The 72,089-nt window shown below is 42.8% G+C and overlaps 1 protein-coding gene across 1 annotated transcript; it reads right to left on the bottom strand.

The window, feature by feature from the left end:
• Positions 1–17,636: 17,636 nt before the first annotated feature.
• PPP2R1A (protein phosphatase 2 scaffold subunit Aalpha) lies at positions 17,637–54,473 on the bottom strand. Its single transcript, XM_063436711.1, has 15 exons — positions 54,364–54,473; positions 37,648–37,738; positions 36,325–36,425; positions 33,758–33,990; positions 30,621–30,768; positions 30,303–30,458; positions 30,079–30,193; positions 29,579–29,649; positions 28,737–28,871; positions 28,127–28,300; positions 24,408–24,468; positions 22,920–23,074; positions 20,755–20,897; positions 20,045–20,136; positions 17,637–18,114 (listed from the first exon to the last, which is right to left on the bottom strand). Exons 1-15 carry the CDS (start codon positions 54,439–54,441, stop codon positions 18,098–18,100), a joined length of 1,770 nt encoding a protein of 589 aa, XP_063292781.1. The 5' UTR covers positions 54,442–54,473; the 3' UTR covers positions 17,637–18,097.
• Positions 54,474–72,089: the final 17,616 nt, after the last annotated feature.

The raw sequence follows: 72,089 nt of genomic DNA, 5'->3' as shown, positions 1-72,089 counted from the left end.
TTCCCTATTTTAATAAACACTATAGAACTAAAGAATTCAGCTGAAGAAAGTATAAATGACTCTTACTTAGCTGAACTTTTGTGTCCATAATGTTCCGTAGAAGCCTACTACGATTTCCTCCATAGTGCTGCTGTTATCATGAGATTAAGTTCATTCGTATTGTATGATCTGTCTATGTCCGGATTGCTCGGAGTATGGTAGGCGGGCATCCCTCCAATGGCCATTGGAGCAACTAAATGACCTCCATTTGTCTAAATATACATAGGGATTAAGGAGAAAGCGCAAGTAACATTTTCTTTTCTTTGGTTTTTACTATATATTGGGGCTGATGTGTGTTGTAGTCCTTGCTGCTTAAGCGCAGGACTTATTTTTGTATTTGTATTTACTTTGTATCACACAGCCTGGTTACAATGCTGCTACCCATCCCATGTGTTCCCTATTAAGGGTTAATAAGTAAAGGGGTGTATATAAAAAATACCCCTTTCTGTCTCATTAGAGATATCTTTGCCAGCAGCTCAAGGAAGCAGGCTGAAGGGTCAGTGTTAGGACCCGCTTAGGGGGGTCTGCCTTGACGTTGGCAGGCGGGCATCCCTCCAATGGCCATTGGAGCAACTAAATGACCTCCATTTGTCTAAATATACATAGGGATTAAGGAGAAAGCGCAAGTAACATTTTCTTTTCTTTTGTGTGGAGTACTGAAACTTGTGTGGCTATACGAGAACGTTTAAACTTAGATATGATCATAGGCGTGCGCAGCCTATTGTATAAGGGTGTGCACCCTAAAGCACAAAAACACATGCCGCATATATATATATATATATATATATATATACTGCTGTGTGTGTGTGTGTGTGTGTAGACGCTGTGTGTGTAAGGGTGCTGTGTGTGTGAGGGCGATGTGTGTGTTTGTGAGGGCGCTGTGTGTGTGTGAAGGCGCTGTGTGTGTGAGGGCGCTGTGTGTGTGTGTAAGGGCGCTGTATGCATGTGTAAGGGTGCTTTTAGTGTGTATATGTGAGGGTGATGTGTGTGTGAGGGCGCTGTGTGTGTAAGGGCGCTGTATGTGTGTGTAAGGGCGCTGTATGTGTGTGTAAGGGTGCTGTGTGTGTATGTGTAAGGGTGCTGTTAGTGTGTATATGTGAGGGTGCTGTTAGTGTATGTGTGTGTGTGTAAGGGTGATGTGTGTGTAAGGGTGCTGTTTGTGTGCTGTATGTGGGTGCTGTGTGTGTGTGCTGTATGTTTGGGGGATTGTGTGTATTGTGTGGGGGCCGTTTGGTAAATATCCCCCCTCCCTTCTTACCTTATGTAGGGATGGGGGACCTTGCTGCTGCTGCCTTCCCTGGTGGTCCAGTGGAGGTGGGGGCAGATTTCTTAATATCCCCCCTCCCTTCTTACATTATGCCTGGGAGGGGGGATCATTTCTGCTGCTGCCTTCCCTGGTGGTCCAGTGGAGAGTGAACTCTAGCCTTGCAGGCTAGAGTTCACTCTCGCGAGATCTGAGCGTTGCTGCGGTAACCGCGGCAACGCTCAGAATCCCGCGAGAGGACCCGGCGGAGCTGCTGGCAAGAGCTCCCCGGGTCCTCTCCTGCCTCCCTCCCTGCCTGTGGGTCGGTGGGGAGGGAGGCTTAGAGCAGAGCCGGCGCTCGGATAGCACCGGCTCTGCATGAGCCGACAGGGAGATCCCGAGATCTCCCCTGCCGGTCTCAATACATAGGCGTGCCGCGGGGATTAGGGTGTGCCCAGGCACACCCGGCACACCCCGTGCGCACGCCTATGGATATGATATGAATAAAGAAAACATCAAGTCAATTAGCTAACAGGCTTATTCATGTGTGTGAGTAGCTTGGCAGGGTATGTTGCATGTTTCTATAAGTACACTGGAAAATACCATTACACATAAGAGCTTTGCGTGTGTGCCATGGAATTTCACACATGAGTGCTTAATAAAATAGAGTAGAGCAACATATATAGCATTATGCTGGACACTTTAAGACACGCTGGAGGAATTGTAGGTGAGATTGACAGCATATGCACGAGGGTGTGAACACCCATGTGTGAGGAAGTATGGCATAGACCTGTGGGTAAGTGCACGAGGATAAATATACAGGAGTTGCAGCAAGATAAAAGTATACATACATGCCCGCTCAAGTGCAGTAAGGCAAGTTATCACGTTAGGAGGTTATCAAGGAACAAGTATTACATAGTTACTCAAGGTGCACAAAGCTATCGGTTAAGTAGAGTTTAGATGCTAGGCCTGCTGAGCCGTTGCGTCCTGGTTACCAAGAGGCGCACAGCATTGGGAGTAAGACCTAACAAGTACAATTGAAATTGCTACGGTAGGCTGGTGACATAGTATATATCTATCTGTTAGGCGGCATTCGTAGAGTATTAACTGTAAAAATAAAAAATAAAACATTACGGAGCATGTGAAAAGAATCCTTATGGGTGAAACCCTCAGGGTATAACAGTGTGTCTTTCTCGGTTACTTGGAGCAGTCCAAGGCATCGAGTGTAGCAAGCGTCCATGTTGTTATTCAGCCCACCCCACTTGGAGGAGTCGTGCTGTAGTATGCGCGGTCTAGTCCACTTGGCTGTGGGGGGCTGCCTCCTTGATCCGTCGCTCTATTGAGGCTTGGGTCTGTTTCTCTAGGGTGGGTGTTTTGACCCGCCGGGTGCTTGGCCCTCTGAGTTATGGTGCCCCCGGTGCTACTCCTAGTGCATTGTCGCTTGAGTGTCCTGTGTCTTCGGCCCGAGGCCTTAGCGGGGGTCCTTGCCACAAGTCCATTGACCCCATCTCCAGGGTCGTGGGCCCAAGGCTTTGCCGGAGTCCGGTTGTTCCCTTGGGTGTATGGGTGGCGATGAGGAGTAACCCTCAGGTCGGCTCCTTGCTCAGAAGAAGCGTGGGGAGAGCTCTTGGGTGCACGGGGGGTCCCCCGCGTTCTGCTGCTGTGCTCCGATGCTTGTTTTCCTTTAATGACTATGCCTGCAGGCAGAGGATCTCTCCTCCTGCGGCGCCATCTTGGGGCCCCGTGCCGTTTAGGAGTGAGGCATCGGCAGTTATGTTGCTTAAATTGCTCTTGGCTCTGGCATGTGCTCTGTTTGTTCAGCCATGCCCGGCGCTCCAGCTGTGCCCAGAAGGCATCGAAGAGAGCGGTGAGTCTGGCTTCGTAGTCTGGATGACTGTGCGGCGTTCATGTATCTCGCCCGGTGCATTTACTGTCGCCATTTTAGTTGCGCCTCGTGTTCGCCTATCCTGTTGCTGTGTTGCCCCATATTGTAGGCTCAGCTTGTAGCCGCTTTTCCAGTCGCTTGTTGTGGACCGAGATTACCCCCATCGGTCCAGAGGGGGGGGTAGGAGGTGGTGCCCCCGAGGTATGTCCGACCAGGTCAGTCAGCGCGGGAAGCGGCCGTCTGCCCGGCGCTCGATCTCCGGTAGGCCTCAGGGCTCTCTTACGGGTTCCCGGTGTGGCAGAGTCTTGAATTTGTTGTCGGGTGATTCTCCCGAGTGTCCCCGACATGATTTCTCATCTCAGGTGGGCGACTGTGCCGTGTTTTTGGGGGTTTACCCCCTCGAAGTTCAATAAGTAGCAGGAGCTGAAGTGTAACACAGCCGCTCAGCCTGAGTGCCAGGCTCCGCCCCCCCGGTTCAGAAGAATTTTGTGCACATGATGGTTCTGGGAAAAAGGATACGGAGAAACCAAAATAAATATTGCGCATATATTTTTCAGTGCGGTGTAATGCTTATTTTCACACCTCTTGATTCACAGATCAAGTGAGAAGTACCCAAAGAAGGCAAAAAAGGAGTACCGTAGTTAAAAAAAAAATCTATATTAATGTATTTATATTTTATATATATATATATATATATATATATATATATATATAATGAATAGAAATGTGAGCAGAAACACCGCCCCTTATAGTCCCACTAAGAATGCTACTTGCACACCATGTGCTTGTCTCCACGCATGTATATCCTGCTATGTTTGTATGTGTTTCTTATGTCATCACGATGTGGGCAATGTAGTATTTCTGGACGAACAGAAGGCAATAATTTAGCAGCAATACGGGCAAAGTGCCCAAATGTGTCATTTATAAACACTGAGAAGAAAAATTATGTTATTAGTTTTAGACCGCAGAAAATGTGCGTATGTGTGTGCGTGTGTGTCTGTGTGTGTGTGTTTTGCAAATCACTTCATAGAGAAGGAGTTAAAGATAAATTAAAACATCATTCATTCTTTTTGTTAAGGACAATTTTCCATTGCTGTAAGTGAGATGACATTTCTCCTTTCTGTTTGTAGCCCATGTGCCATCGGGGAGCAGTTAGTATTTACCCTGTATAAATAAGATTCATTCCACCTAGTGTAAACATTTCTGCTACATTTATTAAAAAAAAAAAATCTCTCATACTCTTATTAAGCTTGCTGCTCTGCTCCATTTGAATTATGACTTTGAAATCTGACACCACACGCTGCTTTATGTATTCATGAAGAGGTTTTACAATTGGTTCAGTAGGAGCAAACATATATTAATCGCATATTCCCTTCTTCTTTTCTGTATGATAACATCTTACTGACATTTGACACTTCATATGTTTTTTGCAATGCTGCAATTATTTTCAATTTCTTCTAATTTAAACAATTCCTTAGCTTGACTTGATTCAAAGTTTATTGGAACACAACAAGTACCCTAACCACTACATAGGGCTTTAGTAGTTATGGTGCCAGGAGTGCCCTGACACACTCCAAGGGTAAGTAGACAAACTGTTAGGAAATAGTTTGGCAACTTATCTCGGCTCCTCCATGCACCCGTCACAGCTTCCAGGAGACACAGAAACTCTTGCACTTGGCTGATTGGTTGCGCTCTCTCCTAGATCCTGCACCACAAACCTAAATCAGAGAAGAAGGCTTTTGGCTCTCCTGGAGGAGGTGTCTGGTGCTTGACAGGGCCCAAGTAAGATGTCAAGCTCTATGCAAAAAGTAGTGGTTATGGTGCTGAAGTATTTCATTAAAGCACTGATAATCATCAAACAGATAGATTGTTATTAAAACCTAACCAAATTCAGAATGTATGTTTATTTTCTTGAGTGTCATGTGTAAGCAGTCCATACTTGGGATACTAATTTAAATCACCGGTCATCTAATGCCATAACTTGTCTACTTCCTAAAATGTGCACTTTTCCCAACCTACCTTACTTCCATAGTTTATTATAACCAATTAAATTCAAAATTATTATGCTAAAAATTATGATATTTTCATATTGACTGTTCTGGAATCTCATTGAAGGTATCAGACAAAGTAGGGACTCCCGGAGGAAATCCTAGAGGGTTCAGACTGGGAAGCAATATCGGAAGCAAGCAAAACAACAACTATCTGTGCAAGTTTGCAAGAACAGTCCTATAAGACTATGCTTCAATTGTACACCACCCCTGTCAAACTATACCACATGAAAAAAAACACCAGACGATCTATGTTGGTGAGGGGGTGGACACAGAGGCACACATATACCTCTGCAGATTTGTTGGGGAAGTGTTGGAGACCTATTGTCACAAATTTTTCAAAGGAGAGTAGAGCTGGACACTTCAAGCTTCCTACTATCCAGACCATATGACAACTGGACGAAAACAGATCAACATCTTTTGCATAAACTAACCTTCATAAATGTAAAGACACTTATCTTATGGATAAATTGACTGCTCAGGTTAAGGGCACTATGAAGACATTTGATAAAGTGTGGGACCCATGGGTGACTAACGACTGAGAAGTTAGGATGAGTGGGGATAGGGCCGTCTTTCCGCATGGGCACGCTGGGCAGTTGCTCGGGGGCCCCACAGGCCTGGGAGGCAGATTGCTCCTCCCACGAGCAGGCTGTGTTGTGGAGCATTGCCATGCATTACCATGGCAACGCTCCACACAGCCTGCTCCTGGGAGGTAGCCTACACACCTGTAATTGAGATAACAAACTGAGCCATAGATGGAGATCGATATCCCTGCACTTCCTTCCACAATATACCACTATTAAAAGTAAATATCTACTGTCTATATCTTCCTCATAGTGCACACTATGTTGGCTGTCAAATCAAAAATAAAGAATTAAAAATAAAAAAGTAGGGACTGCTGCTGTCAAGTTTTGTCATTTTCTACAGCCTTCATGTAATGTCCATTCACAGTAGTAGGAACGTCATACCAATGTATCTCTTGTAAATCAAATTTGTTGCAGGTGATTATTAGTTCAATCCATTCCTTTAAACCCGAGACCTAGCAGGCTGTATTCGCATACATTTCTTGTTCAAATATATTGATAATTGCCTTAAAGGGACACTATGGAAAGGAAATGAAAAATAAATCCACCTGTATCCCAAGGCCAGGCAAGTCTCCACCTTCTAAATGGAGAAGTTGTTCCACCTCCAGATGAAGTAATCAGCAACGATTACTTGTGTCCAGTTCAATGGTTCTCATAGAGAAGCATCGACGACAGAAAATGCCTGAGCATTAAAGGATGTCTACTATACACATAAAGGGTGAGAAATGTGTATTTTTCTTCGGAGATTGCTAGTTTATAGCATTATCAGTCTGAGAATTTTAACTGTAGAGTAACATGGTTACATTAACTCATAGGCGTTGCTAGTAGGGGTGGCTTTGAGGCATAAAGCTTCAGATGTGGGGCTTTTTAGCCCCGTATCTCCATCCGAGATGGAGGGGGCTGAAGGACATATGTGTTTTCTTTTTAAATTTTACATCAAGCAGCTGCTTCTCAAAGAAGCCACCTATTATAAAAATAAGATCAGTAGCATATTTAAGGGGAGCCGACCTCCCGTGAGAAGCTGAATGCACCTTTCGTGTAACTCCATGAAGGGTGAATTTGGCTTCCGAACAACACAAAGGCTCTATTCGGCTACCAAACACCACGGTTGTTTAGAAGCTTAAGGCTCCATTTGGAACTTCGGGGCCTCCTTCCATTTTAGCCGGGTGGCAAGTGATTGTCTGTTGATTTTTATTGACGCTATGTCAGTTGATCTGTACTGATGCTATGCCGGTTGATCTTTACTGATGCTATGTCGGTTGATCTTTACTGATGCTATGTCGGTTGATCTTTACTGATGCTATGTCAGTTGATTTTTACTGATGCTATGCCTGTTGATTTCTACTGTTGCTATGTCGGTTGATTTTTAATGATGCTATGTTGGTTGATTTTCACAGCATTGGTACTATCCTTAGCAGCCATGAGTGATGGGCGAAAAAGGCTCAGTGGAGCAGGTTACCGAAAAAAATCAAAAAATTCAAAAATTAATCGTGAAAAACAAGCCAGAGAGCTTGAACAGACAGGAAAAATGTATCTATTTTTCTCAAAACCTGTGGCTTCTTCTAGTACTGGGCTGGGTGAGGATTTAGTTGAAGATTTAACTGCTGACATCTGTAAAACTGATGTAGTTGCTACATGGAACTGGGTATATTTGGTGCAGTTAGTGAAAAACTCCAAAGCATTGGCATTAATGTTGGAATTGTAGGGGAGCTGTATGAGTCACTGATCCAGTTTGTTCGAGAAACCAGAGATGTATTCCCAACGTTCGAAGCTGCTGCAATGAAATAATCAGCTGTGAAAGATTATGAGACTAAGACGAAAGGTGTACACGCAAGGAAAAATTCTGCAACTTCCAGAAAGACAAAGGCAGAGGAAGCCCAAGAAAATTTTCGCATGAATACCTTTTATGTTATTTGTGACAACTTGGTTGCTGAACTTATGAGAAGAAAAACGGCATATGACTCTTAATTTGGAAAGTTTAAATTCAGTACTGATCTATCAGAAACTGAGCCATCAGCAATATCACAGCATGCAAACAACCTTTGTTCTTACAGCAAAGACTTGGAACAGGAGTGTTTTGTTGATGAGTGCCTCCACTTTCGTTCATACCTCATAATTTCTTCTGCAGAATATACCATATGTATACCTACATATTTATAAATGATCTTGAAATGGGCATTGAAAGCCATGTATCAGTGTTTGCAGGTGACACAAAACTTTGTAAAGTAATAAAATGTGAGCAGGTTATTGCCTTGCTGCAGAGGGATTTGGATAGATTGGGGGACTGGGCACTAAAATGGCAGATGAAATTTAACGTAGAAAAATGCAAAGTTATGCACTTCGAGGTTAAGAATGCACACGCAATTTACACCCTAAATGGTAGTGAACTAGGGATAACCACACACGAGAAGGATTTGGGAATTGTTATAGACAATAAATTAGGTAGCAATATGCAATGTCAATCTGCCGTTGCTAAGGCCAGTAAGGTTTTGTCATGTATAAATAGGGGCATAAATTCTTGAGATGAAAATATAATTTTGCCTCTTTATAAATCGCTGGTAAGACCACACCTTGAATATGCTGTGCAATTTTGGGCACCTGTTCTAAAGAAAGATATCATGGCACTAGAAAAAGTACAACATTGATAAAAGGAATGGAGCATTTTAGTTATGAAGAAAGGTTAAAAAATGTAAATCTCTTCAGTTTGGAAAAACGGCGCCTGAGAGGGGATATGATAACATTATACAAATATATTCGGGGCCAGTACAAACCATTATCTGGAAATCTATTCATAAACAGGGCTATACATAGGACACGAGGCCACACATTTAGGCTGGAAGAAAGGAGATTTAATCTAAGGCAAAGAAAAGTTTTTTTTTCAGTAAGCGCAATAAGGATATGGAATTCATTGCCTGAAGAGGGGGGTTTGTCAGAGTCTATACAGATGTTTAAACTGCAATTGGATAAATACTTGCAAAAACATAACATACAGGGATATCATTTCTAATTAGTGGGGTAATAGCTGCATTATCCAAGGAGACATCTGACTGATATTGTGGGGTCAAGAAGGATTTTTTTCCTAGTTTGTTGCAAAATTGGAAGCGCTTCAGACTGGGTTTTTTGCCTTCTTTTGGATCAACAGCAAAAGCATATGTGAGGAAGGCTGAACTTGATGGACGCAAGTCTTTTTTCAGCTGTGTAACTATGTAATACCTCTATTCTGGCGATGTCCTGAATTATAAGCGAGAGAGGATTGCAAAGCATTTATTTAAATGTGGTGGACATTGCTCTCAGAATGTTTTTGTGTACTGGACCAACTAACTGCTCAGCTGAGCGTTCTTTCTCAACTTTGAAGCGTGTGAAGAACTACTTACGATCCAGAATGAGGGAGGAAAGATTGAACTCCCTGGCAGTGTTGGCAATAGAGTCCGAGCTCACAAAATCTTTGGACTATGATGAGCTTATCAACAGCTTTGCCACACATATAGTTTACAAGTATAATTTTGATCTAATAGTCCAGTATTCAACAGTTTGCACTTATTTAAGTTAGAAATGTTGACAGTTTTATTTGTTGTTGAATTTCAGTTTAATATATTTATATATTTAATTAAAGTTATCTAAGTTATTAAAAACCTCATCATGTCAGTTTGATGATGGATGGATTGGTTGCTGTATGTAAATGGTGTGTGATAGTCTGTGCTATGGCTAAAGTAGTATAAAAGACTGGATGTGTTGATATGTACAATGGCATTGTCTTGTATGAATAACACTAATGGTGTATGCATGTCAAGTAACAGCTGTTGAAGCCTTGGTGTGCTGTTACTGCTCATGTGGACTGACCACATGCTAATTCAAACTATTTGAGTGTCTGTGATCAATATAGTATAGTTGACCTGGATGCCTGATCTTTGTAAAGTGGTTGAATTTACACTTTATATTACTATATCTAAAGATTATCTCTTAAAATAATAGATGCAACATTTTAAATACAGAAAGGAAGATGTGAAGCTCTAACAGGAACGGGTGGAGCCTAAAGAGGAAGGGGTGGAGTTTACAGAGGAAGGGGTGGTTCTTAAACTGGAAGGGGTGCTGCCTTGACAGGAAGTGGTGGGCCAAATTTAGATTAGGGGGGTGTCCGAGTTTAGTCTCGCCTAGGGAAGCACAAAACCAAGATACACCACTACTGTATGTACAGAGTTGTATGCTAACCTTACACCTCTTAAGGGAGGGTTCACAACCCTCTGGAAATCACTTTAATTTGTGCATCTATGGAGATTGCAGCAATGTTCTCCCAACACTAGGTAATGCACATCTTACACAACGCTGTCATATTCATGGATTTCTTGTCATAAATTCCTCTAGATTAATACCATGCTAAATTGTTATTTCTGTAGCAGGTTTTATCATCTAATTCAATGTCTGTGGACAGTAAAGAGTGCAAATTGCTAATTTGGTCTTCATTTTCGATGTATACACAGGGTATCAGTCTAACCACTCTGCTATACCTGACCAACGTTTTGCTTGTGGAAATAATATCCCTACATGGCAACATCCATTAACTCCTTCACCATCGATGACTTGCAGGATATCATGGAAATTGTATATACCTATTGTTAAGCAAAAGGACTGTCACGATTCAGACATATCATTGCTGCTATAATGGCTAGTTTTAAATATTTTGCTTCTATTTTCCGGTTTATGAATCCTAATGGTGATCTTAAGAACTACTGGTTTAGAACACTTCAATGTAACCAATCTACAGTTGAACTCCACATACAGTTAAGAAGAAAAAAATAAAAACGTTCACCTGAATCTTATGGGCAAATGCAAATATTGTATTTCTCAAACTGTGTACTTTGTCTTTAAGAGATATTGCAAGCTGACAAGGTGTTAGAAATGGAATGTATTGTTTTTCATACATGTTTCTTTAAGCAATAACCTCTTACTTACCTTCAGTGCATAATGTTTATGCCATTTTGTCCCAGACAAAATACAATAACAATAATGCATAAACAAGCTTCAAGGCTATGCTACGACTCTTTCAGTATATAATGTACTGCGGTAACCCTAAGTAGATAAAGATGTTCAGACTTTAAGATGCCATCTTGACCTAAGTCAGGGAATTGTTTTTACGTCGTGTGCACCCTTACGTTTTAGTTATGGCCTTGTATTTTTGCCAAGCTAAGGGAGGTCCTAAAATGAATAAAGTAAAAAGTGTTACTTTTTCATATATGAACTACAGTAACCCTAAAGTGAAGACACCTAAGGTATAAATATGTGTACCTTGTAAATGTTAATACAGAGGAGAGATTTGGAGACTGACACTCCATCTTATAATGACAGAAAGGCTGACATGATAACATGTTCAGAAGGGTATGTTACTCTATTAATGATATTTGCAAGCATATTAGTTTAATCTTATAAACTCTGCTATATATTATTATAATGGATTTTATATGTCTATATTTATATTTTTATTTAATAAAATATATAAAAGACAAAATGTATTGCTTCCAAGATAATCCTTATTTTATATTGTATTCTCAATTATTTATACATGTTAAATAGATGATCTCTTACTAACTATATAAAATTATGGCTAAGATATATCTGTATGGTTAGCCTTGCTAAGTTCAATGCTTTAAGACGTTATAGTGGTAAATAAGGGAACCAGCTGTGGTTACAGCGTCACATTGTATAAATGTAGGTCAGCAATATTTGTTTAACCTACATTTTGAAGGAATTTCTAGGAATGAAAGGGGTTATTTGGATCAAAAGAGGTTTTCTGTATTTGTCTTTATACACCAGGGATACCCAAAATGGGATGATGTAGATATTGTAGAACTATAAATCCCATGATTCTTTGCATGTTTTTAGAATGAGTAAGCATCATGGACACAGTAGTTTTAAAAACATTTGGGAGTCTACCTTTCGGGCACCCCTGCTCTACACTGTCTGTGGTCTTGCATAGCACTGGCCAAACATATCTGAACATTGAAGGTTCTTTTCATTCTTCTTTACGGATTACTGGATCTCCGTTGGTGGTTTGGACAAGTCCTATGCGGGCTCAGTATTGATGCTCTATGCTCCAGCTAAGTGCCATCGGTGTTGACGGTTCTGTTGAACAACACAAACATTGGGCAGTATTAACCTGAAAATGATTTGATAAGTTACGGGTAACCCAAATATCTGGTTTCAGTATTTTCTTAGAGATATTTCTTGTACTTTTAAGGTATTAGATAAGGGGTTGAGAAATTCATAACAAAATGTTATTAACAAATGCCCTCTCTGATGTTGGCAAACTCACTGATTGATAGATGGATAAGTTGCGTGTGATGAACTGATAATTTTTACTGGAAATTTAAACAGTTTGTGTTAATGCAGACGGAAACCACAAACAAGAATAGAAAGGAGGATGTATTAACAGACTCGCAGTCAACAATTACAATTTGGTATCCTAGTTACTTAACATAAAAAAAAAAAACTAAATGTAAAAAAAATAAACATTAAATCTGGGACTTCCCAACATAAAGTGTAATCGTATTATTAAATTGCTACACTAACCATTACCTATTATATGTTACACTTGTTTATTGTGTGTTTGGAGTGATACACACTGTGATTGTAGCACCATTTTTCGTATTATATAGCAATCTTTACTACCTACTGTTGTTATTAGTGTTAATAAATGTGCTTCCTTTCTTTATCTCAACAGAAGAAGAGGGGGAGTTGCTTCTCAACCCCCCAAAATAAAGTAGTGCTTTATTAAATAAATGGGGAAGAAGAGTGTGAAGTGTGTGTGAGGAGGAGGAGGAGAGGGGGAAGTAAATTGCATCTTTATTTGTGTAGCCAAAAATCTTTGCACTGGGAGAGGTACCCTGTGAATTCAGTCTGCCCAAGTTTCAGGGCAATTATGGATATGGTGTATTCTAAACTTAAGTGCAGATTCGTTACGTTGTGGCACAATTTCTCCTTACCTCCAGCAACTTGCAGATTAACTAAAACTGATTTTTTAAACTGGATAATTTAATGGATAAAGGCTTGCATGGTCAGTGTCCACTATGCACCATAAGTTACGGTTATCCATGCCCCTCAAGAACATTTGTACAAAAGGTTTTAGCCAGTAAATAAATAATATACGGCACCCCTCATGTATGGTGCACAACACACACAACAACAAACTGGCAAAAAATAACGAGTGGACTAACAGACATGTATTTGTAACCAGACAAGTTGGACGCACAGGAACAGAGGGATTGAGGGCCCTGATCTTAGCATAGTGACACAAAAGTTAAGCATAGGGTAGAAAAGTACGTTGTTAGGATATTAATTTACAGAAACGATAGGTTGTAGAGGACCCTGCTCAAATAAGCTTACAGTCTATTGGAGGTGGGGTATAAAACACATAAGGACAGGAAATAGCAATCAAATAAGGTTGGAGTGAAGCAGAGCTGGAGGAGAGAGTAAAGTGCTGCCTTATAGGAGAGAGCAAGAGACAAGTATGTAAGGTATAGGATACTGTGGGAGACCATAAGCTTTCCTAAAGAGATGGGCTTTAAGGCACTTCTAAAAACGATTGAAAACTAGGGGAGAGTATGAAAGCGGTAGGCAGGCTTTTCCATAGGAAGGAAGCAGCCTGCGAGAAGTTATGCAAGCGTGAGTTGGCCGTGCAGGTGCGAGCAGTGGACGGGAGGAGGGAAGAGCAGAGAGATCGGGAAGGAGCATACCTATGGATCTGTGAAGAGATAGGAGGGGCTAGAATTGGTCAGTGCTTTATAGGTATGGGTTAGCACTTTGAATTAACTCCTATATGATACAGAAAGCCAATGTAAGGACTGACAGAGGGGTGAGGTGTGAGAGGACCGACTCGAGAGGAAAAATCAGTCTGGTGGCAGCATTCATTACAGACTGTAGCGGGGCAATACGGCTTTTGGAAAGACTAGTCATGAGATGGTTACAATAATCCATGCAGGAAATTACTAGAGCATGGACAAGGATAGCATTCATTGAGGGCTTAGTGTTTTGTTTTGAAGGCAGGAGAGGAATCAGGGTGTGGGGAGGGAAAGCTGTTCACAGTTTAATTGCTATGCTTTCCTAAAGAAGTAAGTTCTCAAAGATATTTTGAAGGAGTGGAGAAGGGCACAGCCCTAGAGAAGTTTTTAAAGTGAGCATCAGAGTTAGGAGTAGGAACAGAGGTTAGACATGGGCCTCCGGCAGAGCCAAGGGGCATAAATTAGACCTATTTGTGTATTAGTGAGGATAAGTAGGTCAGAGCATCATTGTGTAGAGATTTGTAAACAAGTATTAGGATCTTAAATTGAGTCCTAAATCTTACGGAAGCCAATGTAGGGACTGACAGAGAGGGAGGCATGGGAGGTGCGGCCAGACAGGAAATTGAGCTTCACGGCCGCAGTCATTATAGACGTTTAAATCAGAACAGTCACTTTGTGTACAGCCACGTCGCTAATTAGAATGCTGTTTAGTGGTTGGGAGAAGGAAAAAAAAAAATCCCCTATGACAAACTATTGCACTGTACTGCTGAAGGAATTGTGCTAGTGTGCGCCAAAGGAACATAACACATAATTGCAGCAGAGGCCCTTTTTTTTTTATCTCTTATCTTCACTTTCACACTGGTAATAGCTGCAATAATGTTCACAGGGGAGGAGAGAGAGTGGGTGGATTACAAGGAGCTGGCACTTCTGAAGAAGCAACAGTTCCTCAGAAACAAAACATTAAAAATAATGCAGTGATAAAAAAAAAAAAAAAAAAAAAAATACAGTACAAAAAAAACATTCAAACCGATGTCAAATATGTTAAACAGGGGGAGGTGTAGTACAAGGTCTGTGCTCATCCAGGAAAGGTGCAATGTGATGGAAATGATGAAAGGGAGGGGGAACTTTGCAATTAAAGGGACACCCAGCTGCTTACTTTACATAGTAGATATGCCCACATATTAACCCCTTAGTGACCAGACTGTTTTTAAATTTTCCTACCGTTAAGGACCAAGCCTGTTTTTACATTTCTGTGGTGTTTGTGTTTAGATGTAATTTTCCCTCTTACTGATTTACTGTACCCACACTTATTATATACCGTTTTTCTCGTCATTAAATGGTCTTTCTAAAGATACCATTATTTTCATCATATATAATTTACTATAAAACAATTCTAAAATATGATAAAAATGTTGACCCCTAAAATCTGTTATGCATCTACAAAAGCCAAAAAAACACCAGTGCTAAATAGTTTATAAATGGTGTCCTGAGTTTAGAAATAAAGAGAAGAAATATTAGCAAGAATGGAAAAAATAAACAAAGTGAATAGAATTAGAAAATGGAAAAAAAAAAAAAAAAATAAGAGGAGACTTGGAAAAATTAGATCAAGAAATCTACCTTAAAAGCCAAAATCCGCCCCCTAGTGGAGAATGGGGAATACACAATACTATTGGATAAAATGGGAGAAAATATATAAGATATAAGAGAGAAAAAAAAACATGCGCTGCTTGTTCTGCAGTTTTCACACCTTGTTAGCGAGGTATTAACATTCTAACGAAACATTGTAAATAGGGTATGGGGGTGATCCTGCGCATAGAGCCCCCTCTATCCCCCGTGTGTTTACATAGTTACATAGCTGAAAAAAGACTTGCGTCCATCAAGTTCCACCTTCCTCACATTTGGTTTTTGCTGTTTATCCAAATGAAGGGAAAAAAAAAAAAAAAAAAAAAAAAAAACCTTCAGTGACTTACTTTTCATGTTTTAAGAAAACTGATGTCCCTCTAATGGCTGTCTGATAGACAGCCACTAGAAGAGGACTTAACCCTGCAAGGTAAGTATTTCAGTTTATAAAAACTGCAATAATTACACTTGCAGGGTTAAGGGTGATGGGAGTTGGCACCCAGACCAATCCAATGGGCAGAAGTGGTCTGGTTGCCTGGAGTGTCCCTTTAAGGTATGCATTATTTTCATATAAATATTGCTGCAGTTCTTTTGACAGCAGACTTTGCAATCCCTTCCCTTCTAAACCCTGCCCAGACTTTCTGTGGCTGTCCAATCACAGACTTCCCAATGCAGTTTATTGAGAAGGCTTTGCAAGGCAGGTGCTCTGAACAAATGCCTACTTTTTCAGTTTAGCTCCACTGAGCTCAATCAACAATACATAACAGGACCAGTGGTGTGATTCAGTCAGGAGCAGTAACAATATAAATTAAGCCAGTGTGTCAGTCATGGAGGAGGCTTGCCCTGGTTGGGGAATGGTCCCCAAAGCAAGTTAAATCACAGGCCAACTGGAGGTGGTTGGGTGAAGAGTAACACCCAGGGAACCTCAGGACTTGGCGGCACTGGAACAGAGGTAAAGAAACTAATTCTCAATATTTTAGATCCAATATATTGTGTATCTCGATGATATAGCATATGTTCAATGTAGTTGAGAATTTATCCATAGTTAAAATTAACATAAAAGACTCACTTTAAATAGCTGGTTCACTATGCATTTTGTAATCTCTGTAGCCAATATACTCTAGGGCAGACATAGACAACCTTTGGCACTCCAGATGTTTTGGACTACACCTCCCATCATGCTTTATCAGCATTGTGGATGTAACAGCATTATGGGGGATGTAGTCCACATCTGGAGCTATTTGGCTCAAATTTTGGAGATTCTCTTTAGCATATTTGCAGTACCTCTGACTTTAATTTATCAGTACATGTATTGGTAAATAAGTAAGGAACCAAACCACCCATAATTTTGTTTTGCTGCAGCTTTAGCATCCAGATGTTAAACATTAAATAGCATGTAATAATGTTTTCCAGAACAAAGTAACAGTGATAAAGCACACTTAAACGCTGTGGCACATAAGGAAACGAACAGTGCTGGAATGCAAGTCATTCACGTTTCCAGTGATTGAGGTGATTCCTGAGGTGAAAGAAAGGTATGAAACTGGCTCTGATCTGGACTCCTTTGTAGGGGACCAGAGGAGGATACTGGTGTATACTTACAGAAAATACATATTTGTTTTTGTTGTTGTTTATCATAACAGATACTCAATATCAAGACTGGGGAAGTCTACAAACTTTGCACTTTATTATTGTTTGATCGAAAATTTGTGTATACATAAAAAATGCAAAACCAATATAATTAATAGTTATTGTCCACATTTCAACATCAGACACTTGTTGAAATAAAAAAAATAAAAAAAAATGAAAACAGATTATTAATCAAAAAAGGATATACTGCTGCAACAGGTTCGACTAAAATGTTTAGTTTAGTATAGAAAACAGCAGGTTAGATTATCTCTGGAGTGCTAGATTAACCAATTCACATCATCCCTGGCGCATGTGTATCAGCTGAAAATAAATAATGACTTTTAGGTTTCAGACAAACTTTCAGCCAACATGTGAGAAAGGTTACCCCGATTACCCCTCCAGAAAAAGGTTATTGAAAACTTCACCTAAACGTTCCAGTCTGCAACCACCCCCAATACAAACAAAAAAAAAAGCCAAACAAAAAGAGGTTTTGCAGTTTCTATGCATTTTCATTTTGAAGATATGTAAAATTATCTTCCACAAAGTGGGCAAAAACGTTCTTCTGTAAGATAAAAGGTAGTTTCCAGCTCTCACTAGCCAACTTTCCTTCCCTGGTGGATTAAAACGTCCATTGTTGGAAAGTTATGATAGCTATATAAAAATATAAAAGTCAATTTCTATATAAATGTAATTTTATTTGGGATCCTTCGAACATGTTAGAAGGTCCTGCAAGCATACAATCCCAGCAGATGAGGGACTCTGGAAATATTAATACAGCCTTTTTCCAGGATTAAAACAGTGTTTATCACAACATAGAACTAGTGTTTTCAAAATTTATTTTTGTTCAGTACAATGTGAATGGATTGAAAGAGAGGAACTTCCATTAACATGGGCCATGGGAAAGGCATAACACTACGTAACAGGAACAAAAGCATGAGATCCCTAGCTATATCCCAAAAGGATATCCCATTTCCTGGGAAGGAGATGCTTGACCCCTCAAATGCCCCATGTGGGCATACACCTAGCACTCTGGGGGATTAAAAGCCACAGTCATGTCTGATTTATTGTAAATAATGTTCAGTTAATATAGAGGAAAGAGCAGATTCGGGAGGCTGTGGAAGAAGATGGAGAAACTAGACACCCATTGGAGAGAGGGGGGAAACCCACAGAGACTGGTTTCTCGGTGTAGCCACAGGAACAATTGCAAGCGGGAGTCGTGCAGGAAAACGTCATCTTGGTGATTGCGGAGTGTCACCGCAGGAGCCTGGCAACATGTGTCTTCACGCCAAAGCAAGCACTAGGATAGGAAAAAACAGTAGGTTTAGAATGTCAAATTTGAAATAACTTTTTTTTTTAAATTACATGGGATTTATCTATAACCTTTTAGTGACTGCGAACGAGCAGGGTACATCCGACAAAAAACTGTCCTTAAGGACCACAGACTTGCCCTGCACGTCTGCGGCTAGAGTGCTGGAAGCGATCACGATCTCTTCCAGCTGTTCTAAGGTTATTGTAGCGATGCCTCGACGTTGAGGCATCCTGCAATAGCCCCCTCACTGCCGGGCCCCCGAGTGATCGCTCCCCTGGAGCGATCACTTCCAGTTTTCCCCACGTAAAGCCCGGCAGTGTAGTGCAAAGCATTGGAAGCCATCAGACAGGCTTCTGATGCTCTACCTGTATGCTGAGTGCCTCGAGGGGGTCGAGGCACTGTTAAAGTTAAAAAGATTTTCACCGCCATTGTCTTCTGCTTCACTGGGGGTCAGTCTAATAGCCAGACAGTCCCCCCTCTGCAAATACCCCCAGGTGCCATGTGACCGCAGCCAAGTGTGGTCACATGGCTGCAATAAGTGCCCATAGTGCTTAATACAGTTAAAAAAAAAAAAAAAAAAAAAAAAAATTATATATATATATATATATATATATATATATATATATATATATATACACACACACACACACATATATATATATATATATATATATATATATATATACATACATACATACATATACACACACACACACTTATTTTTTTAAATATACACATACACAAATATATCTCATATATAACGTTATACTAAGTGTATTTTGTTATATATTAATATAAAAATACACCTAGAGTAAAATTACACACGTATGTATACTATATATAATATACATTATATATTTTATTATTAAAAATAATTAGGAATAAACTGGTATCTTTAGAAAGAACATTTAATAGCGAGAAAAACAGTATATAATATGTGTGGGTACAGTAAATGAATAAGAGGAAAATTACAGCTAAACTCAAACAGCAGAAATGTAAGAACAGCCCTGGTCCTTAACACTAAGAAAATTGAAAACGGTCTGGTCACTAAAGGTTTTAAACCATATTATTATTTTTTTTACACTTACAGGGTTACTCCAACCATCAGAATTAATACAGCCTGCTGTAGTGGTTATGATGTGAGGAGTATCTGGTCCCAATTGCGGGTAATGGGGCAATCTGTTTTGTAACAGTCTGGCCTTTTACCTGGTCCTGCCGGACACTGGGCCTCTAGGCACCATTAAAAAATTCAAACAACTGGGATTAGACTCCCGTATTTTCTGAATCAACAGATGCCACTTACGCCAAAAATATCCATTTGTTATAGTCTAGTTCCAGCTCTTCCTCTTTAAGTTATGATAGACGGTACATCCCTCAGCATCCCAGTAATAACAATAGTCCAAATTCATGCAAAATGTAATTTATTCAAAGAAGGGAAGGAACATGTACTGCCACTGCCAAAAAAAGTAAACAGTAGTGGGCAGGAACAATAATCTAAATGCCAAAAGGAACACATACAATAAACAAATTATTTATTTTTAATGTTAAATGGTTTCCACAATTTTTTTTCTTCTTTTTTCAAAAAGATAATTGTAGTGAAAAGATTACAGAGATGTTCTGATAACGTTACATAACTCGCTTGTAAATAGTCTGGATATACCATGCAGCCATAGAGTCTGATCATTTTTGCTTTACTTTTTTTTGGTTCCCTTAAAACAAAAAGGTCATACACAGACTTTTGTAGTAGTTTCCATTGAAGTCAGATACTTGGGTATGCAGTAAGCATTTCTCACTGCTCCTTGCATTCAGATGAAATAAGCTCAGAGGACTTTAACAAAGTTGAGAGAAACTATGCAATATTTATTTTTAGATTTCTGACAAGCACAAAAAATAACCTAGAAGACATCCCACCACATACCTGTAAGTGCTTCCTGTGCAAAGTATTTGACATCTACATCTTGGTCTTGAGTTAACTTCTCCAGCACTGGCTTAACTTCGTTCTGAAGGGTGCTAAAGTAATTGTGAAGTTTTAACAGGTTAGAGGAGACATGTGACAGTAGACATTGTAATGAACACACCATAAATAGCATAACATACAACATTTACAATATTTATGACAATGTGAAATAAGCCACAAGTCTCTCATAGCAGGGAGAGTTTACCTCACAGCATGGAGTAAGACTGGGGTTGCAAGTAGTTAATTGAAGAAATGAAGAAATAATGTAGGGATTTACTGTAAAGGGCCCTTTTGTTTACTGTAGCTCTATACAATATGCTAGCCATTAGGGTACCAAGATGCATGGAAAAACAGCACTTTATAACATGTTTCTTTTATAAAAGGGACATTTTCCCAAGCAGTATAATGCTCAATAATGATGCCAAGAAGAAGTTATCAGTGAATGTTCCCAAATTCTCCAACAGCAAGCACAAGATGCACTCACTGGGGGGGGGGGGGGGGGAGGAGGAGTATTTTAACGGAAAGCAGAAAAATCCACAGTAGGAGGGTTCTACCGTTTTCCCCATCATTCAATTGTCAGCAAAAATCTTTTTTTGCATGTACAACAGTTTTTGAATCTTGCCAAATCTGATTATCTCTACTAAAAAAAACATGTGTTTTTTTTTTTGTACCTCTCATCCAGAGTAGGTCCTATCTTTTGGAGTGACTTCGCCACATTAAATCGTACATTTGCCACAGCATCACCAGCCATTCTCACAACTGTAGGCAACATGTGTTTGGTTGTAATGTCCTGTCCACAAACCTCCGAGAGAACCTACAAAGAAAAAAGTCAAAAATATATAAATGTGTGCACTTGCCAAAATTCAGAATTTAAAGGTAACCTTCACTTCAGTTTTTTTTTTTTAATTATATTTAAATTTCAGATTTTACAAATATGTATAGTTATGGTGTGAAAATGTAAAGTGAAATTAAGAAAGCTTGACTTTTTCCTACTTTTTCCTAAATGGTATAAAGAAAAGAAGCGAAAAACACAGTGTACCCCGACATTGTAATGTTTGTTCTGTTTTTTCTTTGAATAATTTTATCTGTATAGGTATTGACCTAGTCGTTCCACATTGGAGAGGCGGAGATACTACTAAAACTTTGGCCAGAAAAGAAACAGAGTGGATCTATAAAATGAAGTCTTCTACCCCCCTGGGTCTGAACACAGACCTAGATATTCTGGCTTTTATGTGATACACCGTACTAACAATATGATCGTTTACATTTCTTTAAATTTAATTTTATATTTATTTTTATTTTTATTTTTATATTTATTTTTATTTTTATATTTATATTTATTTTTACTTCTATTTCTATTTATTTTTATTTTTTATTTTTATTTTTACTTTATTTTATTTAATCACATTTTAATCTCTTTCATATATATTTTTTCATACACTGTTGTTTATTTTTATTTTTAATTTTCTACTTATGCATTTGTTATATGTATTCGTTATGTAAATGACGTTATTAAGATTAGTGTTTCATTAATTCACACTACGAGAAATAACCTCTCTTATAAGTACATTTATCTTTGGTCTATATTATGTTTGTGTAACCACTAAGGGGTTAACGGAATCAAAATTGTTTTATCTTACTTATTGCATCTCACAATTTGTTAGATTGATTTATGTATACCATTTCATCTAGGCTGTAAAGATTACTGCAAATGCAATATACACCCAACATCCAAATAGTCTTTGTAGTTAATGACTAAGATATTAGTCTCCCACTTTATTTGCTAAATCTATTTTATTTGTCAAATTTGTGGTAATCTCTAGGTTCCCTATAATGTTGCAAATTAGGCACACATGTGATGAGTTTAGGATCACTTGTAACTTCAGCTATGTTACATTGTGTCCGAATACTCAGTGCCAATAAAGTTTTGTGCGATCAAGATCTGCCACGCATGCGCATCGATGACTTCCCGAAAGCTACTGGTCCTCGAGGGTACCCGTAGCTGAACGGAACTCCGTGTCGTTGTGCGCATGCGCGACGGTGTTTTTGGCGCGAAGATAGAAGATTTCCGAAGATTTAAAAGAGAAGCCGGCTGAGAAGTAGCAGCATCCACAGCTCCTGAGGAAGTCCCGAAAGGCGCGGGACGAAACGCGTTGAGCCTGTTTTTCGTTTTTACTGCAGTCCAGAGACCGCCCACTTCACCATCACGATTACACTAATAAGCAGCAAGTATATTCAGCCCATAGAGTCGCGACCTAGGGCTTTTTGGTAACATCTTTATACTTGTGAGCTAGTGGTTGGTGATTGGGGCTTTTAATATTGGTCTTGTAATTGTACTGTTTTACAATCATGAATTTTATATGAATTGTTATTAATAAATTTGTAATTTTTTTTACACTATATTCTTTTTGTCCCAGTGATTAGCGCCCTCAATAGGGGAGACTGATACTCTCCCCTCCTCTATTTCCTAGTTTTTGTTTATAGGCTTTTTGGGGTGTGCCTATTATGAGTGGCAGCTTTTCTACTGTTGGATTTATCTGTAGAGCCTAGAGTCTGGATCTCCCTCTCATTTTTGACTTTTTCCTACAACTGGGCACATCTACCTTAATTCCTTGTAAGTCATTGTCCTATGTTTTGTCACTTACATCAGGCAGCCAGCATAAAGAAAGTATTTAAAGAGGAGAAATTACAGGTCACTATATTTTTCATTATGTCCCTACATCTGTTCACATTCCTGATTGAATGCTTATTTAGTTGCACACTATAATTCAGGTAAACATACACCACTAGTTTACGGTAACACTTTGTATTTCCAGTAGATAATGTACTCCCTTACATTGATGCAGAACAATGTGGTCATCCTATGTAGGTAGTTGGGATCATTGGACATGGCTAATACTTTAGGGATGATGGTGGCCTGAGCCCAGTCTTTGCCAAACTTCTCCACCAGCTTCTTCAAGTTGCTTGTCGCTGCCTCTCTGATAGCATAGACTGAAGGGTGAAAGGAGAGAATCAGATGAGAATGGTTTTCAAGAATGGGAACAGCCTTAACAGGACTGTTCCCCACAAGGAAAGCAAATAATGCTTGTTTTTCCTTTATTCTAGAATTTTATTCAATCAAACATGTATTTCTATGCACCTTGCTGCATGTAGATCGCCGCGCATAAGACTGAGGTTATCTTTGAAAACACAACCAAGTAGCGCTGCATGCCAATGAAACAGGTCTTTCAGAGTCTTAGGTGGCTATGACTTAAGAATATATAATTTACCACGAAAGCTACATCATTTTTGAAAGTGCAGAAAATCTGAATGTCTGTAAGATTTAATATTACCCCCAATACAGAAAGTATTCGATATACCTGCCTCGTTCTAGTTGTCATGATTAGAATAATGAAAACATTTGCCTGTACCAGGTAAGAGATAAATGATCTGACCATCCATGACTTGTTTGAGAAGCTACAGTTGAATCTTACGAGTGAGGACTGCATTGCAAGATGGCAAGCAACCCTGTGGCAACCAAAAGGTTAAACTCATGAGACTTTGCAACATTTTTTTAGCAACTACTTGCTTTGAGAAGAAGTATTGCCACCTACAATACACCTTTATCGCCCAACATAAAATGGTTATGGAAGTACACCTGGCTGTGCCAGATCCTACCCTGTGGGTATACCTGCTGTAGATTCAATTCTCTGCCCTTCAAGGTAGCCAAGGACTACCCTAAAGCAGAACTATCTATTGGGTGCTTACATGTTTTTACTATTTAAGAATGTATCTATACTGATAAAAGAACATGCACATTTCTTTAAAATGTTTAAAGTTTTTGCATGCCCTTTGCCTTAAGTATAATTAATTAGTTTCACAGGTGCTGGAAGTGTCCTAAGCCAAACTGAAAACCAAAAGTCCAGGATTCATAGGTGGATCTCTAAAGACACGGTCCTGTAGCTGTATAATGAGCAAGCCTATCTTAGTCTAATTTGCATAACTGTTGCAAGTCCCTTGCATAAAAACGCTTTTGCAAATGTTGGCACCGATTGAATAGGCTTTCCAAATGATTCAATACTTGTAGAAAAGTTTCAAAGTGCTTTATCTACAAAAGTCATCATTAAAGTCTATTGGATTTTATTTGGTCCATAAATCATTTGGAAATGTTTCTAACAGTATTGAATCATTTAGAAAGCTTATTAAATTGAGGCCTTTGTCAGAATGCGGATTCTGTCTCTTAAATTCTTATTTATTTCAAATTGTGAAGTTCGTTGTCTGTTTCGCAGTCCAAGCATTTGGATAATAAAAAAAAATGATAAGTGCACTAATAAAAGATTCTTACCATGATCTACCAGCCAAGCCATACATAATGAATTCAACTTCTCATCAAAGAACTCCACACCCTGCACAAAGAAATACATTTTAATAATGATTGGAGTAAACCATTGCAACACACAATATGGTAAAACAACCAAATCTGCTCAATATTGTTTCCAACTATATCTGTTAGGCTTTATTTGCGCTTGTCCATCTTTGTGTATACGGTTTTGATCTAAAACGTTATTTAGTAACAATATCTCCCTCTTGTGGAGAAAATGCAGGTCTAGAAGTTTAAAACCAAAAATAAACGAACGTTTCTTTAATTTACAGAACTACTCAAACCTGCATGTCTAAGTGAGCGTGCAACACAGGTCAACAATAAAGGATATATTTCAAATAATGGTAACTAGACCACACTGAGTACGTGCCAATATCCGTAAGATGAATATTCACATTGTGATTGGAAGAATTAGAATTAGGCTGACTTCTTAAATTAGAAGATTTTCACTTAGTAAGCGTTGGTGCATCCAAGAAGATACATGGCAGAATACGACAACATTCAAGAAGCCCATAGTGCCTGGTTTGCTGATTACTATGTCTAAGGAGTAGTTACAACTAGAGTAGCAATATAAAATGCCTCAGTATGTACAAACTGACAACTTAAAATCCCTGCAGTGGTTATGGTGTTTGCAAAAACCTTTAAGGAATACAAGAATTTGGATCATATTTTGGAGCAATGTTTCCTACTTCTCCAATAGTGCAAGTTCTGGGAATTATCTATACAAGATCAACTGCCTAAAAAGGTTTTAAAAGTTAAGCAAACAGTATTAGCAATTTATTAGTTTCCATGGAGACTATCACAATAATTAATCCCCCTGGTTTCTACTAGGAGGGAATCCATGAGAAAAACAGATTGCTCAATTTGTAAAGAAACACTGGAAAAGTGTACTGCAATTTCCAGGGCGAACAGTGGGAAACTGTTCTAGATTCGGAATATCATGAACGTGGAGTCAAGTTACTTCAACACAAATAATTTACACACAAGCAAGTGCTCAAGGGGCTTATTAAATGTATTCAAGTTCACAATGACCTCTCTCCGAGTTAGCAAAACTGTAAAAACGGATCCTAAAAATAATATTGTATTATTCGTATGTTGCTGGTCACAATGAGGTTATGAGATTTAATATATTCCAGATGACTTTCAGAATCTAAACTTAAAGCGGTATGACAAAATATTAAGGACTATGTTACAGATTCAAAGAAAAGTCAAAGACAATCAATGTACACCATAAAAAAGTAACCAGTGTAAAAAGGAATTTTAGGTAAAATTTAGAAATGGAATTTTATATTTAGAAAAAAAAAAAAAAAGTAGAAATGTGTTGTGCTGCACCCAGGTCTACATTTTGCTATGAATAAGGGCTAATGGGAACAAGGATCCACCTTCAGTCAATACATGCATGAGGAGATCTGTGAAAGACTTTTTGGTTTTTACTGTACGCCATAAATTTGTGCGCTCACATGGAAAATGGAAGAAGTTTAGGTAAATATATTTCTCCTTTCTTCCAAACTTGCTGGAAACAACCATGTAAGAGGACATGTCACCTTGAAAGGATCTTTCCAAGAAATATAAAGTGACAATGTTGCTTAAAAGTACATTTAGCAGGCAAATGTGGCACTTTTATATACACTATATTAACCAAACAAGCAATATATAGATAGAACATTATTTGAACATGAATATTTTTGCTTACACATTTGTCAAACAAGTATGTTAGTAAACCACAACACCAAGCATCTGGCAAAATTCTTAAAACAAATACAGCAACCAAATTCTCTCTCCTTAAAGGGACTCTCCAGTGCCAGGAAAACAAACCTGCTTTCCTGGGACTGCAGGATTCTGCAGTGCCCCCCACCCCATGTTGTGGAAGGGGTTAAAACCCCTTCAGTTACTTGCCTGAATCCAGTGCTGTCCCTCGGCGCTGGGTCAGGCTCTGCCCGCACTCGTCAGCTGGCAGGGGAGACATAATGCGCATGTGCCGCAAGTGCTTTAAACCTCCCAATAGGAAAGCATTATTCAATGCTTTCCTATGGTGATTCAGGCGACGCTGCAGGTCCTCATGCATAGCGTGAGGACGTCCAGCGTTGTTTAAAAAACTTTGTGTTCTAAGAAGCTGGAAGTCCCTCTAGTGGCTGTCTGTGATGGGAGTTGGCACCCAGACCACTCCAATTGGCAGAAGTGGTCTGGGTGCCTGGAGTGTCCCTTTAACTCCACGAACAACGTTAAATACAAATAAAATATATCAACTTTGCAAACAATGCATCAACTACCTATAAAGTGAATCCCTGTCAACTGCAATAAAGGTAAAACTACTCTTTATAATTAAATAAAAAATATTCTCTACTTGTACATACTTTTGAGGGATAGTTTACTTCAGTTTAACTGACTTAAGGTGATGGCAAAAGAGTTGATTAGTTGGTAAATTAAGTAAGGGACATGGCAAACTGGATGGAACTCCCTTTTTCTCCATTAGACTGTGGACATATACAAAATAACTTAATGCCCTTATTTTCACACAGCACACATTTTCAAATCAGCCCCGTGCGGCTTCTATTCTATTGCATACAGCAAAAAAAGAGAAAACCACAGAGCAATATAGAGCAGATACACAAGTATTTCCTGTTCATTCTTTAATAAATTAAATGCAACTTGTATCAGCCATACAAAGATCCAGAGATTTAGAGCAGTTGAACCTGGAAAACAATCATAGATCAGGTTTCTGATTTTACATGTACTTGTCATGAAAAGTACACCTTAAGGGATATTATAGTCACACAGACCACTTCAACTTATTGAAGTCGGCTAGATGCAGTGTCCCTGTCCTCTGAACCCTGTAGTGTAAAATACTGCAGTTTCAGACAAACTGCAAAGTTTACATTAAAGAGTTAAGACTGCCCCAAGTGGAGTTTCACAGAGTACGGACGCTGCACATTTACACGCTTTGCATGAGGACGTCCGGCGTGTTGAAATCACGCATCCACAGGAAAGCATTGAATCAGATTGGGGAGTGTTAAATTACTTTACACCCATTTCGATTGTTGCCTGTGTTCGGCCCATGATCTACTTTGATTTGCCTTCCTGGTGACACAAAACAAAGCAGGAAATGCCTTTACAATGACACATGCCCTTCTATGCATCAGTCTCTCCATTCTCATACTCTAGCCAAAGCAGAAAGTGCTGGCAAGGCGGTAACCATAGTAACCACAGAGCATGCACTGTGGTTGGCGTGCTGGAGAGATATCGCAGTCTCCCAGTCCTTTGTTTTTTCAGTATAGGGGTCTGTGCTGAAGAACTAATTGGTGACGGGTAGGGATGAACCTTTTTGTAATAAATGTTTCTTCTAATCTATACATTTGCTAGTACAATGAAATGGAGTTTATTTATTAAAAAAAAAAAAAAAAGGTACACTTTAATCCTGGATTTTAGCATAAATATTGTGGTTTGTGTATTTTTTTACTTTTCTACAAATTTGAGCAAGCATTTTTTTAAGCCAGGTAAGAACTTCAATATGTATAAGTAGTCAATGTTTTGGATCTTTCCTAGAAGTGAGGAAACACACGTCACTGACTAGTAAGAAACTAACAAGCATTGGGTTTATTATTCTAACTAGTTGTCTTATGGTTGGAAAGTCTCTATATTTATAAGGAGAAAGGATTTCGATATCCATATATAAGAATGCATACCAGCTGCCCAGCAAGGAGAGGCATATATTCAATGATCGCCAGTCGCACGCGCCACTTGGCGTCTTCAGCGAGCTCCACAATAGCAGGGAGAAGTGACTGGGAGAGCTGCCTTATGCCAATGACTTCATTCACACAGTCGAGGTTGGAGATAATGTTTAGTCGCACCTCTGGACACTGGTGGAGAGAAGGCAGGCATTTTACAATTGACATAAACCAAACAGATTTAAGAAAGGAAAAACAAAAAAGGGGGAAAAAATATGAAAAATATAATTTTATCTTGTAATACAATTACAGATATATAACTTAAGAGAAGAAAAATTAAGCTCTCATGAGTTTTTGTAGCAAACAAAAGTAAATGTAATTTTGTCATTAAAGTGGAGGAAAGATATGCAGAGGTGGGGTGGGGTTTAAAGGAAGCAGGGCAGCAGTGAATTTTGAAAATAACTTAAAATCTGCTCAGACATGTCTAAAGGAAAACGGCAAGTTTGATATATAAAAACACAACAGATTTTAACAAACCTTTCACAGAAGCAGATTACGAAGTCTACCTTAATATTTTCAGATTTGTAAATTACATTAAGCACTGAACAACAAATATAGAGACCCTTACCTCGTCTTTCAGCTGTGCCAAGAAGAGAGGGAGAAGATGTTCTATGGTGTTCTCCTTCCCCAAAATAGGTGAGAGACCCATAATGACAGAGGCCAGGGCAGATTTCACATGCTGATTTGCGTCCGAAACAAGCTCCTAGCAGTGAACAATGCAAAGTGGAAAAAAATGAATGAATAATAAAATAGCAATTCTGGTACTCCGGAAATAAACAAATCAAACATGATCATTAACTACATTGTGTTAACTATTCAGCAAATATAAAGATACTTTTAGGAATCTATTTCCACTTGCCGAAAACAAGGCTGTAATTTGTGTGTCTTAAATTCCCTCACAGCAGTGGGAACGCTGCTCTATAACAGAACATGATCAATAAGGCGGCATGTCCAGAATGAACAAAAACATGGTAATCAGATGAGGAAAAAAATAAAAAGCTTTATTAATATATTTCGCAACTCATCCACACCATACTATAGATCCACACCCACAAAATTATCACTTTGTTATTGTTACATAAAGTCAAACCGTGTGGATTATTGTCTTACTATACCTGTACCATAGTTGGCTTCACCGAAAGGGCCTAATAAAGATTTATTTGCTAAAAAGGGAGTTCACTACACAGTTGAAAACTCATTAAAGAATTAGACAAATTAAATGAAAAAAAAATAAAATAAATAAAAAAATTCTCCAACTCATGTTCTGCTTGGTTATTAGCCTGAGCTTTTCCAATTTATTGGAATTCACAGTTTAGTGAATAAACCCTTAAGGTTGAAGTTGAGGTCAGACAATTAAGAATAGGTAAACATGAATAAAAACGTGTGTAGAATAAGAGAAGAGTAAAATACCTTCACACATGGCAATATCTGCGTCATGATCACATTTTCACGGCAGTCAGCAGACAGGTTCTCACAAAACTCTACAAGAGAAAAAAAAAAAAACCAAAAAAAACACAAAAGATTTAGCAAAGGACAAGGAACTGGAATAAATTAGATTTCAGACTAATTCCCTCAAACACAATAACAGCGAGTATTCCAGTGAGAGATAAAAATACTTTAGGAGAGCCATTATGATTCCTACACAACGTCGTTTACAAGTTATAAATTGTGATCAGATGTTACAGCATGTAGTTTATGGTGTACTATAAATCTGTATTTCAAGTTTAAGAAACCATGTTTTTGTTTTTTTTGGAGGGGGGGGGGTCTTATTTATTATATTAATACAGACATAGAACCTACATTACTTGGGCCCTAATAAACCATCCTTACATTCTGAAATTGCATTATTAATGTCGAGCCAAGACCCTACCAAACCGAACTAGTATTCATGCTCTGTGTGATTTAATTACCTTTAACCTTGTGGGATGCAGCAGCTCTGACCTCAGCTTCACAGTCCTTCATGAGGTTCTGAAAAGCAGGAACTAGGTCTGTCTTGGTAATTTCTGGACCAACAGCTTTCTGGAGCTAAAATGTGGGGTAATAAAAAATGTGTAAGAACAAGGCTCAATTTGCACAAATATTTGTAACAATTGGAAAAGTTGAGCAGGGATATTACAGTGAGAGATAAAATTACCTCTGTAAACTTGTCAGCCACCATGTAACGAACACGCCAAGATTTGTCCTCTCCCGCTTGGCGCAATGTAGGCATAACAAGAGGCTCCAACTCCTCCTGAGGTAAAAGCTGAGCGATATTCACACATGCTTCTACGGCAAGCAGGCGCACAGAATCCTAACAAATAAATTTAAAGCACAAACTTAGCCATGTGATTCTCTGGAAAAGGATAGAATAGTGCAAGCAACACTGCAAAAATCTAGTTTAAAATTTGGGATGTCCCGCAAATGGTAGAAATATTTAAATGTGTGGAGGGGTCAATGTAAACAGTCACACTACCTGTTCATCAGAAGCGAGGTTGGAGAACATGGGAATGATTTCACTCTTCAGATATTCCAGCTCTAAAACCTTTGCAAATTCCCCCAGTTTTGAAGCTGCTGCTCTCCTCACCATTGGAGTGTCATCTGAGCACAAGTTTCGGAAATGCCTGCACAAAACAGATTTTTTTAGGATTACCATTTTCTTGATCGCTATGTGATTTCAAATCTAAATCTTCGAAAGCCAATATCAGGTTCAGATTTCATGGAATCTTCAGTCCCAAGTATCTGGGTCCATGGGTACACCACCTTACATTGTCCATTCCCCTTGAGTAAGGTTACATAACACACTAGTAAATTAGGTGGACAGCGCTAGGAATTATTATAATAAAATCATACATACAAAGATACTAGCAGATTTCACAATTATGTTTCTTACTCTTAAAAAAAAAAAAAAAAAAAAAAAAAGGAAATAAAAGTACAATGATAGTGCAGTATGTTATGAATAATATGGTGATAAAGATATTCCAAAGGGGCACTCACGTTTTCCAGAGCTCTATTTTAGGAGCCTGGATGGAACAATCCCCGGATTTATTTTTGCTGGTATCAGATTCCCAAGGCAGTGAGGTTCATCATATGAAAAATTTAAGGATGTATACCAATGGTACAGTACGTATGTAAAAGTAGGATAAGTAAATAATATTAGACCTACTTACATTTGCAAGAGCAATGACCAGCTCTAGTATATGGAGCTTTAAAAAACTATTTTAAAAAAGTGGAGATTAAGGATTGCCTACAAGGACTGGTTTTATTTATAGTTCACTTTTAAATAGTTTTATTCATTCTGTTTATTAATAAAGATTCTGTTTTAATACCCAGTCACTCTTGAGCTCCTTATACTCTCATCATCACTCTGCTGTTCCGGATCTACATATATCCCTAGATGGGGATTGTTTCACCTAAAGCTCCATATACTAGAGCAGGTAATTGCTCTAGCAAATGTGAATAGGTCTAATATTATTTACTTATCCTACTTTTACATACGTACTGTACCATTGGTATACATCCTTATTTTTTTTTCATATAATGAACCGCACTACCTTGGGAATCCGATACTGGCAAAAATAAATCCTTAGACGGGGATTGTTCCATCCAGGCTCCTAAAATAGAGCTCTGGAAAATGTGAGTGCCCCTTTGGAATATATCTTTATCACCATATTATTCATAACATACTGCACTATCATTGTACTTTTATTTCTTTTTTTTTTATTAATTTTTTTAAGAGTAAGAAACAATTGCGAATGAGAGCAGCCCTACCTAGCTCAATGGAGCTAACTGGATTCCCCTGCAAAGACAATACAAAAGCAGACGGGTTGGAGTTACAGGAGCCCTGTGAGATACAAGTAAGTTGTCAACGGTTCTAAAAAAGGGACTGACAAATTAATCTGTACGGAAGCTGTAGTGGTTATGGTGCTAGAAGTGTCCATTCAAAAACATTTAAAATTCTATTTGATTCTACCTAGCATCCTGCTAAACTCTTGAGACATCCATGCAAAAATTAACCATACCTCCTTCTAAAACATGGCATTTAGAACATAAAATGTGCAGAGCAAGAACAGCAGCATTCATTTTCCATACGCAAAGAAAAAGGCAAAAACTAGTTTGGCAAATATAAGACAAGCCTGCAATGCTAACCATTTGCATACCTTAAAACTTACAGAAATATACACAGAATATGTAAAAATCTAGATAGGTTATGCACCTCACTTTGCAGTCAGAGAACATTAAATGAGCTTATTCTCACTATGAAAAATAGAATGTGTCTGGGAACTTTCAAATTTAAGTCCAGAATTGGCAAATTAGAAGACTTTCCAATTTCAGCTAGGTTTTCATATCAAACAAAACCAAAAACGTGCATACTACCCCACACATTTTGGAAACAATGCAATGTCACAAAAGTATTAGCTCATCTAACAACACTATGGCAAACCTCTTACATGAGACCTAGTCTAACAATATACCGTATATACTCTAGTATAAGAAGAGTTTTTCAGCACATTTTGGGGGTTAAAAACCCCAACTCGTCTTATACTCGAGTCACTGTCTGTATTATGGCAATTTACATTGCCATAATACAGACAGGGGGCTGGCAGCGAGCGCTTACCTCTCCTGCAGCTCCTGTCAGCTCCCTTCTCCTCTGCGCCGGTCCGTTCAGCACCTCTGTCAGCTCCCAGTGTAAGTCTCGCGAGAGCCGCGGGGTCATAGTGCGGCTCTCGCAAGACTTACACTATGAGTTGACAGGGGAGCTGACCGGACCAGCGCGGAGGAGAAGGGAGCTGACAGGAGCTGCAGGAGAGGTAAGTGCTCCCTGCCAGCCCCTCTCTTCCCCCCACTGAACTACCAATGCCACTGGACCACCAGGGAGTGAGAGCCCCCCTCCCTGGCCAGCTAGGAAGCAGGGAGGGGGGACGAAAAAATTAATATATATAAATAAAAAAAATATTAAAGAAACAAAAAAAACAATATTAATTAAAAAATAACCCCCCACCAAGGCTCTGCACCACCCACACCCACTGTAAATAAATATTCAATTAATATAATTTTTTTTTAGGATCAAATTTTATTTAGAAATTTACCAGTAGCTGCTGCATTTCCCACCCTAGTCTTATACTCGAGTCAATAAGTTTTCCCAGTTTTTTGGGGTAAAAATTAGGGACCTCGGCTTATATTCGGGTCGGCTTATACTCGAGTATATACGGTACCTTTAGGATTTCACACTGGTTATTGCAGCCTAAAATTGAAAAGTTTCCTGTTCATTTATCCACAATTCATTTTGGTGAATTAAAGCAGCTAATGAACTTTGGAATTTTTAATCACTCAGCGAAATCTCTAGACTCAGAAGAGGGTATGAGTAAAAGGAACATGATAGAAATGTAAGGTACATCACAGGATTTATTAAAGACAATTAAAGCACATAAAATCATGCCCTGAAAGTGCATTAGTTCTTTCCAAGGTGACTATAATGCTTAGGAGTTTGTGTTGGTAAACAAATGTGTCTTGAATTATAAGTCAATACAACATTGACCAAATGTTATTTTGCAGTCATTAAAGTCTACATTACAATATATGCATGTAATAATTCATTCCTTCACTACTTACTGCCGGAGTTCTGCCTTAACAGTGCTGGACACGCGGGGATAGCATACACTGAAGAGGCCACATGCAGAAGTGCGAGAGGTAAACCAGTCACCACTAGCCAGTCGTTTAACCAAAGGAACAAAATGGGCTTCCAAGTCTGAAGGGGTGTGCTCATGGGAAATGGCACGCAAAGACTCTACTGCTTTGTCTCGAACAACCGTCTCCTCCACTGTTGCCAGACTCTCCAGCGGTGGCTGTAGGACAAAAATCACAGAATAAAAAAAAAAATATATATATCAATTATAGTTTAATCCAAATCATTACCACTTGTAGTCTGAAAGACAACTCAACAGACGACAGCCAATAAAACCTACAACACAACCTAATGACTAGTCATGTGCATTCCTTTTCAGACAAAATACTAATTTTAATAAAAAAAAAAAAAAAAATATATATATTTCTAACACTATAGAACTGGAGTGGCTGTTTAGGTGTTCAGCCCCCCTTCAGATCGCAGTGAAAAAGTGAGTTAACCTTTTCTCCCTTGCCATGCTAGTCTCACTGTGACTGGTTCAGCCTCCATGGCTGTGATCATCAGTCTTTATCTCTGCCAATTTAATGCTTTCCCATGCAAAACGCACAAAGCAGCATCTCCTCATAGAGATGAATTAAATCAATGCATCTCAATGGGGAGCTTTCAGCGCCCTTGTGCAGAGCGTGGAGATGCTAAGCTCCTCTATTCATGAGTGACTTCCACTAGCGATGTTACTAGGTAGTAATCTAAACAGCATTTACACTGAAAAGCCTGCAGGGACATGTTAGAAATACCAGAACCACCACATTAAGCTGTGGTGGTTCTGGTGACTATAGTGTCCTTTAATGAATGACCAAGTCAAACAAAAAACACAATTCTGTGACAATCTCTTATGTACACAACATATACAGTTACAATTATGAAACTATAGTAATCCACTTCAAATATACACATATTTAAGTATCTTGCGATATTTCAGTTTCCCCATGTAATTAATTCAGCATATTTTATTTAATAAAAATATTTTAACCTTCCAAATTAAATATCCCTCTCTAGGGGATTATTGGGACTTTGCCTTTTTGGAAATATTCATTCCCTCAGTTGCTTTTTTTTTTAGTCGTTTGACACTCCATATAAGATACATAGGATAGCATTGTTTTGATATCTTACAGCACCAGCATTCATACAGACTTTTGCATATTACTTTTTCAGCCCAATAGAATCTATTTATCTTGACAGGACAAGTTTATTTAGATTAGTGGTGGGTGTAGTACAGCTTTTGCAGCGTTAGGTGCCCTAAAAAGCATGGTTTGGGAAAGATTAGTTGTGAGCAGTGTTTTCTCTTTAGATACCTGCACATTTAATTTTTGACTTTTATTTTACAGATTTAAGTTTCTGTCTCTTATAAAGGTCTGTCTCTATTTGTTGCTGGATATCTGTACTCCAGTCATGTCCAACATCTCACTACTTTTATACAGATCAGAAACAAATTGTTATTCATAATTCTGTCTATCCTTTGAGATTGTGTTTTTTTTATGTAAATAAAAGTTGTGTTTTAATTTCCTGTGAATTGTTTACCATTGTCCTTCTTAGCTATTTATTGGTGGTTAGTTCTCCACATTTCTTTCTTCACAGCGGTTACATTATATTAGCTCTCCTTTTTCATTTTTGTTACATTGAAAAGTAAACACAATCAATAAATATAAGACAAAGTAGAGAATATTAAGTAATCTCTTGGAAATTGTGCAAAAGAGTAGTGCCTCAAAAAACTTGTCTGACATCTTGCCATTCTTCACATTCTAGCAAGGAAGAAGATCTATTAAGACTCCCAACGGGACCATCCATAGTACATCTTGCACCTTTCAGCATGTGCCAGACTACAATCATATTTCCTGGTGGCTTAATGATGCTTGTATAAGGAGAACATTTTAGGTATATCTCCACTGCCTTCCAGGTTTTAACATGCAAGCATACTTGTCAGTGTGGGGTGGGGGGCAGTCTACACAAAAATGCTAATATAACAATATTCAGTGTTGCTTTAAAGGAACACTATAGGGTCAGGAACAAACATGTATCCCTGACTCAAAAGTGTTCAAAACACCATCTGCTGCGCCCCCCCCCCCCTCCCCTTCACTCAGCCTCCCAAAATATAGTATAATCGTACTTTCAGTCCAGTCTGCTGCTGCTGGATCTGCCTGCTTAGCTGACATCAGAAGTGTCACACTGAGCCAATCACAATGCTTTACCATAGGAAAGCATTGGCTTGGCTGGGAGTGTCAAAGAGGCAGATCAGGGGCAGAGCCAGCACTAGCCACACTGTGCAGCACTGATCTAGGAAGAACCTTTAGAAGCCATATGAGGAGTGGCCAGTGGAGGTATCCCTAGGCTGTAATATAAACACTGCATTTTCTCTGAAAAGACCGTGTTTACTGCAAATTGCCTGACGGGAATGATTATACTCACCAGAACAAATACAATAAGCTTTAGTTCTGGTGACTATGGTGTCCTTTTAATCATCATGCAATTAAACAAATAAGCCATACTGGATACTTACCAGTAAGCAGTGAACAAATTCAGGTCCGCCCACCAGTGTTGTAAAAGTCCCGAGCTGCTCAGCCAAAGCCAAAAGCACTTCATCCTCATCATAGATTGTATCTGCAGAATGGATTGAGATAGAAGGCAGTAAAGTGAATAAAGGGTAAACATTCACCTAAAACCAAGTTACACAATATTTACATTTCAGAAGAACGATTTATAGAGAACAAACACCCATTGTCAAGAAAATGTTCAAGGTGGAGGAGATTGCATCTAGTATTTACACAAGCTGCCAACATATACTTTACAAGCTTAAAATGGAAATTTATTTACAAAGAATAGATTTATGAAGAGTACATGAAGCGTACAAAATAAAATCAATATGATACACAAAAGGCTGGTTAATAGGGCGATTAAAATCCCATTCCTTTATTCTTTACATGAAACATGAGAATGCAGACTCTTGTTTGCCAAAACTATGGATGTGGTAACATAACAGTGGCCAGTATATCACATCACCTGAAACAGGTAAAGTTTTACTTATTTGTACATAAGTTATTGTGGAGAGTTTTTGTCTGCACACAGGGTCTTGAATGATTCCTAAAGGGGGTGAATGACAGCCTGCATTGATCAGTTGGCTTTTATGTACATCATCTAGCTTTCTATGTATTAATGTATAGCAAATGGTATACACATAACAGAAGGCTTGCATAAATACCAGGAGAAACATATTAGCTGAAATGAGGCATATTATATTATAGAAAAAGTTTAAATATATTCAAATTACTTGCTATAAATACCATAGTGAATGACAATCTCCTACAAAACGGCATAATAGTTTTTTTGGAATTTGGTCAAATATTCATTAGATCAGCAAGTAACCACAGGGAAAAAAAAATAAAAAATGATCTGCTTTCCTTCCGAGAGAAGCATGAATGTGCAGTTATGTCTTTGCTTTAAACTGCTAACATGCCATTCTGGCTGCTAAAACATATCAGTTTTCAGTGGGTTAGTCGTTTCAGTAAGCAGATATTTCTCAGTTTACATTTGATTGTGGTTATGTAAGCATTTTTTTATGTTCAGTATTTGAAAATGCCATTTATGAAATGCATACATTTTTTCTTATTTTTTTAGCATGGATTGTGATTTATTTTTTTACACAAGATACAATGGCCAGGATGCATAGTTCCAAACACCAACAATACAATATTAGTTAGTGCATGTACTACTTCACATGGCAATAGAGGTTTTAGAGCCACAATTTTTTGCTGTTATGTTGTTTTTCCAACTGGAAGCCAAGAGCTCACAACAGATTCTTCTGGGTGCAGTCTCATCCACTTACCAGTTAGGAATGGTAGGAGCTCACTGCGCGTCCTCTCAACTCCCAGTGCCAAAGCAATAGTTGAAAGCTTTTTAATGCTATTAAGACGAAGCTAGAAAAATACAAATGTATATTAGATTAAAAAATTGGTATTGTGTTCAGAAAATAAAAACGCACAAGTGAATGACTGGGAGGGGGAGAGAGAGAGAGAGAGAAATTAAACGTTATGAGGATAATGGGCATCTCTGTCCCATTAGTCATAGGAAACCTTTGTGATACATATAGTGGAAAATGTTAAATATGACTAAAGAGCAAACATGATTTAAAGGTTTGTAGAATCCACCAGTTTGTTACCCAAGAGATAACCCCGCACACACTGAGCAAAAAAAAAAAAAAAAAACAGAAATTTTTACTTACCGTAAATTCTTTTTTTCTGTCATATGGTGGCAGTAACCTCTGGGTTTTGCTCCTCCCTGTGGACAAGACTTCTAACAAGCTATTTTAAAAGGATCCTCCCCCTTTAGGTATAAATACTGAGCCCGCAAAACCTACCCCAGTACGTAACAAGTAAAGAAACCAGACCAAGCAAACATCCAATGCAAAAATTTCTTTAATAAAGAGGGAGGGTAATAATACTGCCACCATATTAAGAAAAAAAGAATTTACGGTAAGTAAAAATTTCTGTTTTTTCTGTCATATGGTGGCAGTAACCTCTGGGATATAGCAAGAATCCCTCTGGGCGGGACCTATGCCACAACAGCTTGTAACACCTTACGCCCAAAAGCAGCTTCAGAGGCAGAGAATATGTCTAGCCGGTAGTGCTTGATAAATGTGTTGAAGGACGACCAGCATGCCGCCTTGCAAATGACTTCTGGAGATGCAAGTGCTCTTTCTGCCCATGAGGTAGCCATGGCTCGAGTAGAATGGGCCTTGATTGTAGCAGGAGACTGAAGACCCGAAGAAGAATATGCCAAATCGATAGCCTGAATAAGCCAACGAGACAAGGTCCCACGGGAAGCCACCTTGCCCTTTAGGTGACCCTGAAAATTAAACAGATTATCCGAAACTCTGAACTCCTTTGTTCTGTTTAAATATATACATAACGCTCTTCTGACGTCCAACTTTTGCCATCTGTGCTCTTGAAGGGATGAGGGCGCACTAAAAAAAGGAAGGTAAAATAATAGGTTGATTAACATTTTTTGAAGATAAAACCTTTGGAAGAAAAGATGGTCTCGGGTAAAGAACCACTTTGTCCTCATGAAAAATGGTGAATTCATCTGAGGAGGAAAGGGCGTGAAGTTCTCCAACTCTTTTGGCTGACGTGATGGCTACCAAAAACAATACCTTAAGAGATAAAATTTTCAAAGGAACTTCCTCCAAAGGTTCAAACGGGTTAGTACTAAGGGCCTGAAGGACTAGGGACAAGTCCCACGTCGGAAACACCGATCGTTTAGGAGGTCTCTTGAGGCTGATGGACCTAAAAAATCTTCTGACGAAAACATTGGCTGCCAAATCCTTAATAAGAAAAAAATTCAAAGCTGAGATTTGAACCTTGAGAGTTGAGACTCCTAGGCCTGCGTCAAAGCCGTCTTGCAAAAACTGAAGAATGTTATCTATAGACGGTTGTAATATCGAGACCCGGTGATCCCTACCCCAGTGAAGAAATTTGGACCAAATTCTGAAGTATATCCTAGAAGTTGATCTTCTAGTTGCGTGGAGTAAGACTGTTATTCTCTCATCTTGCAAGCCCTTGTTTCGAAGGATCAGCCTTGCAGTAGCCAAGCCGTCAACCTGAACATTTCCAGTACTTTCAAGGGTAGGTTCCTGTTCACAATGAGATGAACTGAAATGGGAAGCTCCCAATAGTTGATAGTCATCTTCTTTAGGGCCGCAAACCAGACTCTGTTTGGCCAATAAGGGATTATCGCCAATATCCTCGCCTTGTCCGTACGTATCTTGAGGAGGACCTTTGGGATCAGGGGCAGAGGTGGGAAGATGTAAGCCAGCTGAAAATCCCACCTCATCGATAGAGCGTCTATCCAATTGGGTTGATCCGTTCTGAATAGGGAGGCGAAGTGGGAAACTTTCTTGTTTGATTCTCTTGCCATCAAATCTACTTCTGGGACACCAAATTTTCCAGTCAAGATACTGAATACGTCTGGGTTTAGAGACCATTCCTTTTGGTCCCACTTCCCTCTGCTCAAATCGTCGGCTATTACATTGTCGCGGCCTCTTATGTAAACCGCTGCGATGTCTTCTAGATTTCTCTGCGCCCATTCCATAACTTCTGTACAAAGACTGTAAAGCCTTCTTGCTCTGGTTCCTCCCTGTCGATTGATATAAGAGACTACCGTGCGATTGTCTGACTGTATCTTGACCGCTCTTTGAAGTAGCCAAGGTCTGAGGTGATGAAGAGCATACAGAACCGCCAATAATTCTTTGAAATTTGTAGATTCCTTTGCTTCCCTGGAAGACCATTTTCCTTGGAACATGGTGGAGCCTAAGTGGGCTCCCCAACCTGAGTTTGAAGCGTCTGTGGTGACTATTAGCCAGACCTTTGGTAGAAAGGATAAACCTTTTAAAAGGCACTCTGAGGTTTTCCACCAATCTAGTTGCGTCTTCACCTGAGGGGACAGCAGGAATATTTCGTCCAGATCTTCCTCCTTCTTTGACCAGGAAGTCAGGATGTTCCACTGTAAGGGTCTGACCTTTGATCTTGCCCATTTGACCGCCGGGAAGGTGGCCGTAAGAAGACCTAACACACTCATGGCCTCTCTGAAGGAACAAGTTTTCATCCTTTGGAGGTTGGAAATCGTTTTTCGGATCTTTTTTCTCTTTCGTTTGGGAAGGAATATTGACATGGAGTCTGAATTGATCCCGAAGCCGAGAAACTCTATAACTTTTGTTGGAATGCAAACTGATTTCTTTAGATTCAAGATCCAGCCATGGTCCTGAAGAAACCTTATAGTGACCTGCAGATCCTCGTGTAGTTGATCCTCGGTATGTGCCACTAGAAGCCAGTCGTCTAAATATGGGATAATTGAAATACCCCTTTCCCTCAAATGAGCAGTTAGAGGAGACAGGATCTTTGTAAAGATTCTTGGAGCGGACGACAGACCGAAAGGCAGGGCCCTGAACTGGAAATGAAGGATGTGACTTCTTCTTCTTCTTATTGCAAATCTTAAATATTTCCTTGAAGCGCTGGCTATCGGAACATGAAGATACGCATCCTTTAAGTCTATCTTTACCATAACGTCGCCTTTTTGTAATAGAGGAAAAATTGATGCGATTGATTCCATACGGAATCTGTGATAGGGGATAAACTGATTTATCTTCTTCAAATCCAGAATGGGTCGAAACGAGTTGTCCGGTTTTGGAACCAGAAATAGTCTCGAATAGACTCCCCGAAATTCCTGTTCTTTTGGAACTCTTTCTATAACCCCTTTGTGTAGAAGCAGCCTGGACTAATAATCTAGAGCTCGAGATTTTTTTGCAGACTGGTAAGTCGATAGTAGAAACCTTGACCTTGGTTTTTCCAGAAAAATAATCCTGTGTCCCTTTCGGATAATCCTTCGAACCCAGGGATCCTTTGTGGTCTGTTCCCACACCGGAAAAAAATATTGGAGCCGTCCTCCCACACCTCTGGCGTCAAAAACGTCTCCCTTTGTCTCTGAAGGATCTTTTGACCTCATTACTTTCAAATTTCCGGCTTTTATCCTTTCTTTGAAAAAAATGTGGTCTCTCTTGAAAGGATCTCCTACCCTTAGATTGGTAGTTTCTGTACCCCGGTCTCCAGGAGGATTTTCTATCTTGCGGAAGTGCCTTCTTGGTTTCAGACATCTGTCTTATGATTTCCTCTAAGGGAGCGCCGAATAATTTAGATTTTTCCAAAGGAAGTTCACAAAGGACTGCCTTAGACGCTGTATCCGCCGACCAAGACCTCAACCATAGGGCACGTCTTGCCACAGAAGACAAACCCATGATCCTGGAGGCCAATTTCAGCACCTCAGCCGACATATCCAAAAGGAATTCATTCGCCAAATGCATGTTCTGAAACATGTGACTTAGATCATCAATATGACCAGACGATAAATTTTCCTGTACTAAATTTAGCCACACTTCATTTGCTCTGGCTACTGCTGCTCCTGCCAGTAAGGCTTTGCATTGGAAACCAGCTGTTTGATAAGCCCGCCTACACGAGGTTTCGGCTCTTTTATCCATAGGATTCTTTAATGCTGCAGTTTCTCCTATAGGGATAGTGGTTCTCTTGGCAATCTGTGCCACCTGAACATCAACCTTTGGGAGATCTTCCCACATAACGTCGCTAGCCAGCCTGAAGACATCCTTGAAGTGTCTGGAAATAAAGGCACGTTTTTCCGGGTTTTTCCATTCCCTAAATACAAATTCAACTAGGCTCTGTTGCACAGAAAAGCCTTTCTTTGGATTTTCTGATCCCTGAGGTAGGATTGTCAGATTTACTTCTTTAATAAATTTACGGATTGCCTCAGAGGGAAACCCCACTGGTTCACTTGACGAGGAAGCTGAATCCACTGATTCGAAAGAAGAAGAACATTCTCCCGAAGATGATTCAGATGAAGAAATTCTCTTTCTTTTATTAATCTTTTGTTGAATGGGGGCTTCTACCCTTTTAGATTCTTTAATCGTGTCCAAGGTCTGTGACAAATTCTCCTGGAACCAGGATAGGAAAGATTGCATATCCTTTTGCTTTTCTCTTTCCAAAGAGTTTGCAGTACACTGACTGCATATTTTCTTCCTAGACCCGTCTGGGAGAGGAGTTGCACATTCGCTGCAAACAATATGTTTGGACTTCACCGTAGCCTTTCTAGGCGTGGGGGTTAGCTTTTCCTTATCCATCTCAGGTGGACTAGACATATCTGTAAAAAATAAGTGGAGGCTCTTAGAATATAGACTCTTCTTCAGAAAGTATTTCAAAGTAAAGATTTCTTTATCAATCTTACCTCAAAATACCTCTGAGCCGTGTGGGGGGGCAGGTGACACGGCGTACCACTTCTGACCTGCATCCATGCTGTCAGTGGGTACCAGCACAGCTTTTAAATTCAAATTTCGCGGGTTTTTTTTTTGTGTGTATATCTTTAAGCTTCCGTTTGCGCATGCGTCTTTGCGCACCCGGAAGCTTAGGTGGAACGCAAACACCACCAGGGCGTGCGTTCCACCGCTGTGCGCTTGCTCAGAGCGAGCTCCGCCTCCCGGAAGCAATTTGCCGGAAACCTTCTCGGCATAACTTCAACAGCCTCTGTTCACTCCGTAACGGCAAGACAACGGAGCATGGGCCACTCAGCTTACCACCCGGGCAGCTCTCGGACCGGATCCCCCAGACAACATCCCGTGTGCCTCACCAGACAAACGAAAGTCCTGTCCATCCCTATCGGGACAAGAAAGAAGACTGGGGTAGGTTTTGCGGGCTCAGTATTTATACCTAAAGGGGGAGGATCCTTTTAAAATAGCTTGTTAGAAGTCTTGTCCACAGGGAGGAGCAAAACCCAGAGGTTACTGCCACCATATGACAGAAAAAAAAAGATATAACTTGACATGAATAAACAAAACACTTCCACAATGTTGGATTTTTCACACAAAATGCAAAATGTAATGCTCAATCATCAAATTCCACACAAATTTTAGAATATAATAAAGGAATTACTGAGAGCTCTGTAGTTGAGGGGATTTCTATCGCTCTGTTTTCTGGCTTATTCTGAGACAGTATTGCAAACTCTGGACATTGTAAAATAGTGTGTACAGTGTAATTACCGGATGAACAGATTTGTTTGGGCATAAAGTGAAAGATTTGTTAGTGTCTATACGGAAGTATGCATTGTGAGCATGTGAATAAAATGATCTAATGTATAATAGCTAGAAATGCTATTTAGCCTTCAACCATCATACACAATCAGACTCTCACGATAAGTTTTATGAACATTTAATATTGGAATCTTTTCACAGTCAGAGAAATTTTAATTTTATTTGAGATCCAACACAAGGTATCTCCACCTTGTGTTGGATCTTGAATAAAATTTAAATCTCTGTACAGGCCACACCAATTCATCCACATCCGACTTATAAATCTCACTTTGTGTAGTCATGCTGGACCAGAGAAAGGGATTCTCAAGCTTTTGCCTCAAAATTGGAAGCAACCAGTTGTCTGAAATGTCTTTCTATCCTGTAGCATTAAGATGACCTTTTTACTGGAACTAAGGGACCTTACGCAAACCATGAAGAACATCCCCAGACCACTATTTCAACTAAAATAAACTTTACAGCAGGCACTACACATTCCAGTAGGAAGAGTTGTACGGACATCCACCACACCCAGATTCCTCCATAAGACAGCCAGATAGTGAAGCATGGTTCATCACTCCATAGAACTGGTGCTAAGTGCATTAGAGCCCACTGAAGGAATGCTTTACAGTCACCACTCAATTCGGCACAACCCGCTGTAAGAGTATGTCTCCTCTACCACTTTGGACTGCTGTTGCTCCTACACGCTTCCACTTTAAGTAACAGAACTTGGTTGATCTGGGGAACAAATTTCACAAACCGACTTGTGGTAAGGTGGCATCCTGACAGTCACATTGAAAGTCACTGGAATCTTCGGTATGATCCATTGTACTGCCATTATCTATATAGATATTGCATGTCTATGTGCTGATGTGATGCACTTTTTAGCAATGAGTGACGCTGAAACATCTGACTAAACACACTGAGCAGCAGAGCAAACAAGGGAGGGGAGAAAAAAAAAATAAGACCTTTTTTTAAACATCTCTGAGCATCACCTTCAATACATACAATATATACACGTGCCATAGGCATGCCTTTAGTTCAACAAATATCTAAGCATACAATTAACTCAAAATACAGTTTAAGATCACTTGCCCACACTTCCGTCACATCACCAAAAAAAAGAGAAACAAAAATAACTTTATAATAGTTCAAAGTGTATAAACAGACTTTTCAATCTGACATAATTATTCACTAAAGTGCAATATTAGCAAAATCTGGACACTGTTCACACTATTTTACAATTCCCAGAATTTGCAATCAGGCTCAGAAGAACCCGAATTTTGCCTGGACTTCAGTCTGTATAAATGTCACTGAATAGCTGAAATCTTGAACCGAAAACACTCACAATAATGGCCTGTATTTAAAACATTGGACTATCACTATTGATCTAAGCTTCTAAAGCTTTACACCCACAACAATTCAGAGAAAAAAAAAATGAACAGATGGAGCAATCCATCCTTAAATACATTTTTAAAACCAGATGACAGATCCATACAGAAAAGCTCTGTAATCTGCTGAGAGAAAGAAACAATGAAAGGGACCCCACTGGCAACCATCTGCAAATCAATAACGTGGTTGTAAGTCCACCAGTGCCTTTTTGGGAGGAACTGGGGGGTGGGGAGTGGGGGGCGGGGGGGAAAGAGAGACCTTTCCAAAATAAATTACCCTAACTAGGCAGTTTTAATTAGCTCCCCACCCAACTGCAAACACATGGCTTTGCCTTACTTGGGATCTAGTGTCAGGTCTGGATTCACTTGCATCTGCAATAAAGTCTAATGTTTTAAATATACTGAAAATGAATGCTCACATCAGGAAGTGATCAGCCAATCTAAAAAAATTGCAATAGGCCTTTTAGAAATCCCTGCATAGCAGAAGTTTGTAGGCAGTGCAAATGTTTCTAGTTCAGGTCTCAAATTATTTACTTATGAAAGCGATTTGTTTACAACAACTCCCATAAACCTTTGCAGTGTCACAAATGAAGGGTTAAAGTGTTATCCCAAGCACCATGACTACGGTGATTGGAAGTGGTCATGGTGCCTGGAATCTGTAGACATAGCGTTCGTAAGGCTCTCACGAGATTTACACTGGGAGCTGACCGAGGTGCTGAACGGACGGCGCGGAGGAGGAGAGAGCTGACAGGAGCTGCAGGAGAGGTAAGTAACATCTCTCACAGCCCCTGTCTGTATTATGGCAATGCAAATTGCCATAATACAGACATTGACTCGAGTATAAGCAGAGTTGGGTTTTTTCAGCACAAAAAATGTGCTGAAAAACTCGGCTTACACTCGAGTATATACGGTAATTGGTTTTGCCCCAAAAGCCATTCTTACTTTCCCTTTTTTCCCTGCCAAAATACTGACTTTTTTTAATGTTCCTTAACTTCCAGAGTATGGGCCCTTGGTTTTAAAATAAAACAAAAAACACAATTTTTACTCACCTTTTATTCGTAAAAAACATTAAGAATTTAGTAACCGCATCTTTGGAGATCATGTGGGTAGATTACGAGCTTTGCTCAAATCCAATGCTTCTCATTGGAAAATATTGGGTACCAACTACTGGACATGAATCCAATGCTTCACTAGAAAATGCATTGAAAATGTTCAGAGATGCCAAATTGAAGACTTCGAATTATTGAAAAAAAAAAAAAAAAAAAAAAAGTGCCTCTAATGACCGATGTAAACATTGCCGCTTCTCACAAATAAACTACAATAAAGTGAATCTAAAAGTGTTAGGAATACAAAGTTGTATTCCTAAACACTATAGAGTCCTCAAGTCACCTCCAGCACATAAAGGGTTTAAAGGGACACTATAGTCACCTGAACAACTTTAGCTTAATGAAGCAGTTTTGGTGTATAGAACATGCCCCTGCAGCCTCACTGCTCAATCCTCTGCCATTTAGAAGTTAAATCCCTTTGTTTATGAAACCTAGTCACACCTCCCTGCATGCGACTTGCACAGCCTTCCATAAACACTTCCTGTAAAGAGAGCCCTATTTAGGGTCTCTTTATTGCAAGTTCTGTTTAATTAAGATTTAGAACTGATATAGCACTTGTGTGTGAGGGTGACGTTTTGTCCCATTCCTGTGTGGTGAGTCTTCCCAGTGTCCCTTTCCCATTTGCTTGTGGACCCTAAAGGTCTGTCACAGTTTGTCAAAACCGTGAGCATGGAGTATAGGATCAAAATTCCCCGGGAGAGGTGTGTCCGAGTGGTGTAGAGGTGTTTGAAGCTTGTTAGGGACCTATGCAAATGCCCCCTTCCTGGTAGAGACTCGTAGTAGGTCTGGACTGGGTGATAGCGGAATTGTTCAAGTATGGTCGGCCGCCTGTCTGGGCAGAGCTCTGTCAAAGTCTTAGGTCTGGTAGAGTTGCACCATTGATGCAAGTACATCCAGTCGGATGGTTGTAGACCACACATATCGCCTGGGGTTAAACCATCCGCTAAGTCTGGGTTATTCGTGATGGGAGTAGGTGAAGTGGTGCCATCGGTATTGGAGGGTAAACCACATCCGCAGGGTAGCATCAGAGTTTTTTTGTGCGTAGGGCGCTGCGTGTGCCACTCAACTAGCCGGTGTAAGTGTGTGGCATGGTAGTATGTCTCGATGGAGGGGAGGCCTGTCCAGCTGGCAGCCTTTGAGAGTTCCAAAATGGTTTTCCTCGTGCGCGTAGGGTCCATACAAACCGGCGGATAGCAGTCGTAATGGAGCTAAAGAAGGCTCTAGATTTGATTATTGGGACGGTCTGAAACAGGTATAATATCCTAGGCAAGATGTTCATTTTGACCGCATTGATGCGGCCAAACCATGAAAGGTATTGTGGGGGTCCATTTTTGGAGGTCTGCTTGCAGGGACTGGAGCAATGGGAGGTAAGTGTGTTGATCGAGCTGTGAGAGGTCTTTCGGGAGCCAGATTCAAAAAGGTACCGGAATTTGGCATCGCACCATTTAAAAGGGTACTTGTGTGCAGAGTCGTTGCATGGGTGGGGGACAGGAGGATCGCCTCAGATTTATCCATTTTGAGCTATAGATTGGAGATCGCTCCAAATCGACTGAAGGCCACCAGGAGATTGGGGAGGGAGACTGTTGGTTGTGCAAGGAAGAACAGCATGTCTTCCGCGTACGCTGCAACACGGTATTCTCTGAGTCTGAGGGTGAACCCCATAATGCCCCCCCATCCCGTCTGACCGCCCCCCAGGAAGTGTTCAAGGGAAAAGGCAAACAGGAGGGGGGACATGGGACACCCCTGGCGAGTGCCATTTCTTATGGGGAATGGGGCAGAGAGTGCACCGTTGATTCGTATACAGGATGTCTGGGTCGTGTATAGGAATAGCACCCATGAACACGTGAGGACCAAAGCCCATGTGATGGAGCGTGTTCGCGAGGTACAGCCAAACGACCTGGTCTAATGTCTGTAGCTTGTAGTAACAGTTCTCTCCGGGTCTACTGTGCTGCATGGATAATGTTAAGGGCCTTGATAGTTTTGTCTCATCCTTTCCTTCCAGGGATGAATCCTACCTGGTCCGCGTGAACAAGGTCAGGGAGGAATTTTGCGATTCAGTCCCTGTCCCTCTTCCTCAGCCCCTGTCCCTCTTCCTCAGCCCCTGTCCCTCTTCCTCAGCCCCTGTCCCTCTTCCTCAGCCCCTGTCCCTCTTCCTCAGCCCCTGTCCCTCTTCCTCAGCCCCTGTCCCTCTTCCTCAGCCCCTGTCCCTCTTCCTCAGCCCCTGTCCCTCTCCCTCAGCCCCTGTCCCTCTCCCTCAGCCCCTGTCCCTCTTCCTCAGCCCCTGTCCCTCTTCCTCAGCCCCGTGCCCTTACTCAGCCCCTGCATACAAGCGTCTAATTTTTTGGGGTGAGGGGGGGGGGGGGAAGAGTGGATCTTGGGTGAGTTCCTGCACTTTTTTACCCAGGACTTGACCCCTGCTTGCCACCCCAGATGATTGAGTTTATATATATATATATATATATATTGCTTTTTCTAATATAAAGTATTGGTCCTTTCAGAGTAAAACATTTAATTATACAGTAAGCATACTCACATGCAGACACAGACAATCTCACTGTGTTAAAAAAAAAAAAAAAAAAATTTGAGAATTTTCTAAGGGTCTGATTCCCCAACGACTCCCATGTCAGACCTTTGTAATAGAGGCAAGATTTCCTGGGCTAAGAAAATGTAGTTTATGCGGCTGTAGCATTTGTGCACATTCAAATAGAAAGAGAAGTCCCTATCGTCCGGGTTTGCCGCCCTCCAGCTGTCAACCAGTCCCACTCTCGCAAGGGCTCGCCCCGTGGAGCGGATACAGTGTTGTGGGATCGAACATTTCCCCCCAGGTTGAATCAAGCCTGGGATCAAGGGGCAGGTTTAGGTCAAGAATTGCTACCCCAGCCTTCTACTATGTATTGTTATTTTGTGTTGTCGTAGGTATCTATTACATGGAATATTATCTGCATACATCTGCACATGTATAAGTATTCTTAACTATTTTTGGCCATTTTTATTGGTACCATTTGTACACAGGGAGTGGTGTGTGTATGTGGCACTTGTCCTCAAGTACCTTTATTTTACTATTTAACCTTAGGATGTTGGGGTACACCTTTCTCACTCCACAACTGTGTTCATATTTTTTTTTTTTTTTACTGTGTAAGCGCCATTCACCTATTCCCTTTTTCTATTCCCAGCCTTCTTATCGTCTGGGTGGTTGGTGTAGTAACCTGGAGGGAAGAGTCCAATTCTCAGGGTGGAGACCGTGATTCCCTTGAGGTGAGTTTCCTGGAGAAACGCCACCGAGGCGCGCTCCGACCATAGTATTTGGGTGCGCTTCTCAGGAATGTTTACTCCTTGCGAACCCAGAGCATCAACAGGTCCCCCCCCGCCCGCCTGTCCCACCATGGTCCAAGTCCAGTCACATGCGAGCGTCGTTCATCTACCTGACATCGTCTAAGTGTCTCCGGTCACCAGCGTGCATGGGTGGGGTGGTCCCTACTTGAACAAATATGTAACATAAAACCGTACTTTGCAAGGCTACCTTCTCCCAGTCCCCACCAGGTTCCTAGCTCAAGAGTTTGATCCGATGTAGGATAGTCCCCAATTGTGGCGCTAGGTCCGCCGAAATTTGTGTGAGGGTCTCCCCCTATGTAAGCCTTGCGTAGAGCTGGCAATGCTTGCCGCGCCCGGTGAGGCAGGCACACCATTTTGTCCAGGGCCGGGTAGACTGCGAGTCCTATGGAGTGGACAGGAATTCGTCCACAGGGCCTGAAGTGTGGCCCAGTGAACCTGCCTGGGAGGGACCAGGGGTGAATAGTCTTTTAGATTTCCCCATTTTATGCTCGTTCCGTGTGGTATAATCAGTGCTTTAGTGAGCTGGGGCCTCGGAGCTTCAGAGACAAGCCTTGTATTCCATTGCCGGTCAGGCTACGCCCCATTGTCATTTTTGATGGTTAGAGGGTCCATGGAAATATTTTTTTTTTCCTGACATCGAGAGACACTGCCATGTCTTAGAAACTATAATGTTTACAATTGTATAAAACTGCATCCCTAATGGCTGTCAGACTGAAAGTACTAGAGGCACCTCATCTGTAAGACCTTCAAAAATCAAAAGGTGTCCACAATCTGCAGTCACACTGCGTGTGGGCTCCCTACATCTAGGTCCTAACATACCAGGGACATTCAGGTTGTGTGTGGGATCCCTACACATTGGATCACCTTGCCATTCAGATTGTATGTGAGCCTTATCAAGAGGAGTGAAAGTTCCTATCATAGCAGTCACTCTGTGTGCTCCCCACACAAAACTGACAGGTAGGCTCTGCCACACCCTAGCAGCATTAAGACTGTGTGGGTTCTATAGAGAAGGGTAACAGGTAGGCCCTGCCATACCCAGGGAGTATTCAGACTGTGCGTGGGCTCTGTAGAGTGATGACAGGTAGGCCCTGCCATTCTGTGTTTTGGCTCTATAGTTGGTGATGTGTAGGCCCTGCCATTCTGACCGTGTGTGGTCACTCTATAGTGGGTGACATGTACACTCTGTAATTCAGACTGTGTGCAGATACTCTACAGTAGGTGACAGGTAGGCCTTGCCATTCTGACTATGTGTGGGCTTTCTATAGTGGGTAAAAGATAGGTCCTGCCATTCAGACTGTGTGGGCTCTCTATAGTGGGTGAAAGATAGGTCCTGCCATTCAGACTGTGTGTGGGCCCTATGAGGGGGTGGCAGGTAGGCCCTGCCATCCAGACTGTGTGTGGGCCCTATGAGGGGGTGGCAGGTAGGCCCTGCCATCCAGACTATGTGTGGGCTCTTTATAGTAAGTGACAGGCAGGTCCTGCCATTCACTTTGTGGGTCCTACCACAGCTAAGTCCTGCCATTCAGACTGTGTGTGGGCTCTATATGAGGGGGGTGACAGGCAGGGGGGTAGGAGGGGGTAGGTAGGCTCTCAAAGAGGGGGTAGGTAGGCTCTCAAAGAGGGGGTAGGTAGGTCCTCTGGTGGGTAGGTAGGCCCTGACATTCTCTGAGTGCACCCTATATGGGGGTGAGGGGGTAGGTAGGCTCTCAATGAGGGGGTAGGTAGGTCCTCAGTGGGTGGGTAGGCTCTCAATGAGGGGGTAGGTTGGGAAGGTCCTCAGTGGGTAGGTAGGCTCTCAATGAGGGGGTAGGTAGGTCCTCAGTGGGTGGGTAGGCTCTCAATGAGGGGGTAGGTAGGTCATCTGGTGGGTAGGTAGGCCCTGCCATTCTTTGTGTGCACCCTATATGGGGGTGAGGGGGTAGGTAGGCAGGTCCTCAGTGGGTGGGTAGGCTATCAATGAGGGGGTAGGTAGGCCCTCAGTGGGTGGGTATGTTCTCAATAAGGGGGTAGGTAGGTCCTCAGTGGGTGGGTAGGCTCTCAATAAGGGGGTAGGTAGGTCCTCAGTGGGTGGGTAGGCTCTCAATAAGGGGGTAGGTAGGTCCTCAGTGGGTGGGTAGGCTCTCAATAAGGGGGTAGGTAGGTCCTCAGTGGGTGGGTAGGCTCTCAATAAGGGGGTAGGTAGGTCCTCAGTGGGTGGGTAGGCTCTCAATAAGGGGGTAGGTAGGTCCTCAGTGTGTGGGTTGGCTCTCAATAAGGGGGTAGTTAGGTCCTCAGTGTGTGGGTTGGCTCTCAATGAGGGGGTAGGTCCTCAGTGGGTGGGTAGGCTCTCAATGAGGGGGTTGGTAGGTCCTCAGTGGGTAGGTAGGCTCTCAATGAGGGGGTAGGTAGGTAGGTCCTCAGTGGGTGGGTAGGCTCTCAATGAGGGGGTAGGTAGATCCTCAGTGGGTGGGTAGGCTCTCAATGAGGGGGTAGGTAGATCCTCAGTGGGTGGGTAGGCTCTCAATGAGGGGGTAGGTAGATCCTCAGTGGGTGGGTAGGCTCTCAATGAGGGGGTAGGTAGATCCTCAGTGGGTGGGTAGGCTCTCAATGAGGGGGTAGGTAGATCCTCAGTGGGTGGGTAGGCTCTCAATGAGGGGGTAGGTAGGTCCTCAGTGGGTGGGTTGGTTCTCAATGAGGGGGTAGGTAGGTCCTCAGTGGGTGGGTAGGCTCTCTATGAGGGGGTAGGTAGGTCCTCAGTGGGTGGGTAGGCTCTCAATGAGGGGGTAGGTAGGTCCTCAGTGTGTGGGTTGGCTCTCAATAAGGGGGTAGGTAGGTCCTCAGTGTGTGGGTAGGCTCTCAATGAGGGGGTAGGTAGGTCCTCAGTGTGTGGGTAGGCTCTCAATGAGGGGGTAGGTAGGTCCTCAGTGTGTGGGTAGGTAGGTCCTCAGTGTGTGGGTAGGCTCTCAATGAGGGGGTAGGTAGGTCCTCAGTGGGTGGGTAGGCTCTCAATGAGGGAGTAGGTAGGTCCTCAGTGGGTGGGTAGGCTCTCAATGAGGGAGTAGGTAGGTAGGTCCTCAGTGGGTGGGTGGGCTCTCAATGAGGGAGTAGGTAGGTCCTCAGTGGGTGGGTGGGCTCTCAATGAGGGGGTAGGTAGGTCCTCAGTGGGTGGGTAGGCTCTCAATGAGGGAGTAGGTAGGTCCTCAGTGGGTGGGTAGGCTCTCAATGAGGGAGTAGGTAGGTAGGTCCTCAGTGGGTGGGTAGGCTCTCAATGAGGGAGTAGGTAGGTAGGTCCTCAGTGGGTGGGTAGGCTCTCAATGAGGGAGTAGGTAGGTCCTCAGTGGGTGGGTAGGCTCTCAATGAGGGAGTAGGTAGGTAGGTCCTCAGTGGGTGGGTAGGCTCTCAATGAGGGAGTAGGTAGGTAGGTCCTCAGTGGGTGGGTAGGCTCTCAATGAGGGAGTAGGTAGGTAGGTCCTCAGTGGGTGGGTAGGCTCTCAACGAGGGAGTAGGTAGGTAGGTCCTCAGTGGGTGGGTAGGCTCTCAACGAGGGAGTCGGTAGGTAGGTCCTCAGTGGGTGGGTAGGCTCTCAATGAGGGAGTAGGTAGGTAGGTCCTCAGTGGGTGGGTAGGCTCTCAATGAGGGAGTAGGTAGGTCCTCAGTGGGTGGGTAGGCTCTCAATGAGGGAGTAGGTAGGTCCTCAGTGGGTGGGTAGGCTCTCAATGAGGGGGTAGGTAGGTCCTCAGTGGGTGGGTAGGCTCTCAATGAGGGGGTAGGTAGGTCCTCAGTGGGTGGGTAGGCTCTCAATGAGGGGGTAGGTAGGTCCTCAGTGGGTGGGTAGGCTCTCAATGAGGGGGTAGGTAGGTCCTCAGTGGGTGGGTAGGCTCTCAATGAGGGGGTAGGTAGGTCCTCAGTGGGTGGGTAGGCTCTCAATGAGGGGGTAGGTAGGTCCTCAGTGGGTGGGTAGGCTCTCAATGAGGGGGTAGGTAGGTCCTCAGTGGGTGGGTAGGCTCTCAATGAGGGAGTAGGTAGGTAGGTCCTCAGTGGGTGGGTAGGCTCTCAATGAGGGAGTAGGTAGGTAGGTCCTCAGTGGGTGGGTAGGCTCTCAATGAGGGAGTAGGTAGGTAGGTCCTCAGTGGGTGGGTAGGCTCTCAATGAGGGAGTAGGTAGGTAGGTCCTCAGTGGGTGGGTAGGCTCTCAATGAGGGAGTAGGTAGGTAGGTCCTCAGTGGGTGGGTAGGCTCTCAACGAGGGAGTCGGTAGGTAGGTCCTCAGTGGGTGGGTAGGCTCTCAATGAGGGAGTAGGTAGGTAGGTCCTCAGTGGGTGGGTAGGCTCTCAATGAGGGAGTAGGTAGGTCCTCAGTGGGTGGGTAGGCTCTCAATGAGGGAGTAGGTAGGTCCTCAGTGGGTGGGTAGGCTCTCAATGAGGGGGTAGGTAGGTCCTCAGTGGGTGGGTAGGCTCTCAATGAGGGGGTAGGTAGGTCCTCAGTGGGTGGGTAGGCTCTCAATGAGGGGGTAGGTAGGTCCTCAGTGGGTGGGTAGGCTCTCAATGAGGGGGTAGGTAGGTCCTCAGTGGGTGGGTAGGCTCTCAATGAGGGGGTAGGTAGGTCCTCAGTGGGTGGGTAGGCTCTCAATGAGGGGGTAGGTAGGTCCTCAGTGGGTGGGTAGGCTCTCAATGAGGGGGTAGGTAGGTCCTCAGTGGGTGGGTAGGCTCTCAATGAGGGGGTAGGTAGGTCCTCAGTGGGTGGGTAGGCTCTCAATGAGGGGGTAGGTAGGTCCTCAGTGGGTGGGTAGGCTCTCAATGAGGGGGTAGGTAGGTAGGTCCTCAGTGGGTGGGTAGGCTCTCAATGAGGGGGTAGGTAGGTAGGTCCTCAGTGGGTGGGTGGGCTCTCAATGAGGGGGTAGGTAGGTCCTCAGTGGGTGGGTGGGCTCTCAATGAGGGGGTAGGTAGGTCCTCAGTGGGTGGGTGGGCTCTCAGTGAGGGGGTGGGTAGGTAGGTAGGCCCGGCTATACGCAGGGAGGGCCCAGCAGTGAGTGAAGCCATTAATCGCGTGTTCCCCCTCGGACTGTGCCGGTCAGGGTGTGGCTCGGGTCGCAGCCCGCTCGGTCAGTCCGTCTCACCTGAACATCTTCGTTACGGAGCTCGTCGATGAGGACTGCAATGGGATAGAGCGAATCGTCGCCATCGGCCGCCGCCATCTCGATCTTCCTGTCTGTAGACTGAAGGTGGCGGGGCGGGGCCTCCCTGGGCGTATTGAAGGGGCATGGCCACGTCCCCATCGCAGACGTCACGATAAGACACCACACACCGGCGGGCTGTTTATGGCAACGAGCCTGGCTTGTGTTCCCTGGGAGACAGTTAATGTCAGGCGCGGGGTAATGACGTCACGTACGGAGGCAATACGCCGCCATGTTTGTAGAGGCAATGTCGAGTTGATGCCATTTATATGTTAATTTCATAGTTTAACACACTGATCTCTTTTTTGATGAGAATTTTACTTAAATGTAAAAACTGTCAAATCCAACTATTTCCATGAAGTCACTAAAAGTTTAGTAAATACACCACAAATTTCTACAGGGCTACTCATTAAAGTGTGCTTTATCCTCAATTCAAAGGAAATTTACAGTTTTAGGCCCAAAAAGCTGCACTACAGAATTAATATTATTATTTTATTATTATTATTATTATTATTATTATTCTAATATAGCTAATAGGGTTTTGAAATTAATTTAGAATTCCTGGCATTTCACACTTTTGTAGAAATTGGAAAAGTATTTCGCTATTTTCAGTTTGGCTATATTTTCAGGTAAAATATAAAATTCACACTCACAGAATTTTAACGAATTAAATCTGAATCTCGGAATTGAAATTGACAAGGGTTTTAATTAAATTGAGAATTCATAGTGAATTTCACATTTAAGGTAAAACCTAGCTGAACTGGAAAATGTCTCTTACAGGGCTATTCAATAAACTGAGAATTGTAAATGTACGGCCAAAATCGCTTAAAGGGAAACTGTATTGTCAGGAAAACAAACTTTTCTGGCACTACAGCGTCCCTTTCCCTCGCACCACACCCCAGCCGACAGGGGAGACCTGATGTCCATGGCCGCACTCGCATTAGGATTTCCCCATAGGAAAGCACTGAATAACAAAAAATGCTATGGGGTTTTGGGTGACGCTGGACATCCCCATGCATGGCAGAAGGTCCGGAAGGTTATCAAAAACTGCAATGTTTACCTTTGCAGAGTTAAAGGACCTGGGACACTGCACCCAGACCACTTCACTGAGCTGAAGCGGTCTGGGTACCTATAGTGTCCCTTTAACTGGAAGCATAGCTGAGTTAAATAATTGTTTCACTATGTCTATTTTTAGCTTGAAGTTTCACTTACTAAATAAGGGGTAAGTCAGCTATGCATCCAATTTGCATACTTTGACCTTATTTTTGAATTTCACTTTGAATTCTCACTTTAGTAAATAAATCTTAAAGGGACACTGTAAGCACCCAGACCACTTCAGCTAATTGAAGTAGTCTGGGTGCTGTGTCCCTATTGCCCTTAGTGCCAGAGAAACTGCAATGTTTACATTGCAGCACTAAGTCAGCCTCTTGTGTCTGTCTATCAGACAGCCACTAGAGGGCTTCCTGGTTTGAAACAGATCTTTAGTCCGTTATTTGACTCTGGAAGTCCTCACGCTCTGCATGAGGACCTCCAACGTCAGATTTTCCCCATTGGAAAGCATTGAATAATGCTTTCCTATGGGGAAATCCTAATGCGAGCATGGCCATTGCCTCACATGCGCATTAGGTCTCCCCCGCAGGTTTTAACCCCTTCAGTCCCACAGAGGGGGGAGCCTTAGAAACCTATAGTGCCAGGAAAACAGCTTTGTTTTCCTGGTACTATAGGATCCCTTTAAGAGACCACTATAGGCACCCAAACCACTTCAGCTCAATGACGTGGTCTGGGTGCCAGGTCCCTCTAGTTTTAACCCTGCAGCTGAAAGCATAGCAGTTTCAGAGAAACTGCTATGTTTCACTAAGGGTTAATCCAGCCTCTAGTGGCTGTCTCACTGACAGTCGCTAGAGGCGCTTCCACGATTCTCACTGTGAAAATCACAGTGAGAAGACACTGGACGTCCATAGGAAAGCATTGAGAAATGCTTTCCTATGGGCAGAATTAATGCGCGCACGACTCTTGCCGTGCATGCGCATTCGGCGCAGACTTTTTCTCACATTAGATTTCAACCTTGATTTTGCAATTCGGATTAATTTTTCTGTTATTTAGTTTCGTAAATAAACCTGTTAGAAAGGAATGTAATAAGAATTCCCTGCAATTCACAATATGCAAACATACATTCAGAGGGACGAGCGAACACTAATTAATCCTGTAAAAGAGGTTTATTGTGACCTTATCAGAATCAAATCAGAATCTTAATAAGAATTTGCATAACCGTTGCAAGTGCATTCTCACAATATTAATTTCAGAATTTGCATAATTGTGCTATAATTGTTCAAAGACATGGCTGATAGTGTATTTGTTTTCTAAAACACTTTATTATATGCATATATTATCCATGGTTATTGTGTAGCTGGGAATGACATGCTCATGCTGCACTTTTTGAAGCCTTTTTTTCTGATGTTCAAGAAGTTGGAAATCAGAAAAAAATATCTGCATGGCAAAAATTTGTCATGTCAGTGTGTGTATCTGAGTGTGTATGTGCCAGTGTGTGTATCTGAGTGTGTGTATCTGTGTATCTGTGTGTGTATGTGCCAGTGTGTGGATCTGTGTATCTGATTGTGTATGTGCCAGTGCGTGTATCTGTGTATCTGTGTGTGTATGTGCCAGTGTGTGGATCTGAGTGTGTGTATCTGAGTGTGTATGTGCCAGTGTGTAGATCTGTGCGTCAATTAGTGATGTCCCGAACGGTTCGCTGGCGAATAGTTACTGGCGAACATAGCTTGTTCGCGTTCGCCACCGATGGCGAACATATGCGATGTTCGGTCCGCCCCCTATTCTTCATCATTGAGTAAACTTTGACCCTGTACCTCACAGTCAGCAGACACATTCCAGCCAATCAGCAGCAGACCCTCCCTCCCAGATCCTCCCACCTCCTAGACAGCATACAATTTAGATTAATTCTGAAGCTGCATTCATTTTTTTTGTGTGTTTGTGTTTATTATACATTATCCTCCATAGCTAGTAACCTGTGTTTATTATACATTATCTCCCACCATAGCCAGTAACCTGTGTTTATTATACATTATACCCCCATAGCCAGTAACCTGTGTTTATTATACATTATCCCCCATAGCCAGTAACCTGTGTTTATTATACATTATACCCCCATAGCCAGTAACCTGTGTTTATTATACATTATCCCCCATAGCCAGTAACCTGTGTTTATTATACATTATACCCCCATAGCCAGTAACCTGTGTTTATTATACATTATACCCCCATAGCCAGTAACCTGTGTTTATTATACATTATCCCCCATAGCCAGTAACCTGTGTTTATTATACATTATCCCCCATAGCCAGTAACCTGTGTTTATTATACATTATCCCTCCTATAGCCAGTAACCTGTGTTTATTATACATTATCTCCCACCATAGCCAGTAACCTGTGTTTATTATACATTATCCCCCCATAGCCAGTAACCTGTGCGTATTATACATTATCTCCCCCATAGCCAGTAACCTGTGTTCATTATACATTATCCCCCACAACCAGTAACCTGTGTTTATTATACATTATCCATCCCATAGCCAGTAACCTGTGTTTATTATACATTATCCCCCATAGTCATTTATCGTTGGACCTAGGCAGCATGATGTCTTAGGCCGGCCCAGAGAGTGAGTGAGTGAGTGAATAATATAAAAAATATGTTCAGAAACATATTAGTAATATATGTAAATCGGGTTCATGCAAAGAGGGTGAAAAGGTATTAAAGAAAAACACACTTATTGCATCAAATTTACAAAGCCAAACTTTTAAAAGCTTTCCTCATTTCTTTCTCGGGATGAGGAATATATCGGTTGTAGACTGAGGATTTCCATCTGCCCAATCTTTTAATAATATGCACTGGAGTGTCAGTGTTGAAGGAGACCGAAGCTGCCCCTATTCTAAATGAAAGACCCGAGACATGGATACAACCCAATCTTAGGAGTAGTGTTCTGATGTAGAAGATGAATTTAGCCGTAGTCAGAGGGATTCAGTGAGAGTAGTGGTGAAATGTGTGTGGCATGACTGAGTGTGGGTAAGTAAGAGTCAAGTATTTTAACTGGGCACTAGTTCTAGGTGGGATAAAGTGGTATAGCGGATGGATGAGTAGTTTGGTTCGTTTTAGAGGTTTGTAGAGAAAGTATATAGTGATCATGATTTTTAGTGATATCCAATATTTTTAAGGTGGTCTCAAACAAACATAAAATGCTATATAAAATTTGTGGTAATATCGAATAGTTGTGTACAGTAAATCAGAGAGGGCTCAGAATATCGAACCATCGATAACCTGGATGAAGTAGGGGGTCTATCTGTTTTATTAAATACGCGGTAATATGCTTTTAATGGGATAGGACGTTAGGAAAGGTGTGTGATTGGGATAAGTGGTTGTGGCTGTATTTACCTTATCCTGGGACCGAACTTGCTCCTAAGCTTGAGACGCGCGTGGCTGGATCACTCCTGCCTCCACACGAGCCGCATGCGGCTTGATCTCCTCTTCTGACTTAGCCGCGTGCACTGACCGCAGTGATCGGTCACGTGGCCCGCCTGGCACTAAGAGCACGGCTCGAGTCACGAGCTCGCTCTTAAAGGGGCAGTGGGAGCCAAAAGTTGATTCAGGCAATTCTCTCTTTAGAGAATATCTGTGATGGAATAGTTCTACCTGAAGAGGGCAGCATTGATCTCTGGCTGAAGAACACCAGACAGTATTTGTATTAGTGGACTTCAGTCATGTCAAGTATAACACAGTCCAGTTTTAAAGCTTCATGTGAGGGATGCTGTACAGGATATGGCACTACCAATTATGCACTTCGTCATGGCTGCTATAGGGAAAGCATTGGATTGGCTAAAATCGGCACGGGCGGGGCCAAACGCCATTTTGGACAATCAGCACCTACTCATAGAGATGCATTGAATCAATGCATGTCTATGAGGAAAATTCAGCGTCTGTCACGGCTAGTAATGTGGTCCAGCACGCAGAAACTATGTAAACATATACATAAGTAAGAAAAGGAAAATAACAGGATAGAGCGTAAACCGGACCTTAGAATGGCCGGACTAATACGCTAGAGACAGAGAATGGTCAAAGGGAAAGCCGAGGTCAAGGAAGCCAGAAAATACTCAATACCGATAAAACAAGCCAAGTCAGGGAAACCAGAGATCAGAATAACCAGGGAAACGCCAAGGATCAGGATACCAGGAAATCAGAAAGACGGAAATAGCACTCTAGGGAAACCAGGAAACTGAAACCACGACAGGGCAAAGTTCTGGGAAAAGCTAGGGGTTTAAATACCCCTCTCTAGGCTATGATTGGTCAGAGGGCGACCTCTGACCCCAAAACGTGCGTGTGCGTTGACGTCGTGACGTCACGCACACGTTGGTATAACTCTCGGGGGCGGGGCTATCCATAGACGCGTCATATTGGATTCGGGCGTGATGCCCGGAAGAACAGAGTGCGCGGTTCCCGGCTCACCGACGAGCAGGTAAGCTCGTGTAGTCGGTACGGTCGTGCCGGTCGGGCACGGCCGTGAGGCTCGGCGGGCCGGTGACCGCAACAGCGTCTCCATGCAGAGCTTGGGGACGCTGAATGGCAGAGCTGCTTACTGTGCAGCACTGAGCCAGGAAGCACCTTAAGTTGCAATCTGAGGAGTGGCCACTTGGAGGTGTACCTAGAGGCAATGTAAACACTGCCTTTTCTCTAAAAAGCAGTGTTTGCATGAAAATGCCTGAAGGCAATGATTATACTCACCAGAACAACTACATTAAGCTGTAGTTTTTCTGGTGATTATAGTGTCCATTTAATTTAGAAACATTTTCCAACTCAGACAACGTTGTGATTGATGTTAAATTTGTCTGTAAAATGGTCCAATCAAATGCTTCTCTATGATTGGACCATTGATGACAAGGTGTGACATAATTTCCAAAAACAAATAAGGAACTGCACTCAATCCCATCACTCTGAGCCAGGGTGCAACCAACCAGGACTCGGCACCAGGTCCCAAATAAAGTATGCATAAAGTACCAAAAGGTTTAGGCACTCCAAGGTTCAGAACGGCAGTTTATTGAAACCCAATGTCAAGCTTGAATAAGAGCATGTAGGTCAAAATGATGTGTGACATTGGGCTTCAATAAGCTGCCGTTCTGAACCTTATGCAAGGTGTGACATCAGACGGGGTGTGAATATGAAGCGTGGAGGTCCTCGACCTGCACTGGATTCAAGGTAAGTTTTAATACATTTAATAGGTTTTTAAATAAAATAAAGGGGGTGAACAAGATCAATTAAGCATTATAAAGCTTGAAAGTAATTGAATTGGAATCATAGCTGACCGAGAGAGATTCTCCAATTCGGCTACTTAGGCCTTCTCTTTCAATTTTTCACAATTCCCCTGTTAGAATCTACACAATCCCTATCACTGAACACAGTGTGAATGAAACAGCCCTATCTATATATACAGAAGCTAACTCTGTGCTATGCATGACAGGTGTATAGTCGCCATTTGGGCAGTCGGAATCCAGGACAAACCACCCCCATAACCTAACCCAATAACACACGGACACTAAGTATTATGGGGAAATTTGTCCACAGCTTTATTAACCAATAATTATAATAATAATAATAATAATAATAATAATAATAATAATAATAATAACAATAATAATAAATTAACATATTAAACATGGGTCATTGCCCCCCATACTCCGCCCCCTGGCATCCTGTTCCTTCGGCTACCATACAAAAGGCAATGACCCCCATATAATAACACCTATACATATTTATAACATATTTATAACATACACCAACATTCCAAAGTGCCAACCAACCATTAACCACGGCAGGGGTATACCCGGATACCCCTGCCCCACCAGGTTCTGAGTCACCTCCAGGACTCGAAACCTCTCAACCACCGATGACCACAATCTGTTATTCCACCTCACGTTCATCCAGGGGAGCCTATTTTCTCTCCTTCGGCTCCCCGTCCCGCCGCTGTGAAAGAAACGGGTTAAATAAACACATAACAAACAAAGGGAGGGTGGGTGGGACAAACTCAACCGGGTAGAAAGTTAGAATGACTCACCTAAGATGGCTGCTCATTTAAATAGCCCATCCTACTTACCCATAATCCAACCCTTGCTTACTTCCTCCTAAGCCCGCCTCCTAACCCCTGTCAAGGCCTTTTTCCGCTTAGCTGCGCTCTAGCTACATGGGGCTACATGACAGGTGTATAGTCGCCATTTGGGCAGTCGGAATCCAGGACAAACCACCCCCATAACCTAACCCAATAACACACGGACACTAAGTATTATGGGGAAATTTGTCCACAGCTTTATTAACCAATAATTATAATAATAATAATAATAATAATAATAATAATAACAATAATAATAAATTAACATATTAAACATGGGTCATTGCCCCCCATACTCCGCCCCCTGGCATCCTGTTCCTTCGGCTACCATACAAAAGGCAATGACCCCCATATAATAACACCTATACATATTTATAACATATTTATAACATACACCAACATTCCAAAGTGCCAACCAACCATTAACCACGGCAGGGGTATACCCGGATACCCCTGCCCCACCAGGTTCTGAGTCACCTCCAGGACTCGAAACCTCTCAACCACCGATGACCACAATCTGTTATTCCACCTCACGTTCATCCAGGGGAGCCTATTTTCTCTCCTTCGGCTCCCCGTCCCGCCACAAGCTCAGACCTTGACCCCTTAAGCTGTCTGAGCTCCGCCACCCCGAAGAAACAGGGCCATCCGGATACCATCCTGCCAACCCAAGTTGAGCAGGTCCAAACCAACCTCCGAGAGGTGAACACCATCCGAGCGGTAGTATCCTGGCAACCCTTCCTCCAGCTCAAGGTGCCGTACTACCACACCCCCAACCTTCCGCACAAAGCTTGCCATCAAGCTATTCACCTTCTTCCTGCACCTATCCATAGCTAACGGATCCCGAGCGTGCCGCCACCGGCGCCTCGGGACAATCTCCGACCACACCAACATGACCCCCGGAAGCAGGCCCCTCAACTTATTAATGTCCTGCTTCATCCACTTCACCAGCCGTCGTTGCGGCGTAAGGCCCAGGTCATTACCCCCAATATGCAGGACCAGTAAGTCTGGCGCGTATCCCGCCGCCAGCATCCCAAACAGTTTACCACAAACATCCCCCCAGCAGAAACCCCGATACCCAAACCAGCGAACTGCCAACTGGCCCCTCGGAAAACCCAGCTGCTGGCCTTGCGCTCGAGCTGCGGCCCTCCTCTCGGCCCAGAAGACAAACGAATGGCCCACGATCCATGCCTCACGCCCTGGGGGGAAAAACAAATGATGAGGGAAGTCCGACAGAGACCCCCACCCCAGCCCAAATAACACAGAGAACCGTTACAGTACAGCCAGTTACAAGTCGCTCATCCCCAACTTATATACAGTTTTTTTTTTTTTTTTTGCATAAAACGGTCCCCAAACTCATTATTCCAACAGACCCAATCGGACATAGGAACGGAATCTTACTGATTCCCACCTCCCGATCCGTTTCACCACCTCGTCCCCCAATCCCAACCGAGCCGCCTCCGTGGCAGCCCCAATACGGAACGAGTGCGTTCCAAATCGTTCAGCATGAAACCCTAACTTGCCCAAGCCCAACCGAAAAACTTTCGTGAACTGAAACCGAGAGAGGGAGGATCCGTCGGCATGCACCAACAAGGAACCCCCCATCACTGGCCTCCGTGCCAGGTATTCTGCCGTAGCAGCCAACGGGCACAAAGCCGAGCCCGGCAAGGCCCCCAGTGCCACGTCCCGGCCCATGCCGCGGACATCCGTTTTGGAGCTGCCAAGGTGCACCACCACCTTCCCATTCAAGACACGAACCCCCGAAAATTGCAAGCCCCCTTGCACCATCTTATTAGCGCTCACCAATTCCCCAATTCGGAATGCCCCAAAAAACGCCAAAATAAACGCCACCTTGAACAGAGAAGCCTCGAACCCATCGAAACAGATTTTGGGCAACAAACCCACCAAATCCCCCAGTAGTCGAACCGACACCGGGCGCCTGGTATCCGGCAACCTGCGTCCCTTGCGATAGCCCTTCAGGGCCTGCCTGATAATGAAGGTCTTAGTAAAGTCCTCCTTCCCATGCCATCTGAACCAAAACGCCATCGCCGCCATGGACCTGTCCACCACGGCAGGCGACGCCCTCTTTGCCAGCAACTGACAAGTGTACCACAGGAAAGCATCCCGCAGGGCCTCCCCGCTGTCCATGGCCAGCCCGTCCAGCGACCGCTCCCACAGGCCCCAAACCTTACTGTACGAGGCCCAAGTGGCCGGTGCCAGAGAAGCCTTCACAAGTCCTCCAAGCAGGATGTTCCCAGCTGCCAAATCTCGTCCGGGCAAGCCTGCCCGTCCTTCGAAGCCCCCAGCGCCACCAGCCAGAATCGGGACCACTGAAAACGAGACAGAGCGTCAGCCACCTCATTCAAGTAACCGGGAACATGCCGCGCGCGAAAAACAACATTCCGAGACATACACAGCAACACCAAGCGCCTAAGCAGCCTAACCACCGGCCTCGAGGCCGCAGACTGACGATTCACCGCGTGAACCACCGCCATGTTATCCGAGAAAAAGACCACTTTCCGATTACGCAGCCTGTCGCCCCATAGTGCCATCGCAACCACTAACGGGAATAACTCAAGGAAAGCCAAGTTGCGCATAAGAGGGCTCGAACCCCAAGAGTCCGGCCACCTCTCCGCACACCAACAGCCCCCAAAGTATGCCCCAAAACCCACACTGCCCGAAGCATCCGTGAAAAGCTCAAGCTCGGCCGATGACTGGCCCTCCTGCCTGAACAACACTGTCCCATTAAAATCCCGCAAGAAGGCATCCCAAATGCCCAAATCCTCCTTCATGGCCGCCGACACCCTGATGAAGTGGTGCGGAGACCGAACCCCCGCAGTAGCAGCCGACAGGCTGCGACTGAAAACCCGACCCATCGGGATTACCCGACACGCAAAATTGAGCAGCCCAATCAAAGACTGGAGCTGCCGCAGAGTAACCTTGCGCGCCCCCGCTACAGCGGCCACCGCCCCTCGAAGCCTGTCCAGCCTATCCCCAGGCAGCCTGCATTCACCCAACCCAGAGTCAATCTCCAGACCCAGGAAACTCAGACACGTGGTCGGGCCTTCAGTTTTATCCGCCGCCAGCGGAACCCCGAAGTGGCCCGCCACCCACTCAACCGTTTGCAGTAGGCGCAGGCATTCCAAGGAATCAGCCGGCCCCACGCACAGAAAATCATCTAAATAATGTACAATAAAACGATTCCCTGCTTCCACCCGTACCACCCATTCGAGAAAAGTGCTAAATTTCTCAAAATAGGAGCACGAGATGGAACAACCCATGGGCAGGCACAAGTCCACGAAGTAGTCCCCTTCGAAGAAACACCCCAGCAGGTGATGACAGTCCCGGTGGACCGGCAGCAGTCGAAACGCGGCCTCAATATCCACCTTCGCCATCAGAGCCCCACGCCCGGCCCGCCGGACCAAATCGACCGCCCGGTCGAAAGACGCATAAGACACCGAGCACAAGTCCTTATGAATACCGTCATTCACCGACTCACCCTTCGGGTACGAGAGATGATGAATGAGCCTAAATTTACCCGGCTCCTTTTTGGGAACCACCCCGAGTGGGGAAATCCGCAGGCCTCCCAGTGGAGGCACTGTGAACGGGCCCGCCATGCGGCCGAGCCCGACTTCCTTGCCCAGCTTCTCCCTAACCACGTCCGGGAAGTCAGCCACAGACTTCAGGTTGCGCAGCCTTCCCGATCCCCCCTCCCGCTCCTGAAACGGAATGAAAAACCCCTTCTCAAAACCCGCCCGGAGAACAGCGGCATCCGCCCTGTTAACGTAGCGGCTTAGCCACGGCTCCATCGCGCTTAGCCTCACTGGGGTTAAGCCCAGGGGAAGCGGATGCTCCCCCTCCACCGGCCGCGGCCGCAGCACCGGCGCCACCGGACTTCCCTTTCTTGAAGCAGCGGTTGAGCCCATGAGCGCCTCCGCAGCCGGAGCACTCGTGCTTGAAGCGACAGGCGGTCCCCCATTTGCATTGGCCCTCATTATAGAGCCAACATAAGCCCTTTGGTAAGGCGGCCGACGAGGCGGACTGCCCCCTAGCGCCGGCCGAGCTCTGAAAGGGCTGCGCCTTTTGCGCCATCATTAATTTCATCCAGAGCGGCAGGTCCATTTGGTCCCACCGCATCCCCGGGTTAGCCGCCAGCCGCTGCCTAAACTGCTCATCGTACCGCCACCACGCCAACCCACCGTAAGTCCGATACGCTTCCCAAATGCCATCCAAATAACAAAACAGCGAGGAGCATAACCCCGGCGATTTCTCGCCGAGCACGCTAGCCAGCACGCAAAAGGCCCTCAGCCAATTCCCGAAGGATTTCGGAATCTTGCGATACCGCTTCCTTTTCTCCTCTTCCTCCTTCTTCTCGTCCTTCTTATCCTCCTCCTTGAGGTCTATAAAGTCCTCCAAGGGGAGGAGGGAGAAGATCTCACAAAACTCCCCCTTCCATATTTTATCCTTCACTTCCTGCTTCAAATGGACCCCCAACGGGCCCGCAAACGACACATACGCGTGCTGTCTAGCCGCGTCGGGAATGCCCCCTGACAACTCAGCCCTCTCGCTCCCAATCTCCCCTACCTCCTGCGGCAACACCATATCCCCGCCTGAACTAGGCCCTGTGGAGTTCCCAACCCGCGAGCCCGTAGCCCCAACGCCCGGGGCCCACACCTGACCAATGCCGCTAGTGTCACCCCCCGCCCCCAATGAGTGGAGTAGTGCCTGAAGTGTGGTAATTAATGCGTTAGAGTGTAATGACCCACTGGACTCACCGGCCAAGCCCCCCGAAACCGTGACGGCGGGGGCTGCAGTGCGGATCGCCCGACATCCAGGAAGAGGAACTTCCGCTGATGTCACGCCGACCGGGGAGCCCACCCGGTGATCAGCCTGCGAGGAGGCGGAACGGCTCCGAGACCTAGGACAAGGAGAAGAAGTCCTGGGTAGGGTGTAACGGACATCAATACCCCTCCCTTCACGACCCCGGGAGCGCCTGCTCTGTACCGAAGCCTCCCGCTGACCTCTACCACCACGTGGCACCCTGGGACCCCTGGGGCTACGACTCCTCCCGTCTCTACTAGCCGGCCGCCCCTGCCGACCATACCTAGGGGCTGCCGCACATTCCCCTGCCGAGCTGTCCGAGGGGGAGCAGTGCCGACCCGACCTCCCCCGCGCCTCCCGGGACCCCTGCGACCTAACGGGTGATGGACTATCGCTACCACTCTCAGAATCCGGGCCCCCCCGCCGCCCGACCACTACCGAGGATCCCGATCCCCGACCTCCTGCATTCTTCCGACTGACCGCTTCCGTAACCCCTTCTCCTGTGCCTATCCCTACCGCCCCTTTACCCTTACCCCCCTTCTGACTAGACCCCGACAGCCCGGACCTACCCACCACCCCTACGGGGGACCCGCTTTCCGACCTGGCCACCTCTCGAGACCCCCCCCTGCCCCTGGAACTCACCCCTTTCGATCTACGCTTACGCTTAGGGGCCCCGGGACCCTCCCCCCTTAGGACTAAGGCCTGGGCACCCCCCACTGGCCTACTCCCGCCTCTCTCCGTGGCAGAGCTCCCCTTAACAACCTTCCCGCCAAGAGGGCCCCGGCCGGAGCCCCCTGCACTTGCCTGCTGCCTCCCAGGCCGGCCATGCGGTCTCCCGGATCTGGCCTCGTCATCCTCGGTACACTCCGATGGGGGGGAAGCCCGCCCCGACCTCCCCTCCGTGGATCTTGCAACGCCAGGGGGCCGCCCGGCCACGTCCGACCCGACAGCAGCAGCGCCCCCGTCCACGACATCCTTCTGCCTCCGAGTGCTCGTCCGAGGCTCCGTCCGCACGCGGGGAGGCAAGGCCTCGACCACGAGGCTCCCGGGCCTGCTGCCGGACGCAACCGGAACCCCACTGCTACCGGGGACAACTTCACCGGGCCCCGTGCCCGGGCTCAGCCTCCTCGGGGGCCTCCGGGCCCTGACCGGTCTCCCGCCATCGCCGTCCCGATCCGCCGCCTCCGCCAGGGCAGGGCCGAGCTGTGCCCGTAGCCAGTCCACACCCTGATGCCGTGCTGCCGACCTGATCCCCTCCAGCAATCGCTCCACGTCGTCCATTGGTCCTGCAGAGGAGACAAAGAAAAATCCAACCGAGCAAAGTCCGCGCACACCGAGGTGAACACAAACTCAACCGGGTAGAAAGTTAGAATGACTCACCTAAGATGGCTGCTCATTTAAATAGCCCATCCTACTTACCCATAATCCAACCCTTGCTTACTTCCTCCTAAGCCCGCCTCCTAACCCCTGTCAAGGCCTTTTTCCGCTTAGCTGCGCTCTAGCTACATGGGGCTACAGGATGTGGTACAATGGCAAAAGACTGACTTAATAAACACTTTCTAAAATCCAGTATGTAACAGAAAATATCCTATTACACTGTCACGTATTGTAGAAAGTGTGTATCAAATCACTATTTTCCCTTTGTACTACTTCCTGAATAGCTCTGAGTTAGCACATAAATAGATGTATTCTTAGGTACATTCTGAGAACTGATACACTCAGATTGATTATACACATTGGATTTATGAGAGATTGGGGTATATCTTCTAAACAGTAATCACGTTCCTTCCATATTCTTTATTTTTCTTGTCTCTAAAAACTGGAAAAAAGGTCCACATGCAGTTGTTGACGTACTGAAGGGTATTTGCAGAATACATTGCTGGGGTCTTTACAGTAGTGGAACACACACAGCCTGTGAAATTCCTTACAAAAATTAAACGTGTTCAAACCAGAAAAAAATAAATATAACCAGCAGATTTGATAGATGTTAGGGATGACATAAAAAAACATCAACATACCCCAGGGGAGCTAATTTCCATAAATAAACACGTATGTGTGGCTGTTTTGGTTTATGTATTGCCATATAGCTGTTATAGTCTCAGCACACCACATTTTGCAAAGGTTTAGCTTTAAAACAATGATTTGGTCCAGGCTTCCCCAAACTGCGGCCCTCCAGATGTTGCTGAACTACAACTCCCATGATTCTCAGCCTATCTATTTCATTAATAGAATCATGGGAGTTGTAGTTCAGCAACATCTGGAGGGCCAGAGCTTGGGGAAGCCTGATTTAGTCCATGCAATCATTGCCTTATAAATTCCCCAAAATAATTGAAATTCTGGACATAAAAGGCATTTTAACAATCAGGGCTAATATTTGAATCTATTTTGAGTAAATATTTTGTTGTGTAGAAATTATTTTCCACAAAACTATTGAAATATATTTGTGTTTTTTTAATACTATGTTTTTATGTAATATTGTGATATAAATGATTTATAATATGTATAGGAGCATTTAAAGGGAAAGCATGAAACAGTAAAACAGAACAAAACATATAGCAAAAGTACAAAAAATGGCCTCTGTCACAAATGCACAGATATTCAGAAAAAGCCACTGCCACTGAGGGGTTAATTAACTCACAGAGGGATTGCACTAGGCATATAGGTGATAAATGCAGAGATTATTTTCCTACATAGAATGTTCGTTCAGTATGTTTCCAGTCTTCTTTGAAAGTCCTTTGTCGACAGAAGAACTATAAATACATTTGCTACAGGTGCACACATCACTCCACCTACCTTTCAGTTCCATAAACACTATTGGTTGCTTCTTGTGGCATTTGTGGGTGGCCATAGACTGTAACAGTGTAACGCGAGTTATTTATAAACCACCAACATCATCTGTGCAATGGTACAATAAAGTTACACACTTCAAAAGAATACATTCCAAGCTGTGATTAAATCTGCAAAATGCAATCACTCTTTTTAATGTTCACATCTTTAATACTCTTGCACCTCATCTAGCTTAGCACCTTCCCAGTTCGGTTTTAGGGTCTGTAGGGTCAGGAACACAAACATGCATTTATGTTTAAAACACTATCTAGCCTCCTTGGCCCCCTTTGCCTCCCTAAATATAGTAATATCTTACTTGTATTCAAGTCTGAAGCTGCTGCCTCCGCCTGTGAACTTCCTCTGGCCTGTGACATCATCAGAAGTGGTGTCCTGAGCCAATCACAATGCTTCCCCGTAGGATTGGCTGAGACTGACAAGGAGGCAGATCAGGGGCAGAGCCAGCATGATTCAAACACAGCCCTGGCCAATCAGCATCTCCTCATAGAGATGAATTGAATCAATGCATTTCTATGAGGCAAGTTCAGTGTCTGCATGCAGAGGGTGAAGATACTGATATGTTGTGATGCACACTAGGCAAGACTGAGATAGGAAGCAGCTCTAGCAGCCATCTAAGGAGTGGCCAGTGGATTTATCACTAGGCTGTAATGTAAACACTGCATTTTCTCTGAAAAGAGTGTTTACAGCAAAAAAAAAAACTGAAGGTAATGGTTCTACTCACCAGAACTAATTCAATAAGCTGTAGTTGTTCTGGTGACTATAGTGCCCCTTTAATATCTCCCAATGTCATCATTTTAAAGCTGATACATTATCTTTCATTTGTATACTTTTTCATATATGATAAATTAATAATTCACCTTTCTAATGTTTCTGCTGTTTCAATTTGTTTTCTCAAAAATTCTCTACAATTGCTTTATCATAAATACGTGTTTAATATTATTCTATATATATATATATATATATATATATATATATATATTTGTTAATATGTTTTATGGATTTTTTGTCATTGGAGTGTTCCTTTCATTTTCCAACATGCTGATGCTAAATACGACAATCAAACTTATATATAAGTTGGGGGAGTGGCTTCAACAGATTCTAGGTGGGACATCTGAGATCGCTGAGGACCCAAGAATGAGGAATAAACATACCACCCATAAGGGGTGAGAAAATTAATTTATATATATATATATTTTTTTTTTTTCATTGGAGTGTTCCTTTAACCCCTTAAGGACACATGACATGTGTGACATGTCATGATTCCATTCTATTCCAGAAGTTTGGTCCTTAAGGGGTTAATATGTGTATGTATGTATCAAGCAAGGTGCACTCACAGGACTTTGTAAATAAATCTTGAAGTTTTATTGTGCAATTATACACCAGAAAATGTGTCGACGTTTCAGTCCTCTATAGGACTTTTCTCAAGGTCTTGGGAAAGTCCTATAGAGGACTGAAACGTCGACACATTTTCTGATGTATAATTGCACAATGAAACTTCAAGATTTATTTACAAAGTCTTGTGAGTGCACCTTGCTTGATACTTATATTTTGGCATAAGTGATTTGCACCCAGACAAGGACAAGACCGGGAGAGTGAGTGCTGGATCCACGTTCATTTTAAAACATTTATATATATATATATATATATTTTTTTTTTTAATTTAGTAGATATACCTTCAATAAAATCATGCATGCATTTTAATGATGCGTTTTATTGGGGTGTAGCTGAAAACAGCTTGCAAAAGCTGCAGATCTACTGTCTGCAGCTCTTGCAAGCCCTCCCCTTCTTTTTCAGCCCAGACTGTCTGTGGCTAATGACGCCAAATTGTGGGCAATGACGCTAGTATGCTTGAATCTTGGGGCCTGTGGCATGCTAAGGTAGGTGTCCCCAAGCAGGGCCAGTCACACTGGTAAAGAGAAGTAGGGAAAGCCAAAAAGTTGGTGTCACGTAGATGGTATGATGGCGGCATGGGCACCCTAGAATGTTATTGAGTATCACATTAAGCAATTGAATGTATCATTGATCATTGTGCTCATTGACATATTTGTTGCTTAAAGAGCTTAAAGTGAAAATGTAATGAACGGCAAATACCAAAATGTAAAAAGTTCTCTTTTAATTCCTCAGAATATAATGCACAGAATCTGTGTAGTCTCAAAACCTCTGCTGGGAAAGGAAAATTACCCCCCAAAAATTTAAATAAAATAATAACCACAATAAAATTAACAAAATCAACAAACAATGTTTTGTGGCAAAATGTTCATATATTCTTGTAGGCTGATTTAGTTCCTCTTTTTGTTCCCAAGAACCACAATTACAAAACGCAACCACCATAATTTTGATCACAGAAAACAGAGAAGAAGGAACCGAATAATCTTTGATTGCATTTTTGAGAACACTGTATTGAAGAAGCAACTGCTTTGGGAAATGTTTCTAACCTAGTTAATATACCAAAACAAAAGATGAAGAACTTCACTCAATCATATGAGCAAAAAGAGGGTGCAACCAGTCATGGGGCTAGCTCAAACCCCGAATAGTTGAATCCAATTGAGAAGAAAGAGGTCCAGACACTCCAAAAGCTGCCTTATTAAGCTTTGGAGAGCCTGGACCTTTTTCTTCTCAATTGGATCATTCAACTATTCGGGGTTTGAGCTAGCCAAAGTATTCATAGTGTCAGTCCATTCCTGCATTTGGACTGAGTTATAGAAAGATTTAATCTACCCCTTTGCCTCTCAGTTACTTTGTTATTCTCTTTTCTGTATCAAAAGATAAAATATAATCTACAATGCCATATTATTAATCTTTCTAACATATTAGATTTTGCTAATAAAAATGCCATTGGAA

This window comes from Pelobates fuscus, chromosome 11 (assembly GCF_036172605.1).
Source record: "Pelobates fuscus isolate aPelFus1 chromosome 11, aPelFus1.pri, whole genome shotgun sequence".
Taxonomy (NCBI): domain Eukaryota; kingdom Metazoa; phylum Chordata; class Amphibia; order Anura; family Pelobatidae; genus Pelobates; species Pelobates fuscus.
Note: the sequence above shows the minus strand (reverse complement) of the source record. Positions and strands in the feature narration are given on the sequence as shown.

Excerpts from the sequence above, each read along its gene's own strand:
- PPP2R1A (XM_063436711.1), bottom strand. The coding sequence starts at position 54,441 with ATGGCGGCGGCCGATGGCGACGATTCGCTCTATCCCATTGCAGTCCTC. Across the intron at positions 37,739-54,363 it reads TCCGTAACGAAGATGTTCAG|CTTCGTCTTAATAGCATTAA; the intron begins GTGAGACGGACT and ends GTATTTTTCTAG. Across the intron at positions 30,194-30,302 it reads TGGCTGACAAGTTTACAGAG|CTCCAGAAAGCTGTTGGTCC; the intron begins GTAATTTTATCT and ends CCCACATTTTAG.